This window comes from Aegilops tauschii, chromosome 7 (genome assembly GCF_002575655.3).
Source record: "Aegilops tauschii subsp. strangulata cultivar AL8/78 chromosome 7, Aet v6.0, whole genome shotgun sequence".
Classification (NCBI taxonomy): domain Eukaryota; kingdom Viridiplantae; phylum Streptophyta; class Magnoliopsida; order Poales; family Poaceae; genus Aegilops; species Aegilops tauschii.
The window spans coordinates 185632775-185704863 of record NC_053041.3 but is presented as its reverse complement, the minus strand read 5'-3'; positions in this window follow the sequence as shown (position 1 = coordinate 185704863).

The following is a 72089-nucleotide window of genomic DNA, read 5'->3' as shown; positions in this document are numbered from 1 at the left end:
CTGCCCCCAGCATGCTGGCGATGGCCGCGCCGCGCTTCTTGACGAGGCCGGCTCGGCTCAGCCCGCCATGAGGCGGCGTATCAAAGGCGGCGCGGTCGACTTCGCGCTGGTGAGCCTCAGTGAGGTGTCTCATGGAGGCTATCCTCTGGCCCTCCGCGATGAGGGCGAGGCGGCGTGCCTCCAGAGTCTCGGCGTCGGCGTCGGCCGGGATCGGGACGGACAAGTCGTGCAGCGCCGCTTATAGGGCGTCGCGGGCATTCTCGCCCGAGTCGGCACCGTGGCTGATGACCAGCACCTCAGTGACAGCGCTGCTACCACTGTCAGCTCGAGGGAGAGGGTCGTCGAAGATCACCACGTCGGTGGGGAAGGCGTCAAGCGATGCCGTGTCGGAGTCGACAAGCATCGGGTCGGTGGAGCCGACCGACTCCAAATCCACAGCAAGCTCGCTGGAGACGTGAAGCTGGTCGAGGAGGCTGACGAGGTGGCTCTCGGGGTAGTCTGTACCCGCGTCGGACGCGGGCTCGTCGGAGATGCGAGTCTCGCCAAGAAGGTCGGCGAGGCAGCTCGCCGCGTAGGCGTCGTCGACGCCTTGCAGCGCGTCAGGGCAAGCGCCATCAGGCGTAGCGGGCTGGCTACGCTCGCGGGGGAGGAAAAGGGTTCCCGTCCAGAACAGGTCTCTGGACGACGGTGCACCTGGCCCCACGGTGGGCGCCAAATGTCGGGTGGTAGGTGCGACATATGCGAACGGGTGGCTTATCATTGTGGTAGCCAGTAAGACATCGCCGGTGCCTGGAAACGGGATAAGGCGAAGACATGCACGCCGGCGGATCTTACCCAGGTTCGGGGCTCTCCGTGGAGATAACATCCCTAGTCCTGCTCTGCGGGGTCACCGCATGATCACTAGATCAATACAAGTAGCTACAAGTGCTCCTTGAGCTGTTTGGCTAGGGGAAGAAGAATGGCAAGGCTAGCTCTCCTTTTCTCTCTATGTGGTGTGTGAAACTATGTGAGATCAACCCTTTGCATGGGTGTCCCGGGGGGTTTATATAGGCCTACCCCCAGCGGTACAATGGTAATCCGGCTGGGCGCGGGTCCCAGCCGTCAGTGTCTGTGCTCGCCGGCTTCTCCGCCGGCCATTGGGGCCCGCCGACTGGTGGGTCCCGCCGTCTGCCGGCCTCTTGGCCGACAGGCCGGCCCCACCGCTTGGGGGCCTTGTCGGCGGCTGGTTACTATTGCCTCGCCTCTGATGACGAGGGCTTTGTCGAGGTAAGCGTGGCTACAGTGCCGCCGCCTTGCGGGCTCTCACTGTAGCCTCACCTCGTCTTGTCTCCTTAATGATGCACATGTTTCGAGGGAGGGAGGTAGCCGGCTATTGGGAGCCGGCTACGCCCCAGGCCGACTAGGGGAGGCCGGCCGCCTTCGAGCGTCTCTCTGGCTAAAGGGGCCCGCCGCCTGCGGGCCGTACTGGCGCCTGTCGTGGGTGACATCGAGGTCAACATGGCTACAGTGCCGCGCCGGACGGGGGATGGCTGACCCGTACGGCGCCCTGTGGCCACGCCTGTTCCGGGATTCGGGGGTAGTGGGCTGTACTGCGGCCATGCCCCGTCTTATCACCGTTATGTGGGTGCAGCCCTGGTGGGTGCAGTCTTGGCCGGCTTCTGGGAGTCGGCTCCCTTCATGGCCGGCTTCTGGGAGTCGGTCCTCTTGGGGCCGGCTTCCTGGAGTCGGCCATCTCGTAGCTTTCTTCGGGAAGGTTTTTGTGGCCGGGTCGCCTTCTGGTAGTCGGCCCTGGGGATAGCCGGCCGGAGGAAGGCGGCCCCATGCTCTGGATGCTTGAAGGCTCGACTGGCCTGATAATTTTTTGAAGAGCCAGGGGGAGTCGGTTAGGCTACCCGTGGCCATTTACTCCGACAACCCTAGTGTTAGGGCCCCCACCCAGGGTCGATGCAGGGGGCGGGGCTGCCTTGCCAGGTGACGGGGCAGGTGGGCGCTGGCCACGAGAGGCCCAGAAGGCTGCCGACTGGGCGGTGATGGTGGCGGAGGAGCGACGAGCCTCGACGCGTTGCTCGGTGAAGAGGAGGCATGAGTAGAGCTCATGAGGAGGCATCGCTGGCTTGGCGTTGTGGACGGCCTCGGCGAGATTGTCGTAGTCGGCATCGAGGCCTTTGATGACGAAGCCGGCGAACTCCTCGTCGCTAAGCGGCCGACCAATAGAGGTGAGCATGTTCGCCAGCACCTTCATCTTGTTGAAGTAGGTTGTAGCGGAGGAGTCCAGCTTCTTGAGGTCGGCGAGTTCGCTGCGAAGGGCCATCGAGCGGGAGGTAGAGACCTGGGCAAATGCGTGCTCCAGGGTCGTCCAGGCGTCCATGGAGGTGGCGGCGAAGAGACAAAGGCCAGCGACCCCGTCGCCGAGGGAACCCTGGATGGCAGAGAGGATCGCCTGGTCCTGCTGCACCCACATACGGTGTTCCGGGTTGATGGCCGGGCCGTGGACGGTAGGGATGACCTGCGGAGGACACGGTAGCGAACCATCAACAAACCCGAGGAGAGACCGGCTGCGTAGCAGCGGTAGGACCTTGGCGCGCCGGAACAAGTAGTTGTCCGGCGTGAGTCGGATGGCGATCAAGTTGTCGAAGTGGAACGGCCCGGTGGGCGTGATTGCGCCAGCAGCAGGGACGATTGGCGGCGGAGCCGCGACAGGATCCACGACTGCGACCGATGCCGCGGGTGGCGGCGCGGGGACGGTCGGGATCACAGCCGCGGGTGGTGCCGTGAGCGAGGCCGCGGGTGGCTCCGCGGGCAGCGTCTCCCCCGAGGTCGCCGGGATGACGGCGAGTGTCGAGGAAGATCCAGAGGAGGCCATCGTGGGCGACGGCGGCACGGCTGGTGCTGAGGCCGTCGCAGGCGGTGACGGTGGGATCGGCGCTGAAATCAGGGAGCCGACGGCGATGGTGCCGAAGAATTGAGGCACTGACGGAGCCAGGGGCGAGGTGGGAGGTTGAGGAGGGCGGCAAGCATCGCGGGGATATACCCGGAGCTGGCGGCGCCCGAAGCGGAAGCGGTCATGGCGCCGGCAGCGGCAGCCCTAGGGTTTAGGGTTTTGGTGCGACGACGGCGGCGGGTGGGTTGGAGGTGGAGGACCTAGGTTAGACTCGATACCATGTAAAACGTAGGTTTTGGGCGAACTAGCTCAACCCTCAAAGGGATGGCCTATCACATATATATAATGATGACATACAAGTCAAATACCAATAAGATATGGTTTACACAGTAGGGCTATAATACGAAGTCTAACAAACACGCAGAATGTTTCGGAAGGGCTTCGGCTCTCTGTGTATTTATCTTGTTTTTTAGTGTAATCTGTGTATGTATTTATCTTTTTTTAGGGACTGTGTATGTATTTATCTATTCTTGCCACACCAGGACCCATTGAGATGTGTTTCTAGTTTGATTATACTGGGCCAGCCCAACCCAATGCCGTGCACAAACTTTCTTTGCGAGAAACCCAAAGGATTCAAAAAAGAAAGTAGGAGAGATTCTATAAAAAAACTAGACCGGGAGAAGTCCCTACAGGTTTATAATCTTTACTCCTAATGAAGCAGTTGGTAGTCTCGCTTTCAGGTTTTTTTTCGTCTCACCTCCCATGGTCTTTTTGGTACCTCCTCCCACCTTCGCTGGTTTTTTTCATAGATTTTTTTGTCCCCTCCCCCCACTTCATCGGTTTATGTTCGCGTCACCCTCTCACACAATGAAAGAAATCTGGACAGATCAGAACTTTTCATACTGGCGTAAGTTATTTAGTAATGTAGGATCAATCACGAACAATCTCTAAAGATCAAATCTAAATTAATTAACCTTATCTTAAATCACTCAATCACATTAATTAGAAAACAAATAATTGATTTTCAGAAAAATCGCTCAATCACATTAACCTTACCTTAACTTACGGATGGTAATCAATCTCCAAACAAAGGAAATAATACATCGAGGGAGCAGTAAATAAACTCCCTTTCTTATGACATGTATATGATCTTCCCTTCCCTCTCCGTTGTCGAGCGTTCTTGATTCTCGAGGCCGATGCTTGGGCTGCGTCACTGGGTCGCGACGGTGCCGGAGGACGAGGACGACGAGGCCGGGTGCCGCGGCACTGCGTTGGCCGCGGCCGGTGAAGGGGGCGAAGAAGGGCGGCTTCCCTGGCCCTGGTAGTTGGTGCGGTGGAAGCGACACTTGAAGGACTCGGCGTGGGTGGCCGGCGCGCAGACGCACTTGGAGGCGGGCCCGTGGCCCGTGCCGGATGGCGCCGACGCCGACCTGGGCCACCTCCTCCATGTATTCTTGGAGTTGTGGCTGGCCGATTTACATGAAATTAATTCCCTCAGTTGTGATGGCAAATATAATACACATAATCCATATTGTTATGCACTAGCGTGTGTGTGTGAAATAAATGAATTATGGTCCTGTACTCAATAAGATGAATATGTGTGTGTGTTAGAGAGAGAGGGAGAGGGGGAGAGAGTGAGGAAGAGGGAGGGAGTGTGTGTGAGGATTTGATGATAAAAAAGATCACCAATTCATTTAATATGTATGAAAATATTAATATTAAACTCTTAAAGTTAATGTGGCCCCGTTGCAACGCACGTGCGTTCTTCTAATTAAGAGCAGAATGTGAGATAACACATTCAAACTGAGGTTCGAACCAGCGTCGTCCAGGAGACGCTGCTCTCTGGCCACTTGGCTGGCAGCCCATCCACAGGAGAGGTCTTATGTTATTCTCAAAAAAGAAAGGAGAGTCTTATGTAACACGTTAAGCATCAAAGTGCGAGTGCTTCGCACAGAAGTCCCTTGACTGGGCTGGCCTACATATCAAACGCTCTTAGCGAGCGCTCCAGTTGGCTTTATCGGTTTTTACGATTGTGAACATGAAACACACAAAGTGAGCACTCCATCTGGCTTTGTTGATTTTTACTATTGCGAACATGAGACGGGCAAAGCGAGCACTCCATCTGGCTTTGCCGATTTTCACGATTGCGAACACGAGACGGGCAAAGCGAGCACTCCATCCGGCTTTGCTGATTTTTACGATTGCGAACATGAGATGGGCAAAGCGGGCGCTCCAGCTGGCTTTGCCAATTTTTACGATTGCGAATTAATTGAGCCTGTTCTAAACTTTATTATGCATGATTTTTATATTTGTGTATTTCTTTCCGATCTATTCGTTTGGTTTGGCTAACTAGATTGATTTATCTTTAGTGGGAGAGGTGTTTTGTAATGGGTTCAAGCTTGCGGTATCCTCATCCAGTGACGAAAAGGGTAACGAGACACGTATTTGTATTGTTGTCGTTAAGGATAAACGACGAGGGTTATTCATATTGCTTGGGTTTACTTTGTCTACATCATATCATCATACCTCATGCATTACTATGTTTGTTATGAACTTAATACCTAGAGAGGCAAGCATAGAAGCGCTCTCGAAGTGGAGTAATAGTAGTAGATGCAGGCAGGAGTCGGTCTACTTGTCATGGATGTGATGCCTATATACATGATCATTGTCATGAATAATATCATAACTATGCGCTTTTCTATCAATTGCCCAGCAGTAATTTATCTACCCACCGTATGCTATTGTTTCGAGAGAGAAGCCTCTAGTGAAAGCTATGGCCTCCGGGTCTACTTAATCATATTACTGTTAGGGAACGCAGTAGTTTTAAAAAATTTCCTACGCACACACAAGATCCATCTAGGTGATGCATAGCAACGAGAGGGGAGAGTGTTGTCCACGTACCCTCGTAGACCGAAAGCGGAAGCGTTATGACAACGCGGTTGATGTAGTCGTACGTCTTCACGATCCGACTGATCCTAGTACCGAAAGTACGGCACCTCCGCGATCTGCACACGTTCAGCTCGGTGACGTCCCACGAACTCTAGATCCAGCTGAGGTCGAGGGAGAGTTTCGTCAGCACGACGGCATGATGACGGTGATGATGAAGTTACCGACGCAAGGCTTCGCCTAAGCACTACAACGATATGACCGATGTGGAAATCTATGGAGGGGGGCACCACAGACGGCTAAACAATCAACTTGTGTGTCTATGGGGTGCCCCCTCCCGCGTATATAAACGAGTGAAGGAGGGGGAGGGCTGGCCCTCTCATGGCGCACCCAAGGGAGGAGTCCTACTCCCAGAGGGAGTAGGATTCCCCCTTCCCTAGTTGGAGTAGGAGAGGAAGGAAGGAGGAGAGAGGGAGAAGGAAAGGGGGGCCGGCCCCCACCCCAATTCGGATTGGGCTTGGGGGGGGGGGCGCCCCCACCTTGGCCGCCTCCTCCTCTCCTCTCCCACTAAGGCCCAATAAGGCCCATAGACTCCCCCCGGGGGGGTCCGGTAACCCCCCGGTACTCCGATAAACGCCCGAACTCATCCGGAACCATTCCGATGTCCAAACATAACATTCCAATATATGGATCTTTATGTCTCGACAATTTCGAGACTCCTCGTCATGTCCGTGATCACATCCGGGACTCCAAACAACCTTCGGTACATCAAAACACATAAACTCATAATACCGATCGTCATCGAACGTTAAGCGTGCGGATCCTACGGGTTCGAGAACTATGTAGACATGACCGAGACTCATCTCCAGTCAATAACCAATAGCGGAACCTGGATCTTCATATTGGTTCCTATATATTCTACGAAGATCTTTATCTGTCAATCCGCATAACAACATACTTGTTCCCTTTGTCATCGGTATGTTACTTGCCCAAGATTCGATCGCCGGTAACACCATACCTAGTTCAATCTCGTCACCGGAAAGTCTCTTTACTCGTTCCGCAATGCATCATCCCGTAACTAACTCATTAGTCACATTGCTTGCAAGGCTTATAGTGATGTGCATTACCGAGAGGGCCCACAGATACCTCTTCGATATACAGAGTGACAAATCCTAATCTCTATCTATGCAGCCTCAACAAACACCATCGGAAACACCTTTAGAGTATATTTATAATCACCCAGTTACGTTGTAACGTTTGATAGCACACAAAGTGTTTCTCCGGTATTCGGGAGTTGCATAATCTCATAGTCATAGGAACATGTATAAGTCATGAAGAAAGCAATAGCAACAAACTAAACGATCATCGTGCTAAGCTAACGGATGGGTCAAGTCAATCACATCATTCTCTAATGATGTGATCCCGTTAATCAAATGACAACTCATGTCTATGGCTAGGAAACTTAACCATCTTTGATTTAACGAGCTAGTCAAGTAGAGGCATACTAGTGACACTCTGTTTGTCTATGTATTCACACATGTACTAAGTTCTGGTTAATAAAATTCTAGCATGAATAATAAACATTTATCATGATATAAGGAAATATAAATAACAACTTTATTATTGCCTCTGGGGCATATTTCCTTTAGTCTCCCACTTGCACTAGAGTCAATAATCCATGGAGTCTTGGTGCTGATCATGTTTTGCTCGTGAGAGAGGCTTAGTCATCGGATCTGCAATATTCAGATCCGTATGTATTTTGCAAATCTCTATGTCTCCCTCCTTGACTTGATCGCGGATGGAATTGAAGCGTCTCTTGATGTGCTTGGTTCTCTTGTGAAATCTGGATTCCTTTGCCAAGGCAATTGCACCAGTATTGTCACAAAAGATTTTCATTGGACCCGATGCACTAGGTATGACACCTAGATCGGATATGAACTCTTTCATCCAGACTCCTTCATTTGCTGCTTCCGAAGCAGCTATGTACTCCGCTTCACACGTAGATCCCGCCACGACGCTTTGCTTAGAACTGCACCAACTGACAGCTCCACCATTCAATATAAATATGTATCCGGTTTGTGACTTAGAGTCATCCGGATCAGTGTCAAAGCTTGCATCGACGTAACCATTTACGACGAGTTCTTTGTCACCTCCATAAACGAGAAACATATCCTTAGTCCTTTTCAGGTATTTCAGGATGTTTTTGACCGCTGTCTAGTGATCCACTCCTGGATTACTTTGGTACCTCCCTGCTAAACTAATAGCAAGGCACACACCAGGTCTGGTACACAGCATTGCATACATGATAGAACGTATGGCTGAAGCATAGGGAATGACTTTCATTTTCTCTCTATCTTCTGCAGTGGTCGGGCATTGAGTCTGACTCAACTTCACACCTTGTAACACAGGCAAGAACCCTTTTTTTGCTTGATCCATTTTGAACTTCTTCAAAACTTTATCAAGGTATGTGCTTTGTGAAAGTCCAATTAAGCGTCTTGATCTATCTCTATAGATCTTGATGCCCAATATATAAGCAGCTTCACCGAGGTCTTCCATTGAAAACCCTTATTCAATATCCTTTTATGCTATCCAGAAATTCTATATGGTTTCCAATCAACAATATGTCATCCACATATTGTTGGGGAACGTAGTAATTTCAAAAAAATCCCTACGCACACGCAAGATCATGGTGATGCATAGCAACGAGAGGGCAGAGTGTTGTCTACGTACCCTCGTAGACCGTAAGCGGAAGCGTCAAGTGACGCGGTTGATGTAGTCAAACGTCTTCGCGATTCAACCGATCCTAGTACCGAAAGCACGGCACCTCCGCGATCAGCACACGTTCAGCTCGGTGACGTCCCACGAGCTCTTGATCCAGCTGAGTGTCGAGGGAGAGCTTCGTCAGCACGACGGCGTAATGACGGTGTTGATGAAGTTACCGACACAGGGCTTCACCTAAGCACTACACCGATATGACCGAGGTGGATTATGGTGGAGGGGGGCACCGCACATGGCTAAGAGATCAATGATCAACTGCGTGTCTATGGGGGGCCCCTCCCCCGTATATAAAGGAGTGGAGGAGGGGAGAGGGCCGGCCTCCTAGGCGCGCCCAAGGGGGGAGTCCTACTTCCGGTGGGAGTAGGATTCCCCCTTCCCTAGTTGGAGTAGGAGAGGGAAGGAAGGGGGATAAGAAGAGAAGGAAAGGGGGGCCGGCCCCCCTCCTAATTAGGATTGGGCTTGGGGGGGGGGCGAGGGGGGGGAGGGGGGCGCCCCCACCTTGGCCGCCTCCTCCTCCTTTCCACTATGGCCCATTAAGGCCCATTGACTGAAGGAAATATGCCCTAGAGGCAATAATAAAGTTATTATTTATTTTTCCTTATTTCATGATAAATGTTTATTATTCATGCTAGAATTGTATTAACCGGAAACTTAGTACATGTGTGAATACATAGACAAACAGAGTGTCACTAGTACGCCTCTACTTGACTAGCTCGTTGAATCAAAGATGGTTAAGTTTCCTAGCCATAGACATGAGTTGTCATTTGATTAACGGGATCACATCATTAGAGAATGATGTGATTGACTTGACCCATTCCGTTAGCTTAGCACTTGATCGTTTAGTATGTTGCTATTGCTTTCTTCATGACTTATACATGTTCCTGTGACTATGAGATTATGCAACTCCCGAATACCGGAGGAACACTTTGTGTGCTACCAAACATCACAACGTAACTGGGTGATTATAAAGGTGCTCTACAAGTGTCTCCGATGGTACTTGTTGAGTTGGCATAGATCGAGATTAGGATTTGTCACTCCGATTGTCGGAGAGGTATCTCTGGGCCCTCTCGGTAATGCACATCACTATAAGCCTTGCAAGCAATATGACTAATGAGTTAGTTGCGGGATGATGCATTACGGAATGAGTAAAGAGACTTGCCGGTTGATACGTCCATTTTGCATCATGCTTTTATATCGACATTTATTGCATTATGGGCTGTTATTACACATTATGTCACAATACTTATGTCTATTCTCTCTTATTTTACAAGGTTTACATAAGGAGGGAGAATGCCGGCAGCCGGAATTCTGGGCTGGAAAAGGAGCAAATATTAGAGACCTATTCCGCACAACTCCAAAAGTCCTGAAACTCCACGAAAGTTATTTTTGGAAATAATAAAAAATACTGGAAGAAGAATCCACGTCAGCAGGGCCTCCACCTGTCCACGAGGGTGGGGGGCGCGCCCTACCCCCTGGGCGCGCCCCCTGCCTCGTGGGCCCCCTGTTGGCCCTCCAGTGCCCATCTTCTGCTATATGAAGTCTTTCGTCTGAAGAAAAATCATAAGCAAGCTTTCAGGACGAGACTCCGCCGCCACGAGGCGGAACCTTGGCGGAACCAATCTAGGGCTCCGGTAGAGCTGTTCTGCCGGGGACACTTCCCTCCGGGAGGGGGAAATCATCGCCATCGTCATCACCAACGCTCCTCTCATCGGGAGAGGGCAATCTCCATCAACATCTTCATCAGCACCATCTCCTCTCAAACCCTAGTTCATCTCTTGTATCCAATTCTTGTCTCTAAGTCTGGGATTGGTACCTGTAGGTTGCTAGTAGTGTTGATTACTCCTTGTAGTTGATGCTAGTTGGTTTATTTGGTGGAAGATCATATGTTCAGTGTTCGAAATATGCCCTAGAGGCAATAATAAAATGGTTATTATTATATTTCCTTGTTCATGATAATTGTCTATTGTTCATGCTATAATTGTGTTATCCGGAAATCGTAATACATGTGTGAATACATAGACCACAACATGTCCCTAGTGAGCCTCTAGTTGACTAGCTCGTTGATCAACAGATAGTCATGGTTTCCTGACTATGGACATTGGATGTCATTGATAACGGGATCACATCATTAGGAGAATGATGTGATGGACAAGACCCAATCCTAAGCATAGCACAAGATCGTGTAGTTCGTTTGCTAGAGCTTTTCCAAATGTCAAGTATCATTTCCTTAGACCATGAGATTGTGCAACTCCCGGAGACCATAGGAGTGCTTTGGGTGTGCCAAACGTCACAACGTAACTGGGTGGCTATAAAGGTGCACTACGGGTATCTCCGAAAGTGTCTGTTGGGTTGGCACGAATCAAGACCGGGATTTGTCTCTCCGTATGACGGAGAGGTATCTCTGGGCCCACTCGGTAATGCATCATCATAATGAGCTCAATGTGACCAAGTGTTTGGTCACGGGATCATGCATTACGGTACGAGTAAAGTGACTTGCTGGTAACGAGATTGAACAAGGTATTGGGATACCGACGATCGAATCTCGGGCAAGTAACGTACCGATTGACAAAGGGAATTGTATACGGGATTGATTGAATCCTCGACATCGTGGTTCATCCGATGAGATCATCGTGGAACATGTGGGAGCCAACATGGGTATCCAGATCCCGCTGTTGGTTATTGACCGGAGAGTCGTCTCGGTCATGTCTGCATGTCTCCCGAACCCGTAGGGTCTACACACTTAAGGTTCGGTGACGCTAGGGTTGTAGAGATACTAGTATGCGGTAACCCAAAAGTTGTTCGGAGTCCCGGATGAGATCCCGGACGTCACGAGGTGTTCCGGAATGGTCCGGAGGTGAAGAATTATATATAGGAAGTCCAGTTTCGGCCACCGGGAAGGTTTCGGGGGTCACCGGTATTGTACCGGGACCACCGGAAGGGTCCCGAGGGTCCACCGGGTGGGGCCACCTATCCCGGAGGGCCCCACGGGCTGAATTGGGGAAGGGAACCAGCCCCTGGTGGGCTGGTGCGTCCCCCTTGGGCCTCCCCTGCGCCTAGGGATGGAAACCCTAGGGGTGGGGGGCGCCCCACTTGACTTGGGGGGCAAGTCCCCCCCTTGGCCGCTGCACCCCCTTGTAGATGGGATCTCCTAGGGCCGGCGCACCCCAGGGGCCCTATATATATAGAGGGGGGGGGGGACGGAGGGCAGCAGCACCCAAGCCCTGGCGCCTCCCTCTCCCTCCCGTGACACATCTCCCTCCTCCCGCAGCGCTTGGCGAAGCCCTGTTGGAATCCCCGCTACTTCCACCACCACGCCGTCGTGCTGCTGGGTCTCCATCAACCTCTCCTCCCCCCTTGCTGGATCAAGAAGGAGGATACGTCTTCCCAACCGTACGTGTGTTGAACGCGGAGGTGCCATCCGTTCGGCGCTCGGTCATCGGTGATTTGGATCACGATGAGTACGACTCCATCAACCCCGTTCACTTGAACGCTTCCGCTCGCGATCTACAAGGGTATGTAGATGCACTCCTCTCTCTCGTTGCTAGATGACTCCATAGATTGATCTTGGTGATGCGTAGAAAATTTTAATTTCTGCAACGATCCCCAACAGTGGCATCATGAGCTAGGTCTATGCGTAGTTTCTATGCACGAGTAGAACACAAACTTGTTGTGGGCGTAGATGTTGTCAATTTTCTTGCCACTACTAGTCTTATCTTGTTTCGGCGACATCGTGGGATGGAGTGGCCCGGACCGACCTTACACGTACGCTTACGTGAGACAGGTTCCACCGACTGACATGCACTAGTTGCATAAGGTGGCTAGCGGGTGTCTGTCTCTCCCACTTTAGTCGGAACGGATTCGATGAAAAGGGTCCTTATGAAGGGTAAATAGAAATTGGGATATCACGTTGTGGTTTGGCGTAGGTAAGAAACCTATAGCAGCCACGTAAAAACTTGCAACAACAATTAGAGGACGTCTAACTTGTTTTTGCAGCATATGCCGTGTGATGTGATATGGCCAAAAGGATGTGATGAATGATATATGTGATGTATGAGATTGATCATGTTCTTTTAATAGGAATCACGACTTGCATGTCGATGAGTATGACAACCGGCAGGAGCCATAGGAGTTGTCTTTATTTTTGTATGACCTGCGTGTCATTGAACAGCGCCATGTAAATTACTTTACTTTATTGCTAAACACGTTAGCCATAGAAGTAGAAGTAATCGTTGGCGTGACAACTTCATGAAGACACGATGATGGAGATCATGATGATGGAGATCATGGTGTCATGCCGGTGACGAAGATGATCATGGCGCCCCGAAGATGGAGATCAAAAGGAGCAAAATGATATTGGCCATATCATGTCACTATTTGATTGCATGCGATGTTTATCATGTTTTACATCTTATTTGCTTAGAACGACGGTAGCTTAAATAAGATGATCCCTCGCAATAATTTCAAGAAAGTGTTCCCCCTAACTGTGCATCGTTGCGAAGGTTAGTTGTTTCGAAGCACCACGTGATGATCGGGTGTGATAGATTCTAACGTTCGAATACAACGGGTGTAAGCCAGATTTACACACGCAATACACTTAGGTTGACTTGACGAGCCTAGCATGTACAGACATGGCCTCGGAACACGGAAGACCAAAAGGTCGAGCATGAGTCGTATAGAAGATACGATCAACATGAAGATGTTCACCGATGTTGACTAGTCCGTCTCACGTGATGATCGGACACGGCCTAGTTGACTCGGATCATGTTTCACTTAGATGACTAGAGGGATGTCTATCTGAGTGGGAGTTCATTGAATAATTTGATTAGATAAACTTAATTATCATGAACTTAGTCTAAAATCTTTACAATATGTCTTGTAGATCAAATGGCCCACACTAATGTTGCCCTCAACTTCAACGCGTTCCTAGAGAAAACCAAGCTGAAAGATGATGGCAGCAACTATACGGACTGGGTCCGGAACCTGAGGATCATCCTCATAGCTGCCAAGAAAGATTATGTCCTAGAAGCACCGCTAGGTGAAGCACCCATCCCAGAGAACCAAGACGTTATGAACGCTTGGCAGCAGCGTGCTGATGATTACTCCCTCGTTCAGTGCGGCATGCTTTACAGCTTAGAACCGGGGCTCCAAAAGCGTTTTGAGCAACACGGAGCATATGAGATGTTCGAAGAGCTGAAAATGGTTTTCCAAGCTCACGCCCGGGTCGAGAGATATGAAGTCTCTGACAAGTTCTTCAGTTGTAAGATGGAGGAAAATAGTTCTGTCAGTGAGCACATACTCAAAATGTCTGGGTTACACAACCGGTTGTCTCAGCTGGGAGTTAATCTCCCGGATGACGCGGTCATTGACAGAATCCTTCAGTCGCTTCCACCGAGCTACAAGAGCTTTGTGATGAACTTCAATATGCAGGGGATGGAAAAGACCATTCCTGAGGTATATTCAATGCTGAAATCAGCGGAGGTGGAGATCAAAAAGGAACATCAAGTGTTGATGGTGAATAAAACCACTAAGTTCAAGAAAGGCAAGGGTAAGAAGAACTTCAAGAAGGACGGCAAGGGAGTTGCCGTGCCCGGTAAGCCAGTTGCCGGGAAGAAGCCAAAGAATGGACCCAAGCCTGAGACTGAGTGCTTTTATTGCAAGGGAAGTGGTCACTGGAAGCGGAATTGCCCCAAGTACTTAGCGGACAAGAAGAAGGCAACACCAAAGGTATATGTGATATACATGTTATTGATGTTTACCTTACCAGCACTCGTAGTAGCTCCTGGGTATTTGATACCGGTGCGGTTGCTCATATTTGTAACTCAAAGCAGGAGCTGCGGAATAAATGGAGACTGGCAAAGGACGAGGTGACGATGCGCGTCGGGAATAGTTCCAAGGTCGATGTGATCGCCGTCGGCACGCTACCTCTACATTTACCTACGGGATTAGTTTTAAACCTCAATAATTGTTATTTAGTGCCATCTTTGAGCATGGACATTATATCTGGATCTCGTTTAATGCGAGATGGCTGCTCATTTAAATCCGAGAATAATGGTTGTTCTATTTATATGAGAGATATGTTTTATGGTCATGCCCCGCTGGTCAATGGTTTATTCTTAATGAATCTCGAACGTGATGTTACACATATTCATAGTGTGAATACCAAAAGATGTAAAGTTGATAACGATAGTCCCACATACTTGTGGCACTGCCGCCTTGGTCACATTGGTGTCAAGCGCATGAAGAAGCTCCATGCTGATGGACTTTTAGAGTCTCTCGATTATGAATCATTTGACACATGCGAACCATGCCTCATGGGCAAAATGACCAAGACTCCGTTCTCCGGAACAATGGAGCGAGCAACCAACTTATTAGAAATCATACATACTGATGTATGCGGTCCAATGAGTGTTGAGGCTCGCGGAGGCTATCGTTATGTTCTCACTCTCACTGATGACTTGAGTAGATATGGGTATGTCTACCTAATGAAACACAAGTCTGAGACCTTTGAAAAGTTCAAGGAATTTCAGAGTGAGGTTGAGAATCAATGTGACAGGAAAATAAAATTCTTACGATCAGATCGTGGAGGGGAATATTTGAGTCACGAATTTGGCACACACTTAAGGAAATGTGGAATAGTTTCACAACTCACGCCGCCTGGAACACCTCAGCGAAATGGTGTGTCCGAACATCGTAATCGCACTCTATTGGATATGGTGCGATCTATGATGTCTCTTACCGATCTACCGCTCTCATTTTGGGGCTATGCTTTAGAGACTGCAGCGTTCACTTTAAATAGGGCTCCGTCGAAATCCGTTGAGACGACACCGTATGAATTATGGTTTGGGAAGAAACCTAAGCCGTCGTTTCTAAAATTTTGGGGATGCGATGCTTATGTCAAGAAACTTCAACCTGAAAAGCTCGAACCCAAGTCGGAAAAATGCGTCTTCATAGGATACCCTAAGGAAACCATTGGGTATACCTTCTACCTCAGATCCGAAGGCAAGATCTTTGTTGCCAAGAACGGGTCCTTTCTGGAGAAAGAGTTTCTCTCGAAAGAAGTGAGTGGGAGGAAAGTGGAACTTGATGAGGTGATAGTCACCCCTTCCAAACCGAAAAGTAGCGCAGCGCAGGAAGATGTTCCTGTGGTGCCTGCACCGACTGGGGAGGAAGTTAATGATGATGATCATGAAGCTTCAGATCAAGTTACTGCTGAACTTCGTAGGTCCACAAGGACACGTTCCGCACCAGAGTGGTACGGCAACCCTGTCATGGAAATCATGTTGTTAGACAACGGTGAACCTTCGAACTATGAAGAAGCGATGGCGGGCCCGGATTCCAACAAATGGCTTGAAGCCATGCAATCCGAGATAGGATCCATGTATGAAAACGAAGTATGGACTTTAACTGACTTGCCCGATGATCGGCGAGCCATAGAAAATAAATGGATCTTTAAGAAGAAGACAGACGCGGATGGTAATGTGACCATCTATAAGGCTCGACTTGTCGCTAAGGGTTATCGACAAGTTCAAGGGGTTGACTACGATGAGACTTTCTCACCCGTAGCGAAGCTGAAGTCCGTCCGAATCATGTTAACAATTGCCGCATTCTATGATTATGAGATATGGCAAATGGACGTCAAAACGGCATTCCTTAACGTCTTTCTTAAGGAAGAATTGTATATGATCCAGCCGGAAGGTTTTGTCGATCCTAAGAATGCTAACAAGGTATGCAAGCTCCAGCGCTCCATCTATGGGCTGGTGCAAGCATCTCGGAGTTGGAACATTCGATTTGATGAGATGATCAAAGCGTTTGGGTTTACACAAACTTATGGAGAAGCCTGTGTTTACAAGAAAGTGAGTGGGAGCTCTGTAGCATTTCTCATATTATATGTGGATGACATACTGTTGATGGGAAATGATATAGAATTCTTGGGAAGCATAAAGGCCTACTTGAACAATTATTTTTCAATGAAGGACCTTGGAGAAGCTGCTTATATATTAGGCATCAAGATCTATAGAGATAGATCAAGACGCCTCATTGATCTTTCACAAAGTACGTACCTTGACAAGATATTGAAGAAGTTCAATATGGATCAGTCCAAGAAGGGGTTCTTGCCTGTATTGCAAGGTGTGCAATTGAGCACGGCTCAATGCCCGACCACGGCAGAAGATAGAGAAAAGATGAGTGTCATCCCCTATGCCTCGGCCATAGGGTCTATTATGTATGCCATCCTGTGTACCAGACCTGATGTAAACCTTGCCGTAAGTTTGGTAGGAAGGTACCAAAGTAATCCCGGCATGGAACACTGGACAGCGGTCAAGAATATCCTGAAGTACCTGAAGAGGACTAAGGATATGTTTCTCGTTTATGGAGGTGACGAAGAGCTCGTCGTAAAGGGTTACGTCGATGCTAGCTTCGACACAGATCTGAATGACTCTAAGTCACAAACCGGATACGTGTATATTTTGAATGGTGGGGCAGTAAGCTGGTGCAGTTGCAAGCAAAGCGTTGTGGCGGGATCTACATGTGAAGCGGAATACATGGCGGCCTCAGAGGCAGCACAAGAATCAATCTGGGTGAAGGAGTTCATTACCGACCTAGGAGTTATTCCCAATGCGTCGGGCCCGATGACTCTCTTCTGTGACAACACTGGAGCTATTGCCCTTGCCAAGTATCCCAGGTTTCACAGGAAGACCAGGCATATCAAGAGACGCTTCAACTCCATTCGTGAAAGTGTTCAAAATGGAGACATAGATATTTGTAAAGTACATACGGACCTGAATGTAGCAGATCCGTTGACTAAACCTCTCCCTAGAGCAAAACATGATCAATACAAGAACTCTATGGGTGTTCGATTCATCACAATGTAACTGTATTATTGACTCTAGTGCAAGTGGGAGACTGTTGGAAATATGCCCTAGAGGCAATAATAAAATGGTTATTATTATATTTCCTTGTTCATGATAATTGTTTATTGTTCATGCTATAATTGTGTTATCCGGAAATCGTAATACATGTGTGAATACATAGACCACAACATGTCCCTAGTGAGCCTCTAGTTGACTAGCTCGTTGATCAACAGATAGTCATGGTTTCCTGACTATGGACATTGGATGTCATTGATAACGGGATCACATCATTAGGAGAATGATGTGATGGACAAGACCCAATCCTAAGCATAGCACAAGATCATGTAGTTCGTTTGCAAGAGCTTTTCCAAATGTCAAGTATCATTTCCTTAGACCATGAGATTGTGCAACTCCCGGATACCATAGGAGTTCTTTGGGTGTGCCAAACGTCACAACGTAACTGGGTGGCTATAAAGGTGCACTACGGGTATCTCCGAAAGTGTCTGTTGGGTTGGCACAAATCGAGACTGGGACTTGTCACTCCGTATGACGGAGAGGTATCTCTGGGCCCACTCGGTAATGCATCATCATAATGAGCTCAATGTGATCAAGTGTTTGGTCACGGGATCATGCATTACGGTACGAGTAAAGTGACTTGCCGGTAACGAGATTGAACAAGGTATTGGGATACCGACGATCGAATCTCGGGCAAGTAACGTACCGATTGACAAAGGGAATTGTATACGGGATTGATTGAATCCTCGACATCATGGTTCATCTGATGAGTTCATCGTGGAACATGTGGGAGCCAACATGGGTATCCAGATCCCGCTGTTGGTTATTGACGCATGTCTGCATGTGTCCCGAACCCGTAGGGTCTACACACTTAAGGTTCGGTGACGCTAGGGTTGTAGAGATTCTAGTATGCGATAACCCGAAAGTTGTTCGGAGTCCCGGATGAGATCTCGGACGTCACGAGGTGTTCCGGAATGGTCCGGAGGTGAAGAATTATATATAGGAAGTCCAGTTTCGGCCACCGGGAAGGTTTCGGGGGTCACCGGTATTGTACCGGGACCACCGGAAGGGTCCCGGGGGTCCACCGGGTGGGGCCACCTATCCCGGAGGGCCCCACGGGCTGAATTGGGGAAGGGAACCAGCCACTGGTGGGCTGGTGCGCCCCCCTTGGGCCTCCCCTGCGCCTAGGGATGGAAACCCTAGGGGTGGGGGGGGGCGCCCCACTTGACTTGGGGGGCAAGTCCCCCCTTGGCCGCCGCCCCCCCTCTGAGATGGGATCTCCTAGGGCCGGCGCACCCCAGGGGCCCTATATATAGAGGGGGGGGGACGGAGGGCAGCAGCACCCAAGCCCTGGCGCCTCCCTCTCCCTCCCGTGACACATCTCCCTCCTCCCGCAGCGCTTGGCGAAGCCCTGTTGGAATCCCCGCTACTTCCACCACCACGCCGTCGTGCTGCTGGGTCTCCATCAACCTCTCCTTCCCCCTTGCTGGATCAAGAAGGAGGAGACGTCTTCCCAACCGTACGTGTGTTGAACGCGGAGGTGCCGTCCGTTCGGCGCTCGGTCATCGGTGATTTGGATCACGACGAGTACGACTCCATCAACCCCGTTCACTTGAACGCTTCCGCTCGCGATCTACAAGGGTATGTAGATGCACTCCTCTCTCTCGTTGCTAGATGACTCCATAGATTGATCTTGGTGATGCGTAGAAAATTTTAATTTCTGCAACGATCCCCAACATTCAGATCCTTTATGCATATTAATACCCCTCTGATTATGAACATGAATATGCTTTGTGAGTAGTTACGTTTGTTCCTGAGGACATGGGAGAAGTCTTGCTATTAGTAATCATGTGAATTTGGTATTCGTTCGATATTTTGATGAGATGTATGTTGTCTATCCTCTAGTGGTGTTATGTGAACGTCAACTACATAACACTTCACCATTATTTGGGCCTAGAGGAAGGCATTGGGAAGTAATAAGTAGATGATGGGTTGCTAGAGTGACAGAAGCTTAAACCCTAGTTTATGCGTTGCTTCGTAAGGGGCTGATTTGGATCCATATGTTTCATGCTATGGTTAGGTTTACCTTAATACTTTTGTTGTAGTTGTGGATGCTTGCAATAGAGGTTAATCATAAGTGGGATGCTTGTTCAAGTAAGAACAGCACCCAAGCACTGGTCCACCAACATATAAAATTATCAAAGTACTGAACGCGAATCATATGAACATGATGAAAACTAGCTTGACGATAATTCCCATGTGTCCTCGGGAGCGCTTTTCTCTATATAAGAGTTTGTCTAGGCTTGTCCTTTGCTACAAAAAGGATTGGGCCACCTTGCTGCACTTTATTTACTTTTGTTACTTGTTGCTCGTTACCCATTATTCTATCACAAAACTATCTGTTACCTATAATTTCAGTGCTTGCAGAGAATACCTTGCTAAAAACCGCTTATCATTTCCTTCTGCTCCTCGTTGGGTTCGACACTCTTACTTATCGAAAGGACAAAGATAGATCCCCTATACTTGTGGGTCATCAAGACTCTTTTCTGGCGCCATTGCCGGGGAGTGAAGCGCCTTTGGTAGGTGGAATTTGGTAAGGAAAAATTTATATAGTGTGCTGAAATTTACTGTCACTTGTTACTATGGAAAGTAATCCTCTGAGGGGCTTGTTCGGGGTATCTTCACCCCGGCCAGTAGAGCAAAGAGTTGCTCCTCAACCTACTGAACCTACTGAAAATTAAAATGTCTACTTTGAAATTCCTTCGGGTATGTTAGAAAAACTGCTAGCTAATCCTTATGCAGGAGATGGAACAATGCATCCAGATGAGCACCTAATATATGTGGATGAAGTTTGTGGATTATTTAAGCTTGCAGGTATACCCGAAGATGTTATTAATAAGAAGGTCTTCCCTTTATCTTTGAAGGGAGATGTATTGACGTGGTATAGGCTATGTGATGATATGGGATCCTGGAACTACAAACGATTGAAATTGGAATTTCATCAGAAGTTTTATCCTATGCATCTTGTTCATCGTGATCGCAATTATATATATAATTTCTGTCCTCGCGAAGGAGAAAGCATCGCTCAAGCTTGGGGGAGGCTTAAATCAATGTTATATTCATGCCCCAATCATGAGCTCCCGAGAGAAATAATTATTCAAAAATTTTATGCTCAGCTTTCTGATAACAATCGCACCATGCTCGATGCTTCTTGTGCTGGCTCTTTTATGATGAAGACTTATTGAATTCAAATGGGATTTATTGGAAAGAATTAAACGCAACTCTGAAGATTGGGATCTCGACGAAGGTAAGGAGTCAGGTATGACACCTAAGTTTGATTGTGTTAAATCTTTTATGGATACCGATGTTTTCCGTAAATTTAGCACTAAATATGGACTTGATTCTGAGATAGTAGCTTCTTTTTGTGAATCTTTTGCTACTCATGTTGATCTCCCTAAGGAGAAGTGGTTTAAATATCATCCACCCATAGAAGTAAAAGTAGCTGCACCTATTAAAGTTGAAGAAAAGACTATCACTTATAATGATCCTATTGTTCCTACTACTTATGTTGAGAAACCACCTTTCCTTGTTAGAATAAAGGATCATGCTAAAGCTTCAACTGTGGTTCATAAAAGCAATATTAGAACCTATACACCTCCTGAGCAAGTTAAAGTTGAACCTAATATTGCTATTGTTAAAGATCTCATGGCTGATAATATTGATGGGCATGTTATTCATTTCCATGATGAAACTGCTAGAATTGCCAAACCTTGTGCTAAAGATAAACATAGACCTGTGGTAGGCATGCCTGTTATTTCTGTTGAAATAGGAGATCATTGTTCTCATGGCTTATGTGACATGGGTGCTAGTGCTAGTGCAATACCTATTGACTTATACAAAGAAATTATGCATGATATTGCACCTACTGAGTTAGAAGATATTGATGTCACAATTAAACTTGCCAATGAGATACTATTTCACCCATGGGAATTGTTAGAGATGTTGAAGTCTTGTGTGGGAAAACTAAATATCCTGCTGATTTTCTTGTTCTTTGTTCCCCACAAGATAGCTTTTGTCCCATTATTTTTGGTAGACCCTTCTTGAACACTGTTAATGCTAAGATAGACTGCGAAAAGGATGTTGTTACTATTGGTTTGGGTGATATGTCTCATGAGTTTAATTTCTCTAAATTTCATAGACAACACCGTGAAGAGGAATTGCCTAGTAAGGATGAAATTATTGGTCTTGCTTCTATTGCTGTACCTCCTAGTGATCCCTTAGAACAATATTTGCTAGACCATGAAAATGATATGTCTATGAATGAAAGAAGGGAAATAGATGAAGTATTCTTTAAACAGGAACCTATCCTGAAACACAATTTGCTTGTTGAAATCCTAGGGGATCCTCCTCCACCTAAGGGTGATCCCGTGTTTGAGCTTAAACCGTTACCTGATACTCTTAAATATGCTTATCTTGATGAAAAGAAGATATATCCTGTTATTATTAGTGCTAACCTTTCAGAGCATGAAGAAGAGATTATTGAAAACTCTGAAGAAGCACCGTGCTGCTGTTGGATATACTCTTGATGATCTTAAGGGCATTAGTCCCACTCTATGCCAACACAAAATAAATTTGGAGAAAGATGCAAAACCAGTTCATGATCACCAACGACGGCTGAATCCTAAGATGAAAGAAGTGGTAAGAAAGGAAATACTAAAGCTCCTTGAGGCAGGTATAATTTATCCCGTTGCTGATAGTCAGTGGGTAAGTCCTGTCCATTGTGTCCCTAAGAAGGGAGGCATTACCGTCGTTCCTAATGATAAAGATGAATTGATCCCGCAAAGAATTATTACAGGTTATAGGATGGTAATTGATTTCCGCAAATTAAATAAAGCTACTAAAAATGATCATTACCCCTTACCTTTTATCGATCAAATGCTAGAAAGATTATCCAAACATACACACTTTTTCTTTCTAGATGGTTATTCTGGTTTCTCTCAAATACCTGTGTCAGCCGATGATCAATCAAAGACCACTTTTACTTGCCCTTTCGGTACTTTTGCTTATAGACGTACGCCTTTTGGTTTATGTAATGCACTTGCTACCTTTCAAAGATGCATGATGGCTATATTCTCTGACTTTTGTGAAAAGATTTGTGAGGTTTTCATGGACGATTTCTCCATTTATGGATCCTCTTTTGACGATTGCTTGAGCAACCTTGATCGAGTTTTGCAGAGATGTGAAGAAACTAACCTTGTCTTGAATTCGGAGAAGTGCCACTTTATGGTTAATGAAGGTATTGTCTTGGGGCATAAAGTTTCTGAAAGAGGCATTGATGTTGATAAAGCCAAGGTTGATGCTATTGAGAAGATGCCGTCCCAAGGACATCAAAGGTATAAGAAGTTTCCTTGGTCACGCCGGCTTTTACAGGAGGTTCATTAAGGACTCCTCAAAAATTTCTCGGCCTCTGACTAATTTATTAGAAAAATATATACCATTTGTCTTTGATGATGATTGTGTAGAAGCATTTGAAATACTTAAGATAGCATTGATCTCTGCACCTATTGTTCCGCCACCTGATTGGAATTTACCCTTTGAAATTATGTGTGATGCTAGTGATTATGCTGTAGGTGCTGTTCTAGGGCAAAGAGTTGATAAGAAATTAAATGTTATCCAATATGCTAGCAAAACTCTAGACAATGCTCAAAGAAATTATGCTACTACTGAAAAAGAATTCTTAGCAGTTGTATTTGCTTGTGATAAGTTCAGACCATATATTGTTGATTCTAAAGTAACTATTCACACTGATCATGCTGCTATTAAATATCTTATGGAAAAGAAAGATGCTAAACCCAGACTTATTAGATGGTTCTCTTGTTACAAGAATTTGATTTGCATATTATTTATAGAAAGGGAGCTGAGAACCCCGTTGCAGACAACTTGTCTAGGTTAGAAAATGTTTTTGATGACCCACTACCTATTGATGATAGGTTTCCTGATGAACAATTAATGTCATAAATGCTTCTTATACTGCTCCATGGTATGCTGATTATGCTAATTACATCGTTGCTAAATTCATACCACCTAGTTTCACATACCAGCAAAAGAAAAAGTTTTTCTATGATTTAAGAAATTACTTCTGGGATGACCCACATCTTTATAAAGAAGGAGTAGATGGTGTCATTAGACGTTGTGTACCTGAGCATGAACAGGAACAGATCCTACGCAAGTGTCACTCCGAGGCTTTTGGAGGACACCACGCTGGAGACAGAACTGCACATAAGGTATTGCAATCCGGTTTTTATGGGCCTACTCTCTTCAAGGATGCCTGTAAGTTTGTTTTATCTTGTGATGAATGCCAAAGAATTGGTAATATTAGTAGATGTCAAGAAATGCCTATGAATTATTCACTTGTTATTGAACCATTTGATGTTTGGGGCTTTGATTATATGGGACGTTTTCCTACCTCTAATGGATACACACATATTTTAGTTGCTTTTGATTACGTTACTAAGTGGGTAGAAGCTATTCCAACTAGTAGTGCTGATCATAACACTTCTATTAAGATGCTTAAAGAAGTTATTTTTCTGAGGTTTGGAGTCCCTAGATATTTAATGACTGATGGTGGTTCACATTTTATTCATGGTGCTTTCCGAAAAATGCTTGCTAAATATGATGTCAATCATAGAATTGCATCTCCTTATCACCCACAGTCTAGTGATCAAGGAGAATTGAGTAATAGAGAGCTCAAATTAATTTTGCAAAAGACTGTTAATATATCTAGAAAGAATTGGTCCAAGAAACTTGATGATGCATTATGGGTCTATAGAACTGCATATAAAAATCCTATGGGTATGTCTCCGTATAAAATGGTTTATGGAAAAGCATGTCACTTACCTCTCGAACTAGAACATAAGGCTTATTGGGCTATTAAAGAGCTCAATTATGATTTCAAACTTGCCGGTGAGAAGAGGTTATTTGACATTAGCTCACTTGATGAATGGAGAACCCAAGCCTATGAGAATGCCAAATTGTTTAAAGAAAAGGTTAAAAGATGGCATGACAAAAGGATACAAAAGCGTGAGTTTAATGTAGGTGATTATGTATTGCTATACAACTCTCGTTTAAGATTTTTTGTAGGAAAACTTCTCTCTAAATGGGAAGGCCCTTACGTTATCGAGGAGGTCTATCGTTCCAGTGCCATAAAAATCAACAACTTCGAAGGCACAAATCCGAAGGTGGTAAACGGTCAAAGAATTAAACATTATATCTCAAGTAATCCTATAAATGTTGAAACTAATGTTATTGAAACCATAACCCCGGAGGAATACATAAGGGACACTTTCCGGAACGTTTCAGACTCCGAAAAGGAATAGGTATGTGGTACGGTAAGTAAACCGACTCCAAAACAGTTCTAATGGCAATTTTTCTCCGTTTTGAAATATTTAGAAAAATAGAAAAATAAGAAGCAGTCCAGGAAGGACACGAGGGCTCCACGAGGGTGGAGGGCGCGCCCTACCCCCTGGGCGCGCCCCCTACCTCATGGGCACCTCGTGCGCTCTCCGGACTCCGTTTTCTTGCACGATACGTATTTTGGTTGGTAAAAATTCATTATATAATCTCCCGGAGGTTTTGACCACAGTATCACGCAAATATCTCCTGTTTGTGTTTCCAGCTGTTGCTGCTGCAGATTAGAGCAAGATGTCTTCTCAAGAGTCAGTCGGGGAGAGCCGGGTGTCTCATCTGGCATCGAGATCAAGGACAAACAGCGATGCTGACCACTTTGGGCCAGCAACGGAGGAAGAGATGGAGGATGATTTGATGAGGATAGATGCCATGGAGGAGGATCAAGAAGTCACTTCTCGCTTCCGAGCTGGATTCACGATGGGGGAACTACAGAGCTCAGCTATTCCAAACTCGGTTATCCCTTCCAATGTTAGATTTATTTCTTATGAAAATATGAAGAAGAGTGTCACTTGTTCTCCCGCAGCTATGCAACACCCTTGGGTGCAAGGAGCTTTAGCCGTTACAGGAAAGCTTCGTAAGGAAATAATGGACCTCAAGCAGCAAGTCAATAAGCTCGAGGAGGAGAATCGTATCCTGAGGGGCATCATCACCAAGAATATTACACCATCACCGGAAAAGGAGACATAATCACATGGGTATGGGCACTCCCCTTGGCAACTGCCAAGCTTGGGGAGATGCCCCGGTATCGTATCACCACCACATCTCCTATCTTTGCCATTTTTCTTAGTTCGATCCTTTTAGTAGTATCTTGATCTAGTAGAATAAAGTTTTGGTATGATCTAGTTTTGAGTTTTGCTTTATGATCCTTCTATGTAATCGAGTCTGTGAGCTATATTTAATAAAGATTAGTGTTGAGTCAAGGGCTTGATTATCTTGCTACGATCTTGAGTGAATAAAAGAAAGAGAAAAAATTATAAAAAGAAACAAAGAGATCATATTGATCTTATGGAGAGTAATGACTTCACATAGAAAGAGTATGATGATTAAAAGTTGTTGAGAGTTGACAAACATAGCTTTGGTCATCGTTGCAATTAATAGGAAGTAATAAAGAAAGAGAGGTTTCACATATAAATATACTATCTTGGACATCTTTTATGATTGGGAGCACTCATTAAAATATGACATGCTAAAGAGTTGATGTTGGACAAGGAAGACAACGTAATGGGTTATGTTTTCTTATATCTGAGATAAAGTATATTGTCATGGATCATCCAACATGTTGAGCTTGCCTTTCCCCCTCATGCTAGCCAAACTCTTTGCACCAAGTAGAGATACTACTTGTGCTTCCAAAAACCCTTAAACCAGTGTTGCCATGAGAGTCCACCATACCTACCTATGGATTGAGTAAGATCCTTCAAGTAAGTTTTCATCGGTGCAAGCAATAAAAATTGCTCTCTAAATATGTATGATTGATTGGTGTGGAGGAAATAAGCTTTATATGATCTTGTGATGTGGAAGAAATAAAAGCGACAGACTGCATAATAAAGGTTCATATCACAAGTGGCAATATAAAGTGATGTTCTTTCGCATTAAGACTTTGTGCATCCAAACCTGAAAGCGCATGGCAACCTCTGCTTCCCTCTGCGAAGGGCCTATCTTTTATTATTACCTTCTACCTTATGCAAGAGTCATGGTGATCTTCACCTTTCCTTTTTACATTTTATCCTTTGGCAAGCACAGGATGTTGGAAAGATCCTGATAGATATATCTAATTGGATGTGGGTTAGCATGAACTATTATTGTTGAGATTACCCTTGAGGTAAAACATTGGGAGGCAAAACTACAAGCCCATATCTTTCTCTGTGTCCGATTAAAACTCCGTAAGCACAAGTATTGCATGAGTGTTAGCAATTGTGAAAGACTAAATGATAGTTGAGTATGTCGACTTGCTAGAAAGCTCTGACATAGACTCTTTCTGATGTTATGATAAATTGCAATTGCTTCAATGACTGAGATTATAGTTTGTTGGTTCCCAATAAAGTTTCTGATTCATACTTTGCATTGTGAATAGATTATTACTTGAGCATAATAAATCATATGACAATATCCATATATGTTGCTGTTATGAGAATAATCATGATGCCCTCATGTCCGTATTTTATTTTATCGACACCTCTACCTCTAAACATGTGGACATATTTATCATTATCGGCTTTCGCTTGAGGACAAGCGAGGTCTAAGCTTGGGGGAGTTGATACGTCCATTTTGCATCATACTTTTATATCGATATTTATTGCATTATTGGATGTTATTACACATTATGTCACAATACTTATGTCTATTCTCTCTTATTTTACAAGGTTTACATAAGGAGGGAGAATGCCGGCAGCCGGAATTCTGGGCTGGAAAAGGAGCAAATATTAGAGACCTATTCTGCACAATTCCAAAAGTCCTGAAACTCCACGAAAGTTATTTTTGGAAATAATAAAAAATACTAGAAGAATAATCCACGTCAGGGGGCCTCCACCTGTCCACGAGGGTGGGGGGCGCGCCCCCTGCATCGTGGGCCCCCTGTTGGCCCTCCGGTGCCCATCTTCTGCTATATGAAGTCTTTCGTCCGAAGAAAAATCATAAGCAAGCTTTCGGGACGAGACTCCCCCGCCACGAGGCGGAACCTTGGCGGAACCAATTTAGGGCTCGGGCAGAGCTATTCTGCCAGGGACACTTCCCTCTGGGAGGGGGAAATCATCGCCATCGTCATCACCAACGCTCCTCTCATCGGGAGAGGGAAATCTCCATCAACATCTTCACCATCACCATCTCCTCTCAAACCCTAGTTCATCTCTTGTATCCAATTCTTGTCTCTAAGTCTGGGATTGGTACCTGTAGGTTGCTAGTAGTGTTGATTACTCCTTGTAGTTGATGCTAGTTGGTTTATTTGGTGGAAGATCATATATTCAGATCCTTTATGCATATTAATACCTCTCTGATTATGAACATGAATATGCATTCTGAGTAGTTACGTTTGTTCCTGAGGACATGGGAGAAGTCTTGCTATTAGTAGTCATGTGAATTTGGTATTCGTTCGATATTTTGATGAGATGTATGTTGTCTATCCTCTAGTGGTGTTATGTGAACGTCGACTACATAACACTTCACCATTATTTGGGCCTAGAGGAAGGCATTGGGAAGTAATAAGTAGATGATGGGTTGCTAGAGTGACAGAAGCTTAAACCCTAGTTTTTTATGCGTTGCTTCGTAAGGGGCTGATTTGGATCCATATGTTTCATGCTATGGTTAGGTTTACCTTAATACTTTTGTTGTAGTTGCGGATGCTTGCAATAGAGGTTAATCATAAGTGGGATGCTTGTTCAAGTAAGAACAGCACCCAAGCACCGGTCCACCAACATATAAAATTATCAAAGTACCGAACGCGAATCATATGAACGTGATGAAAACTAGCTTGACGATAATTCCCATGTGTCCTCGGGAGCGCTTTTCTCTATATAAGAGTTTGTCCAGGCTTGTCCTTTGCTACAAAAAGGATTGGGCCACCTTGCTGCACTTTATTTACTTTTGTTACTTGTTGCTCGTTACCCATTATTCTATCACAAAACTATCTGTTACCTATAATTTCAGTGCTTGCAGAGAATACCTTGCTGAAAACCGCTTATCATTTCCTTCTGCTCCTCGTTGGGTACGACACTCTTACTTATCGAAAGGACTACGATAGATCCCCTATACTTGTGGGTCATTGCCGGTAACGAGATTGAACTAGGTATTGAGATACCGATGATCGAATCTCGGGCAAGTAACATACCGATGACAAAGGGAACAACGAGATGTTGTTATGCGGTTTGACCGATAAAGATCTTCGTAGAATATGTAGGAGCCAATATGAGCATCCAGGTTCCGCTATTGGTTATTGACCGGAGACGTGTCTCGGTCATGTCTACGTAGTTCTCGAACCCGTAGGGTCCGCACGCTTAACGTTTGGTGACGATCGGTATTATGAGTTTATGTGATTTGATGTACCGAAGGTTGTTCGGAGTCCCGGATGAGATCACGGACATGACGAGGATTCTCGAAATGGTCGAGATGTAAAGGTCGATATATTGGAAGGCTATATTCGGACATCGGAAAGGTTCTGAGTGGTTCAGGCATTTTTCCGGAGTACCGGGAGGTTACCGGAACCCCCCGGGAGAAGTTATGGGCCTTATGGGCCGTAAGAAGGAAGCACACCAGCCCACAAGGGGTTGGTGCGCCCCCCTTGGGCAGGAGGCCGAATTGGAATAGGTTTGGGGGGCGGCGGCCCCCCTTTCCTTCTCTCCTACTCCTCCTTCCCTTCCTCTCCTAGTCCAACTAGGGAAGGGGGGAATCCTACTCCCGGTGGGAGTAGGACTCCCCTAGGGCGCGCCATAGAGAGGGCCGGCCCCTCCCCTCCTCCACTCGTTTATATACGGGGGAGGGGGGCACCCCATAGACACACAAGTTGATCGTTGGTCTTTTAGCTGTGTGCGGTGCCCCCTCCACCATAATCCACCTCGGTCATATCGTAGCGGTGCTTAGGCGAAGCCCTGCGTCAGTAGCATCATTATCACTGTCATCACGTCGTCGTGCTGATGGAACTCTCCCTCGAAGCTCTGCTGGATCGTGAGTTCATGGGATGTCACCGACCTGAACGCGTGCTGAACTCGGAGGTGTCGTTTGTTCGGTGCTTGGATCGGTCGGATCGTGAAGACGTATGACTACATCAACCGTGTTGTCATAACGCTTCCGCTTACGGTCTACGAGGGTACGTGGATGACACTCTCCCCTCTCGTTGCTATGAATCGCCATGATCTTGCGTGTGCGTAGGAATTTTTTTGAAATTACTACGTTCCCCAATATTGACTCCCCGGGGGGTTCCCGTAACCTCCCGGTACTCCAGTAAATGCCCAAACTCACCCGGAACCATTCCGATGTCCAAACATAGCCATCCAATATATCGATCTTTATATCTCGACCATTTCGAGACTCCTCGTCATGTCCATGATCATATCCGGGACTCCGAACTACCTTCGGTACATCAAAACACATAAACTCATAATACCGATCGTCACCGAACGTTAAGCGTGCGGACCCTACGTGTCGTGGAATTGTCACGGCAGATGTCCTAGCGAAAGGACTTAGTCGTGGAGCCATCGCAACCAGGAAGCAAGAAGGGGTTAATCGGGACAAGGGACACGAGGTTTATACTGGTTCGGCCCCTTACGGTGAAGATAAAAGCCTACGATCCAGTTTTGAGTGGGATTGCTTATGTCTCGATAACCAGGGAGCGAATCTGCTTGACCTAGCTCTCGATTTGATGTTACTTGCCCTAAGCCACCGCTGGATCGTCCCCTTATATACACGGGTTGACACCCTGCGGCTTACAGAGTCCCGGACGGCTTATAAACAGTGTCCGGCTCGGTGACTAGTTATTCTTGCCTTATAACACAAGTTACACACATATGGCGGTTTATCTCTACGGGCCTTAAATCACTCTTTGGGCCTTGGGCCCTTAGGTAACCCGTCATCTCCGGGAGTCATCGTGGGCTTCATGAGTCGTCATAAGTATAACCCGGCCCCTCCTGGGCGGGTCATACTAATAACTATATCCCCAACATTAGGCCCCAGATTGATTTGAACTGGTTCATGTCAATCTTCAACACCTTAGAAAAATTCTTCTGCTCTCTATCGAACGGAAATTTGTAACCCACCATGATGTCATCTTCTGGATTTGCAATGACCCGCCATGACATCATCTGTCATTAATTCATATTTTATCCAATATATCTCAACGGATCCTTATCTTTAATAACCATCTTCTGAATCAAGGCGTCCTGACGAGCTGGATACCCATAATTTTCGGTCTCCTCATTTTTGCGCCCACTTATCAGTCTTTTCCTTATAAATAGGCACGACTGGTCTTTCTTCATTCTCCCCCTTTCCATTGTCTTCTTCCTCTCGCGACCCTACTACTGCTCGAGCTCCGCCGTCGGCGCAGCGCGCTTTGTCTTCCTCGACCCCAGCCGCTGCATCAACCTGAGCTTGTTCAGAGCACGGCGGCGACCCTCCACAGTAGATCTGCGTCCGCAACTCTCTGCTTTTCCGCACCTTAGATCCACATTAGGGTTTGCGAGTTCTTCTGTGTTCTTCGCTGTTCATTATGGATTCTTTGTAGTTTCTCCGCCGCACCCTCTTTTGATCTAAAAGAAGTATAAAATTCATGTGGTAGCTGCCTCCCATCCATTTCAGATGCTAGTAGATCCCCTTTTCTTGTACAGGGCTTCTTTAAAACTGATGGATTCCTCTGTACTGGTTTTTTAGGTCTAGAATATTTTTCCTTCTCTGAGCATCCGTTGATCCAAAATAATGACGGCAATATGTGAAACCTATTTTTATAACACTTAGTCAATGTCTGTACCTTGATAGATCCACCTAGCCATGGCGGCTCACACCACCGGCTTTAAATTGCCATGCTCAATAGATAACCTCAACCACACATGGTGGATCAAATGATTTAACTGCTCATGGCGGCTTAAATAATCTAACATAATTAGCCATATGCCATTAGGCCCCTTTATAAACCGCCATTTGAATATGCATTGAAATATTTCTCTCCGGCTTTAAATTTGAACCAGGAATTTTACTTTGTCTTAGGCTTCTATCTTCACAATGCCGCCCAAGGCACCCAAAGCACCCGTTACATGCAACTGGGTCAAATCCATCATCACAGATAGCACACTTGATGATTTTGTGAAGACTGGCTATCTGCCAAAGAAGGAAGTCATGTCCTACCGTGCTCCTGATCCAACAGAGGAAACGCCTCAACCCAAAGAAGGGGAATTCATCGTCTTTACTAATCACATGAACTGGGGCTTTTCTCCACCCGGCTCAAAGTTTTTCAGAGACTTCCTGCACTTTTTTGACCTCCGACCTCAAGATATCGGGCCCAACTCTGTATCTAATATTTGCAATTTCCAAGTGTTCTGTGAGGTGTACCTTGGAGAAGAACCCAACTTGCTGCTCTTCAGAGAATTATTTTATTTGAACCACCAGAATGAACGTGCCAACGGGCCTAGCTTGGAACTTGGTGGGATCTCAATCCAGCGACGGAGAGACTGAATTTTTCCGTATGCCAATCCACCGAGTCACCACAAAGACTGGAACCAGACATGGTTCTATTGTCAAGATACTTCTCCGGCTGGTGAGAACCCTCTGCCCGGCTTTTGCGCCCTGTGCCTCGAGTCCACTCACCCTCTACCAGATAAGCTGTCTCCTGCTGAATGCCAGAAACTTGCCCCCACCATGAGTAAAGTCAAGGCTCTTTTGGGGAATGGCTTAAATGACATCGATTTGGTCCGGGTTTGGCTTGCCTGGCGGGTTATTCCATTGAGCCGCCGCCCTGGTTTGATGTGCGACTACACAGGCGAGAAGAATGATCCTCTGCGGCACAACCCTGATGATTTACCTGACGACGTCATTGATGATATGACAAAGTCACTCCTGAATGAGAGCCTGGCAGACTGTGGAAAACTAGGTTTGAGTCCTTTCTGCAAAGCTAACCCAGCTCCAGTGGTAAGCTAGTAATTTAAGCATTTTTACTCTCACCTTTGAGGTTTTACCTTTACTCAAAACTCTTGTTGAAATTCACAGGCCACTGACGAATTTTGGAAGGCCAAATATGATCATGAAGCTGCAAAGAAGGCCAGAAAAGCTAAGAAAGCCGCCAGGAAAGCCGCCGCCAAGAAGAAAGGAAATAAACCCAGCGCCTCAGACATGCTTCGACTAGAAGACACCTCTGAGTCAGAGGTAGCTCTTGATTTTCTAGGCTCCTTTTTTAACTAACTTATTGACACTGATTATCATCAGGAGGATACAGGAGCGAGTCATGCAGTGGTTGAAGATGTAACTATTATTTCCTCCGACTCCGAGCCTTTGCCAAGACAGAAAGTCCGAAGAGTAACCCGAAAAGTAAGATTTTCACATCCTTTAGCTTACCAAGATCCTCAATTTCTTTTGAAGCGACAGATGCATGAGAGCCGGAGGCAGACCCGGACCAGCAAAGATGCGGAACTCTCCTCCGGCTTACCCAATGCACCAAAAAAGCGTCGGAACGAGGTCACCTTTGATTTATATCCCTCTTATCCTTTGGCGGGTCTCACTCATCAACCACTCAATTCTTCTTACTCAAATTATCAGGAAACTTCACCTTCCTCCAGCGAGTCAATGCAGTCCAATTTGCCGGCCTTTAAAACCGCTCCAGGGTAATGATAACCTGCTGAACCTGTGTTCATTTCAATTTGTTGTTTTTGTACTGACCTTTTAATCTTACGCAGCGGACAAGCAAAGCCCAGCAAAAGGGCGAAGAAGAACAAGCCGGCCGAAGAGCCGATCTTAAATGAGCCGGAACTTGGAACGGCCACACCTGAAGCCTCCACTCATGAGCCGCCGCCTGAGCCAGCCCATGATATACCAACGCCCACTGCTGACCCGCCTGTCGAACAGGACGTCGATGGTTCTGAAAACCCGGAATTCCCTAGCCCGGCCAAGACGGATGATCCTCAACATCTTGATGTCAAAATCACCAAGACCGGCTTTGTTGAGCCGGGGAGGCCAACCGTGCTAGCCAAGTGTTCTGCCAAGGAGGAACCTCTGGAACGCCGCAGAACTAGACTTGATGTTGCTAATTATACTCACATGAGTATCGGAGAAATCTTTTCTGGCTATATGAGCCAAGTGCACAGCAGCCGTGACATAGAAATTGACATGGTGAAATAGATGCACCAGAAGTTTGAGGTACAATCCTTTCTCTGTACTTAATTATCCTTACTATACCAGCCCCCAAGTCTATTGCTTATGATAAAATATGCTGGAGACTTAAAAACCAGCTTAGTAATATATGTAAGAAATCCGGCTTATCCTGTAGCCCCCAAGGGCCGGCTTAAGGAGCATGTTTGAACCGGTCCTTATCATGTTTGAATCGAAAAATTACTTGTAACAACAATGTGCATTAGCCCCCAAGTGCCAAGTATCTTTGCTTGCAAAGTGCTTGGGACTTACTGTCATGAACTGCCACTGTAAGCAAAATTCTTCAGTATACATTAGCCCCCAAGTGTCAAGTATCTTTGCTGGCAAAATGCTTGGGAATTAATAATGCATCATGATAATCCTAATTTTGACCCGATATTTGTATAGGCCACCAATAGTAAATTTGAATCGGAAATATCTGACTTGAAGAATCGCCTGGAAACTCTACACCGGATCTCAGCGTGCCTTGGCTGCAGTTGCCCTATCAAACAAAGTCCCCACACTCCCGGCGGATGTACTGAAACGGCTTGCTGTCCCGCCCCAGCGATTCAATGAGTTAAGGCGATCTTCTGTGAGAGCCAGAGCCGTAGCTGCATTAAGCCGGGCCAAGGCGTGGCTACCGGAGCTAGACCCGGCCGACATCGCCATTGGATATCCAAGTCTGAAGGAGGACGGCTCATCATTTGAACAGAAGGACTACACCGCTTGTGTGAAGGAAATACGCCCCGTGGCCACTCTGATTGGTAATGACACGGATCTTACTAAGTACCAACCGGGTTATGACGCAGAAAATCAGAGAATTCCAACGCCACATTATGAAGTGACCAGCCTGATCCCTCCAATTCGTAAGCATGCCTTCGCCCCTAAAGTTGATCCGACTGGATTAATTGATGATGAAGCTGAATTTGAAGCTTTGAGTGGCATTGACTGGTCATCATCAACCTTCCAGGACAGGGAACAAGATGGAGGAGCGGAAAGGGATGATCCGGAAGCTTCAGGCCAACAACACAATTGATCCGTCGGGCGGCTCATATTTATGTTTTGCTGAAAAACAATGTTAATCATTTGGACTCGGGGAGTCATGTAATAGGGTAGAAAGAAACTTGGTTTTGTCGTGCTATCGTGCACGTGTTTGGTGCTCAACACTGTTTAAGCCGCCATGTTATATTCACCCGTATTATACTTATCATATGTTTTCCTTATGCTTAAGAAAATTTTTGAACTGTCCTGCATATAGAAATAAATCACGAGACCCTTGGCGGTTTGTCGCAAGGCGGGTCATATATCTTACATAAAATCCGGAATATGAAAAAATAGTCGTAGATAAGCCTGTGATGAATTATAGCTTTTAAAATACAACTATAATATCATACCTGTGATCCTTTGACTTATGCTGCCGGTTTATGTGACCCGAACAGGTTGGGTGGTAACCCAATATTTAGAAGCTGCTCACTTCTAAATACATGATGCTTGTTGTCTGCTGGCGACTTATCATCCCAAAACCCAAGCTGAGTTAGATTCACACCACACTTATACTTAGGTCTGAATCAAGAAAAAGTCTCAAGACAAAATCAAAGAGTGTGTTCAAAAAAATCTTAAGGCAAACAAGAGAATTTCCAGGCTTCTGATTCAAATATGACCAGTAAACCGTTCCAAAGGGGTTAGGCTAGGATTCAAATACGATCATGTAGCCCCCAGTGGCTTTGGCGTTGCGCCGATCAAAAGGGTACCGACAGCTATGTTCTCTTTGGTTCGAATACGACCTATGTTTGAAGAGGAAGCCCCCTAATGACCTTGAGAGTTTTTTTAACGATGCTGATTCGAATACGACCAACGTCGGACCCAAAGGGGTTGAGCTGTGATTCGGATACGATCAAGAAGCCCCCTAGTGAGTTTCGTAGTGTGCCGATCAAAAGGGTACCGACAGCTATGTTCTCTTTGGTTCAAATACGACCTATGTTTGAACAGGAAGCCCCCTAGTGACCATGAATTTTAACGGCTAGATTCGAATACGATCATGAGCCGGACCAAGAGGGTTAAGCTAAATTTGAATACGATCAGCCCCCAATTGGTCGTTTTAGAATGATAAAGACATATGATTATTGAGGATGAAAAGGACAGAGGTCCTGCTTTATTACTTATCATAATATATACATCGTCAGAATATGTACATCATGAGAGCCGGTGGCTCAAGTGTAGTAAGGCCGAAGATGAGCAATGTTCCACGGCCGGCGGGTCTCTTCCTCCGATTTACGTGAGTCTTTGTGCTCTCGAACATCGATAAGATAGTATGACCCGTTGTTCAGGTTCTTGCTGACCACAAAGGGTCCTTCCCAAGGTGGGGATAGCTTGTGCGCATCAGACTGATCCTGGATGAGCCGGAGCACCAAGTCACCTTCCTGAAAGGTTCTGGACTTAACCCGGCGGCTGTGATAACGGTGCAGATCTTGTTGGTAAATCGCCGAGCGGGCTGCTGCTAAGTCGCACTTCTCATCTAACAGGTCAAGTGCATCCTGACGGGCTTGTTCATTATTAGCTTCAACGTAAGCCGCCACGCGGGGCAAGTCATGACGGATGTCACTGGGTAGAACCGCCTCTGCACCATAAACCATGAAGAAAGGCGTGTAACCCGTAGACCTATTGGGGGTAGTATAAATGCTCTATATCATAGAAGGTAACTCTTCTACCCAACAACCCGGCGTCCGCTGTAAAGGAACCATAAGCTGGGGCCTAATCCCTTTCAAGATTTCCTGATTGGCTCTTTCAGCCTGCCCATTGGATTGGGGGTGAGCTACTGATGAAACATCAAGCCGGATATGCTCACGTTGACAGAACTGCTCCATGGCACCCTTGGACAGATTAGTACCATTGTCAGTTATAATACTGTGTGGAAAACCAAAGCGAAAGATCACCTTTTTCATGAATTGAACCGCCGTGGCTGCAACACACGTACTGACTGGCTCTGCCTCAACACACTTTCTGAATTTGTCAACCGCCACCAAGAGGTGGGTCTTTTATCTTTGGACCTTTTGAAAGGCCCAACCATGTCGAGTCCCCAGACTGCAAACGGCCCAGTAATTGGAATCATCCTCAACTCTTGAGCCGGTACATGAGCTCGTCATGAGAATTTCTAACAACCGTCACATTTACTGACCAGATCTTCAGCGTCAGCATGAGCCGTCAGCCAATAAAATCCATGACGAAAAGCCTTGGCCACAAGGGATTTTGAACCGGCATGATGGCCACAATATCCTTCATGAATATCACGAAGAATTTCTTCACCCTCCTCAGGAGAGACACAACGTTGAAACGCCCCAGTGACACTGCGATGATGTAACTCCCCATTGGCAATCTGTGACGCCCCGAGACCGACGCTCCGGATGTCTTCCTTGTTTTGTGTGCCAGCTGTGTTATTTATTTGTTTGTTGCATCTCATCATCGCATCATGTGCATTGCATCCACATTTGTTTTTTAAAACTTGCATCCGCTCGTAGTTGCCGCTTCTTCCGTTTCTCGGTTGACCTTCTCTCTAATCAACTGGACCGCTCTCTTCTCTCACTTTTCTGAGCTCATCAAACCCCTTGCCTTTGTTGACCGTTCCGAGACCAACCGTGTTTTCGGTTCCCTCTTGTCAAACCAACTAACCTCTCTCGTCAGCCCGCGATTCCCTCCCGCGCGTCCGAAAGTTGTCCCGTACCCGACCCGGTTTGTTGTTACCGTTGGATTCGGATCATCCCCAAACATCTACAAAACATCATCGTTTCTTATATAGACTCTTCTAGCCTATTTTCCCGGGCCGTCCGATTATGATCGGAGGGACCAGATACCCCTAAGCTAACCCCTTCCTATAAATAGACCCTAACCCTAAATTTTAGGAGCAATGTCCCATCCATCCTCCTCGCGCCGCCACCCACTGGCTTCTCCACCTCGTCCCCTCCTTCATCGGGATCCTCCCAGATCCCCTTCGCTCCAACCAGCGCAGCCAAAGCCTCCACCTCCTCCTCCAAATTCCCACGCCGCCGTCACCCTCTCCATTTCCCTCGGGATCACCAGCAAGCCAACCAATAGCGCTCACCTCCAGATCCACAAATCCATCCATCCCGCAGCTTCCCCTCGATCCCGCCGCCTCCTTGCTCGGGAGAGCAAAGGCTCGACCCCGAGCCTCCCGTGCGCCTCCACCTCCCTGCCGGAGCAGCACCAGCAGCTCCCCGTTGCCCCGCTCCTTTCCCCTCCTCCGGCGGCCGCTGCCGACGGACCAGGCCGGACCTCGCGCCCCTGCCCTTTCTCTTCCTTTCTTCTTCTTCCCGTGCCTCACATCTCTCTGTTACCCCTCGTTCTCTCTCTCGCAGGAACCGGACGCAGCCGTCGAACGCCATGGCCGCCCCTCACCTCCTCACTTTGTTCCTGGACCCCTGCGCCGCCATGGATTCGCGCCAAGAGCTCCTATGGGCCCCGAGGACCTCGCCGCCGGGGTCCACTTCCTCCGGCCACCTCCAGCGCCACCACAGCCTCTGCACGGCCGCCGCGCGCGCCTGCCTTCATTCCCCTCACCCGATGCCTAGCAAGACAGCCGCCGCTGACCCTTCCTTCCTCTGCTTCGAGCGACAGGACGATGCCGCGCCTGCGTTGACTCTGCATCGAGCACGACCCCACCTCCTCTGCTTCACGCGCAGCCCAGCTGCCCAGCGCCTCCTCAGGCCCATGGGTGAGCAGCCCCCTCCAGCCACTCTCCTGTACACCGCTGGCCCAGCCAGTTTCGGCCCGTGTAGTTTTTTCCCAGATCTGCGATTTTGTCCATTATCCGGAGTATTACAGTTTACAGAAAACCCCCTCATGTTCATGCATATAATATCTCATAAACCGTGCATCAGATTAAAATACTTCTTATATGAAAAATGTCTAGAATTTCATCTAGTTTCATAATATGCCACTCTCATCCATGTTTAAAATGTTTAAAATGCTGTTTGTTTAAATTTGCTCGAATGCCATGTTAAAATGATTTATTTCATAACTAATTAACTGTAACTCGGAATTTAATAAACTTTATATGTAAATGGGGTAGAAAAATGCATAGATTAACTTGGTGTACTTTATTTTGATGTTTAACAACATTAAAATTGTGTTTAGGGCAGAACAGTACCAATTCCAAAATATGCATATGAAGATTTTCCGAAATTGTTGTTTGTTGTTCCGGCCTCATTTAAGCTTGCCTAGATAGATAGTCTTACTATGCTTCACCTCTTGCCATGTTTAATAACATTTAATATTGTTGGGTACATAAACGAGGGAGAACTAAATAATTGATGTGGTGTTTCTTCAATATGCAACTCGTTGCATATTGAGCTCCATTTAATTTGTAGTGTTGTTTGGTGCACTTTGCCATGCCATGCATATTTAAACCGGACATGCATCATACTTGTTTTTGCATCATGCCATGCTTATGTGATGGTTGTTTACTATGTTGTTTGTTTCTTTCCGGGGTTCTTCTCTCGTTAGCTTCGGTTTCGTTCCAGAGTTGTGAGGATTCGTTCGACTTCATCCGTTTGTCTTCTTCATGGACTCGTTCTTCTTCCTAGCGGGATTTCATGCAAGATGAGCATAACCTCGAAATCACTTCTATCTTTGCTTGCTAGTTGTTCGCTCTATTGCTATGTCGCGCTACCTACCACTTTCTATATCATGCCTCCCATATTGCCATGTCAAGCCTCTAACCCACCTTTCCTAGCAAACCGTTGTTTGGCTATGTTACCGCTTTGCTCAGCCCCTCTTATAGCGTTGCTAGTTGCAGGTGAAGATGAAGTTTGTTCCATGTTGGAACATGGATATGTTGGGATATCACAATATCTCTTATTTAATTAATGCATCTATATACTTGGTAAAGGGTGGAAGGCTCGGCCTTATGCCTGGTGTTTTGTTCCACTCTTGCCGCCCTAGTTTCCGTCATACCGGTGTTATGTTCCTTGATTTTGCGTTCCTTACGCGGTTGGGTGATTTATGGGACCCCCTTGACAGTTCGCTTTGAATAAAACTCCTCCAGCAAGGCCCAACCTTGGTTTTAACTTTTGCCACCTAAGCCTTTTTCCCTTGGGTTCTGCAGACTCAAGGGTCATCTTATTTTACCCCCCCGGGCCAGTGCTCCTCGGAGTGTTGGTCCAAACTAGAGCCACTTGCAGCGCCACCTCAGGGAAACTTGAGGGCTGGTTTTAGTTGTACGTAGTGTTCATCCGGTGTGTCCTGAGAACGAGGTACGTGCGACTCCTATCGGGATTGACGACACATCAGGCGGCTTTGCTGATCTTGTTTTACCATTGTCGAAATGTCTTGTAAACCGGGATTCCGAGACTGATCGGGTCTTCCCGGGAGAAGGAATATCCTTCGTTGACCGTGAGAGCTTATAATGGGCTAAGTTGGGACACCCCTGCAGGGTATAAACTTTCGAGAGCCATGCCCGCGGTTATGTGGCACATGGGAATTTGTTAATATCCGATTGTAGAGAACTTGACACTTGAATTAATTAAAATACATCAACCGCGTGTGTAGCCGTGATGGTCTCTTTTCGGCGTAGTCCGGCAAGTGAACACGGTTTTTTGGGTTATGTTTGACGTAAGTAGGAGTTCAGGATCACTTCTTGATCATTACTAGTTGACGACCGTTCCGTTGCTCCTCTTCTCGCTCTTATTTGCGTATGTTAGCCACCATATATGCTAGTGCTTGCTGCAGCTCCACCTCATTACCCCATCCTTTCCTATAAGCTTAAATAGTCTTGATCTCGCGGGTGTGAGATTGCTGAGTCCTCGTGACTCACAGATACTTCCAAACAGTTGCAGGTGCCGATGATACCAGTGCAGGTGATGCTACCGAACTCAAGTGGGAGTTCGACGAGGACCTTGGTCGTTACTATGTTTCGTTTTCTGATGATCATTAGTGGAGCCCAGTTGGGACGATCGGGGATCTAGCATCTGGGGTTGTCTTCTTTTATTTTGGTTCCGTAGTCGGACCTATGTGTGTACTCTGATTGATGTATGATTTATTTATGTATTGTGTGAAGTGGCGATTGTAAGCCAACTCCTTATACCATTCTTGTTCATTACATGGGATTGTGTGAAGATGACCCTTCTTGCGACAAAACCACAATGCGGTTATGCCTCTAAGTCGTGCCTCGACACGTGGGAGATATAGCCGCATCATGGGCGTTACACAATCGTCATTGACTTAGACCGCCTGGTTATCTGCCTAACCAAGGTTTCGTCCTCAGGCAACTTGCCCCGGGTCATGTAAGCCAAATATGGCACTGTCCAATCTGGGATGATGTGAAGAGCCGCCACCAATTGTGCCTCTGGGTCAGGAACAACCAAGTCTTCCTCTGTAGGCAATTTGACAGAAGGGGTATGCAGAACATCCAAAAAAGTGTTAGGTGGCACCGGCTTACGCTGAGACCCCAACCGGCTTAAAGCGTCGGCCGCCTCATTCTTTCTGCGATCAATGTGCTCCACCTGGTAACCTTTGAAGTGTCCAGCAATGGCGTCAACTTCACGGCGATAAGCCGCCATAAGAGGATCCTTAGAATCCCACTTGCCTGATACTTGTTGAGCCACCAAATCTGAATCGCCAAAGCACCTTACCCGGCTTAAGTTCATCTCCTTAGCCATCCGAAGACCATGGAGCAAGGCCTCATACTCAGCTGCATTGTTAGTATAGGGAAACATCAACCGGAGTACATAACAAAATTTGTCACCTCGAGGGGAAGCTAAGGCAACTCCAGCCCCCGAGCCTTCCAATTGCCTGGACCCATCAAAATGAATAGTCCAATATGTCTTGTCCGGCTTTTCTTCAGGCATCTGCAGCTCCGTCCAATCATTGATGAAGTCCACCAGTGCTTGAGACTTAATAGCAGTGCGTGGCACATACTTTAAACCATGAGGCCCAAGTTCAATGGCCCACTTGGCGACTCGTCCTGTGGTTTCTCTATTTTGAATGATATCTCCCAAAGGAGCAGAACTGACCACAGTAATGGGGTGACCTTGGAAGTATTGCTTTAGCTTCCGGCTTGCCATCAACACCCCATAAACAAGTTTCTGCCAATGTCGATATCTTTGCTTGGACTCAATAAGCACCTCACTGATGTAGTAAACCGGCCGTTGAACCGGATGTTCCTTGCCAGCCTCCTTGCGCTCCACCACAATGGCCACACTGACGGCCCGTGTGTTAGCAGCCACATACAGCAATAAAGGCTCCTTATCAATAGGAGTAGCAAGGACCGGCAGCTCAGATAACGCACTTGGCCGGGTTAAGCATCATCTTGTAGACCCGGAGATTATCAAAGGTTTCCTTCAGATCATCTATCAAGGTCTCCTTCTCTTTGGACTTCACGACAATGTCATCCACATAAGCATGAACATTGCGCCCAATCTGACTGTGGAGACAATTCTGCACACATCACTGATAAGTCCCCTGGGCACTTTTAAGCCCAAAAGGCATAGACACATAACAGAAGGCTCCAAACAGAGTGATGAAATCCGTCTTCTCCTGGTCCTTAACTGCCATTTTGATCTGATGATATCCAGAATAAGCATCCAGAAAGCTCAAACGCTCGCAACCCGCCGTAGCATCAATGATTTGATCAATGCGAGGAAGAGCAAAAGGATCAGCCGGACAAGCCTTGTTTAAGTCCGTGTAATCCACACACATACGCTAGGTGCCGTTCTTCTTGAGTACAAGCACCGGGTTAGCCAACCACTCTGGGTGAAAAACTTCAACAATAAACCCGGCCGCCAAGAGCCGGGCTACCTGCTCACCAATAGCTTTACGCCTCTCCTCATTAAACCGCCGAAGAAACTGCCTGACCGGCTTAAATTTTGGATCAATATTAAGAGTGTGCTCAGCGAGTTCTCTCGATACACCAGGCATGTCAGATGGTTTCTATGCAAAGATGTCCCGGTTCTCACGGATGAACTCGATGAGCACACTTTCCTATTTGGGATCCAAATTGGCACTGATACTGAACTGCTTAGATAAGTCGCCTGGAACAAAATCAACAAGCTTGGTGTCATCGGCCGACTTAAATTTCATTACCGACTCGTGTTCCGTGGTTGGCTTCTTCAAAGACGGCATGTCCGCCGGGTCAACATTGTCCTTATAAAATTTCAACTCCTCTGCTGCACAAACAGATTCAGCGTAAGCAGCGTCACCTTCCTCGCATTCCAAATCTATCTTCCGACTCCCATGCACTTTGATGGTGCCCTTGTGGCCCGGCATCTTGAGCTGCAGGTAAAGATAGCACGGCCGTGCCATGAACTTTGCATAAGCCGGCCGCCCAAACAGTGCGTGATATGGGCTCTGGATTTTGACCACCTCAAAGGTTAATTTCTCAGCCCTGGAATCATGCTAATCCCCAAAGGCTACTTCCAGTTCGGTCTTACCCCCTGGGTACGCCGACTTACCAGGCACTACTCCATGAAAAACAGTGTTGGACGTATTGAGATTTTTATCAGTCAATCCCATGCGACGAAAGGTCTCATAATAGAGGATGTTGATGCTGCTGCCTACATCCATCAGCACTTTTGTGAATTTGTATCCGCCAACTTGAGGTGCCACCACTAAGGCCAAGTAACCCGGATTGTCAACCCGGGGAGGGTGATCCTCCCTACTCCATATAATGGGCTGCTCAGACCATCTCAGATAACGAGGGACCGCCGGCTCAATAGCGTTCACGGCCCTCTTATGAAGTTTCTGGTCCCTTTTGCACAAACTGGTGGTGAACACATGATATTGTCCGCTATTCAGCTGCTTTGGGTTACTCTGATACCCGGATTGCTGCTGCTGCTGACCTCCTTGGCCAGATTGCTGATGATAACCACCTTGGTTACCCCGAGGGCCCTGAAAGTTGGAATTTGAACCGCCCCCGGGCCATGAAAACCGCCGCCACCTGAACCGCCTCCAGGCCCGTGATGGCCGTCAAACATGTTAGAATTCTTGAAAGCCTTCATGATCGTACAGTCTTTCCACAGGTGAGTGGCTGGCTTCTCCCGGGTGCCGTGTCTTGGACAGGGCTCATTTAGCAACTGCTCAAGGGTGGGACCTGACCCGCCAGACCGAGGAGGTGGCCTCCCCTTACGTCGTTGATTATTACCCTGTGCATTAGCCACAAACTCCGAGCTACCGTCAGCCTTACGTTTATTATTACCTCCTTGATTCGCCGGGTTATGCTAAAGACCCTTAGCGTTGCCGTTCTTCTTTCCCTTCCCTGTCTTCTCTTCGTCGGACGCGGGATCCTTGGTACTATTAGAGTCGGCGTATTTGACTAGAGCCGCCATTAGCTGGCCCATGTCATTGCAATCGTGTTTGAGCCGCCCCAGCTTCTGCTTCAGAGGTTCAAAACGGCAATTTTTCTCCAACATTAAGACTGCAGAGCCGGCATCCATCTTATCACATGAATGTATTATTTCCTTCACCCGGCGCAGCCAATGGGTCGTGGACTCACCTTCCTCTTGCTTGCAATTAGTCAAGTCCACAATCGACATGGGCTGCTTGCATGTGTCCTTGAAGTTCTGAATAAACCGGGCCTTTAACTCAGCCCAGGAACCAATGGAATTAGGTGGCAGTCCCTTTAACCAAGTGCGGGCCATTCCATCCAGCATCATAGTGAAGTACTTGGCCAATGCCACGTCGCTGACCTCCAGCAACTCCATGGCCATCTCATAACTTTCAATCCATGCCCCGGGCTGTAAATCAGCCGTGTAGTTAGGAACCTTTCGAGGCCCCTTAAAATCCTTGGGCAAACACTCATTACGCAATGCTGGCACTAAGCAAGGGACACCTCCGGTTCTCGTGGTTGCACCTGCTTCAATAGAAGTCGTCGGATGGACCGGAAAATATTGATAAGCCGCCCGCTCAGCCGCCTGCTGAACTGCCCACTCTGCCTCTTGGTGTATCCTGTCCTGATCAACCAAGTTAGGGGCTCCATCACGTGCCGGGTCACGCCCGCACGGTTGGTCACGGCGCCGGGCGTTGCTTGAAACTGTAGCCGAGTCCATATGCCTACTATAGCTCGGGCTCCGGCTTGGGCGAGGGGTCGAATGAATCCTGTCTCGACTATAAGAATATGCTTCCTGCTGCGCCAGAGCCGTCTGAAGAAGTTCTTCGACCCTTCGCCTTTCGACCGCTGTCGGAGAGTCACCTTCCACCGGGAGAGCCGCCAATCGTGCCGCCGCAGCAATCATGTTCTCCAATGGGTTAGAATAATGACCCGGAGGTGTCGGTACATACTGAGGCGGAGCTGTGTTCACTCGAGGAGTTTCCATCACCCATGGTTGAACCGGCGTCCCAGCTCCAGGCGTCGCAGCCGGGTTTACATCCGGCGGATTACTGGGGCCTGCATCGGGTGTGCGGAAGAGGTTTCTTGGATCATAAATTGAAGGCAGGCGGGATTGGGACTTCTGGTGCCTTCTCATGACCTCGTTTGATGCATTTAAGTCCATCGTAAGCTGGAACGCTTCTGATTGAAGCTGCTGACCTCGAGCATCCAAAGCCGCCCGTTCTGTGGCCAGTCTGGTGTCCTCAGCTGCTAGGTTTTCCTTGGCTTGTGCTATCTCCTCACACAACCGTGCCACCTCTGTATCATGCTCAGCTTGATCCGCCGGATTAACCATAGCGGTTAACAGGGTTGTCAGCCTATCCGTGAGATCTATCAGTACCTGAGCCGGCGGGCGCACAGGGCCTCCTGCCCCGGCTGTCGCTGAACCGAAGGTTATTGCTGCCGCAGCTGTAGAGTTTTGACCGGGTTGAGTGCCAGCCATGAAGATCCCTACTCTTCTTGGCGGCTCAAAGGGGTCCGGAATACTGCTGCCATCGGAACAGCCCCAAGCCCGCCGTCTTGTAGTTGATACAACGAATCCGTCTCACCCATGGACGACTCACCATCAAAATAGATGGCCGTCTCACCGCCAGACATGGATCCTTCAGAAAGTTCTCCTCCATGGATGCATCCCACGAAGGCACGCTTCACGACGGGCGGAGCCTGGGCGGGTCTCGCACGCTGAGCCGTCTCGATGATGTCGGTGCAGATGTCCGGCTCAGGGCCCGGCTCGCCGATCCGGCCGATGAAGACGTGAATTCCGCCGAAGGGGACCCGGTACCCGTACTCAATTGAGCCGGCTTCGGGGCCCCAGCCTGCATCGTCAATGTAGAGCTTGCCGCGACGACTCTTGGTCATCCTGCCCACAGCATATCCCTTGAGCCCTTCGAAGCTACCCTTCAAGAACTCAAATCCACCGTGCGCTGGCCCCACGGTGGGCGCCAACTGTCGTGGAATTGTCACAAGGACTTAGTCATGGAGCCATCGCAACTAGGAAGCAAGAAGGGGTTAATCGGGACAAAGGACACGAGGTTTATACTGGTTCGGACCCTTACGGTGAAGGTAAAAGCCTACGATCCAGTTTTGAGTGGGATTGCTTATGTCTCGATAACCAGGGAGCGAATCTGCTTGACCTAGCTCTCGATTTGATGTTACTTGCCCTAAGCCACCGCTGGATCGTCCCCTTATATACACGGGTTGACGCCCTGCGGCTTACAGAGTCCTGGCCGGCTTATAAACAGTGTCCGGCTCGGTGACTAGTTATTCTTGCCTTATAACACAAGTTACACACATATGGCGGTTTATCTCTACGGGCCTTAAATCACCCTTTGGGCCTTGGGCCCTTAGCTAACCCGCCATCTCCGGGAGTCGTCGTGGGCTTCATGAGTCGTAATAAGTATAACCCGGCCCCTCCTGGGCGGGTCATACTAATAACTATATCCCCAACACTACGGGTTCGAGAACAATGTAGACATGACCGAGACACGTCTCCGGTCAATAACCAATAGCGGAACCTGGATGCTCATATTGGCTCCCACATATTCTACGCAGATCTTTATCGGTCAAACCGCATAACAACATACGTTGTTCCCATTGTCATTGGTATGTTTCTTGCCCGAGATTCGATCGTCGGTATCTCAATACGTAGTTCAATCTCGTTACCGGCAAGTCTCTTTACTCGTTCCGTAACGCATCATCCCGCAACTAACTCATTAGTCACATTGCTTGCAAGGCTTATATTGATGTGCATTACCGAGAGGGCCCAGAGATACCTCTCCAACAATCGGAGTGACAAATCCTAATCTCGATCTATGCCAACTCAACAAGTACCATCGGAGACACCTGTAGAGCACCTTTTATAATCACCCAGTTACGTTGTGACGTTTGGTAGCACACAAAGTGTTCCTCCGGTATTCGGGAGTTGCATAATCTCATAATCATAGGAACATGTATAAGTCATGAAGAAAGCAATAACAACATACTAAACGATCAAGTGCTAAGCTAACGGAATGGGTCAAGTCAATGACATCATTCTATAATGATGTGATCTCGTTAATCAAATGACAACTCATGTCTATGGCTAGGAAACTTAACCATCTTTGATTCAACGAGCTAGTCAAGTAGAGGCATACTAGTGACACTCTGTTTGTCTATGTATTCACACATGTACTAAGTTTCCGGTTAATACAATTCTAGCATGAATAATAAACATTTATCATGATATAAGGAAATAGAAATAACAACTTTATTATTGCCTCTAGGGCATATTTCCTTCACATATAATATTAGAAATGCTACAGAGCTCCCACTCACTTTCTTGTAAATACAAGCTTCTCCAAAAGTCTGTATAAAACCATATGCTTTGATCACACTATCAAAACGTTTATTCCAACTCCGAGATGCTTGCACCAGTCCATAAATGGATCGCTGGAGCTTGCACACTTTGTTAGCATCCTTTGGATTGATAAAACCTTCGGGTTGCATCATATACAACTCTTCTTCCAGAAATCCATTCAGGAATGCAGTCTTTACATCCATTTGCCAAATTTCATAATCATAAAATGCAGCAATCGCTAACATGATTCGGACGGACTTAAGCATCGCTACGGGTGAGAAGGTCTCATCGTAGTAAACTCCTTGAACTTGTCGAAAACCTTTCGCAACAAGTCAAGCTTTGTATACAGTAACATTACCGTCGGCGTCAGTCTTCTTCTTGAAGATCCATTTATTCTTGATGGCTTGCCAATTATCGGGCAAGTCAACCAAAGTCCACACTTTGTTCTCATACATGGATCCTATCTCAGATTTCATGGCCTCAAGCCATTTCATGGAATCTGGTCTCATCATTGCTTCCTCATAGTTTTTAGGTTCGTCATGGTCAAGTAACATGACCTCCAGAACTGGATTACCGTACCACTCTGGTGCGGATCTTACTCTGGTTGACCTACGAGGTTCAGTAGTAACTTGATCTGAAGTTACATGATCATCATCATTAGCTTCCTCACTAATTGGTGTAGTAGTCACAGGAACTGATTTCTGTGATGAACTATTTTCCAATAAGGGAGCAGGTACAATTACCTCATCAAGTTCAACTTTCCTCCCACTCACTTCTTTCGAGAGAAACTCCTTCTCTAGAAAGGATCCATTCCTAGCAACGAATTTCTTGCCTTCGGATCTGTGATAAAAGGTGTACCCAACAGTCTCCTTTGGGTATCCTATGAAGACACATTTCTCCGATTTGGGTTCGAGCTTATTAGGTTGAAGCTTTTTCACATAAGCATCGCAACCCCAAACTTTAAGAAACGACAACTTGGGTTTCTTGCCAAACCATAGTTCATAAGGTGTCGTCTCAATGGATTTAGATGGTGCCCTATTTAACGTGAATGCAGCTGTCTCTAAAGCATAACCCCAAAATGATAGCGGTAAATCAGTAAGAGACATCATAGACCGCACCATATCTAATAAAGTACGATTACGACATTCGGACACACCATTGCGCTGTGGTGTTCCGGGTGGCATGAGTTGCGAAACTATTCCGCATTGTTTCAAATGAAAACCAAACTCGTAACTCCGCAGCTTGAAACTGGTGGTCTTGTTGACCATCAACACTAGATGCTCCTTCTTGATTTCTACCTCCGCAACTTTTAGCATTGCGAAGAGCTCGAGAATTGTCTTATCCATCCCTTGCATCTTATAGTTCATCACGAAGCTCTTGTAGCTTGGTGGTAGTGATTGAAGAACTCTGTCAATGACACTATCATTAGGAAGATTAACTCCCAGCTGAGTCAAGTGGTTGTGGTACCCAGACATTCTGAGTATATGTTCACTGACAGAACTATTCTCCTCCATTTTGCAGCTGTAGAACTTCTTGGAGACTTCATATCTCTCAATCCGGGCATTTGCTTGAAATATTAACTTCAACTCCTGGAACATCGCATATGCTTCATGACATTCAAAACGACGTTGAAGTCCCGGTTCTAAGCCGTAAAGCATAGCACACTGAACTATCGAGTACTCATCAGCTTTGCTTTGCCAGACGTTCTTAACGTCATCAGCAGCATCTGTAGTAGGCCTGGCACCTAGCGGTGCTTCCAGGACGTAATTCTTCTGCGCAGCAATGAGGATAATCCTCAAGTTACGGACCCAGTCCGTGTAGTTGCTACCATCATCTTTCAACTTAGCTTTCTCTAGGAACGCATTAAAATTCAACAGAACAACAACACGGGTCATCTATCTACAACAACATAGACATGCAAAATACTATTAGGTACTAAGTTCATGATAAATTAAAGTTCAATTAATCAAATTACTTAAGAAATCCCACTTAGATAGACATCCCTCTAATCATCTAAGTGATCACGTGATCCATATCAACTAAACCATGTCCGATCATCACGTGAGATGGAGTAGTTTTCAATGGTGAACATCACTATGTTGATCATATCTACTATATGATTCACGCTCGACCTTTCGGTCTCAGTGTTCCGAGGCCATATCTGCATATGCTAGGCTCGTCAAGTTTAACCCGAGTATTCGGCGTGTGCAAAATTGGCTTGCACCCGTTGTATGTTAACGTAGAGCTTATCACACCCGATCATCACGCGGTGTCTCGGCATGACGAACTTTCGCAACGGTGCATACTGAGGGAGAACACTTGTACCTTGAAATTTAGTGAGAGATCATCTTATAATGCTACCGCCGAACTAAGCAAAATAAGATGCATAAAGGATAAACATCACATGCAATCAATATAAGTGATATGATATGGCCATCATCATCTTGTGCCTTTGATCTCCATCTCCAAAGCACCGTCATGATCACCATCGTCACCGGCTCGACACCTTGATCTCCATCGTAGCATCATTGTCGTCTCGCCAACTATTGCTTCTACGACTATCGCTACCGCTTAGTGATAAAGTAAAAACAATTACAGGGCGATTGCATTGCATACAATAAAGCGACAACCATATGGCTCCTGCCAGTTGCCGATAACTCTGTTACAAAACATGATCATCTCATACAATAAAATTTAGCATCATGTCTTGACCATATCACATCACAACATGCCCTGCAAAAACAAGTTAGACGTCCTATACTTTGTTGTTGCAAGTTTTACGTGGCTGCTACGGGCTGAGCAAGAACCCTTCTTTCCTACGCATCAAAACCCCAACAACTTTTTGTCAAGTGTGCTGTTTGAACCTTCAACAAGGACCGGGCGTAGTCACACTCGATTCAACTAAATTTGGAGAAACTGACACCCGCCAGCCACCTGTGTGCAAAGCACGTCAAGTAGAACCAGCCTCGTGTAAGCGTACGCGTAATGTCGGTCCGGGCCGCTTCATCGAACAATACCGCCGAATCAAAGTATGACATGCTGGTAAGCAGTATGACTATTATCGCCCACAACTCTTTGTGATCTACTCGTGCATATAACATCTACGCATAGACCTGGCTCGGATTCCACTGTTGGGGAACGTAGTAATTTCAAAAAAATTCCTACGCACACACAAGATCCATCTAGGTGATGCATAGCAACGAGAGGGGAGAGTGTTGTCCACGTACCCTCATAGACCAAAAGAGGAAGCGTTATGACAACGTGGTTGATGTAGTCGTACGTCTTCACGATCCGACCGATCCTAGCACCGAAAGTACGGCACCTCAGCGATCTGCACACGTTCAGCTCGGTGACGTCCCACGAACTCTAGATCCAGCTGAGGTCGAGGGAGAGTTTCGTCAGCACGACGGCGTGATGACGGTGATGATGAAGTTACCAACACAGGGCTTCGCCTAAGCACTACAACAATATGACCGAGGTGGAAATCTGTGGAGGGGGGCACCGCACACGGCTAAGCAATCAACTTGTGTGTCTATGGGGTGCCCCCTCCTCCATATATAAAGGAGTGAAGGAGGGGGAGGGCCGGACCTCTCATGGCGCGCCCTAGGAGGGAGTCCTACTCCCGGTGGGAGTAGGATTCCCCCTTCCCTAGTTGGAGTAGGAGAGGAAGGAAGGAGGAGAGAGGGAGAAGGAAAGGGGGGCCGCCCCCACCCCAATTCGGATTGGGCTTGGGGTGGGGGGGGGCGCCCCACCTTGGCCGCATCCTCCTCTCTCCCACTAAGGCCCAATAAGGCCAATAGACTCCCCGGGGGGTTCCGGTAACCCCCCGGTACTCCGGTAAATGCCTGAACTCACCCGAAACCATTCCGATGTCCAAACATAGCATTCCAATGTATCGATCTTTATGTCTCGACCATTTCGAGACTCCTCGTCATGTCCGTGATCACATTCGGGACTCCGAACAACCTTCGGTACATCAAAACACATAAACTCATAATACCGATCATCATCGAACGTTAAGCGTGGGACCCTACGGGTTCGAGAACTATGTAGACATGACCGAGACTCATCTCCGGTCAATAACCAATAGTGGAACCTGGATGCTCATATTGGTTCCTACATATTCTACGAAGATCTTTATCGGTCAAACTGCATAACAACATACGTTGTTCCCTTTGTCATCGGATGTTACTTGCCCGAGATTCGATCGTCGATATCATCATACCTAGTTCAATCTCGTTACCGGCAAGTCTCTTTACTCGTTCCGTAATGCATCATCCCGCAACTAACTCATTAGTCACATTGCTTGCAAGGCTTATATTGATGTGCATTACCGAGAGGGCCCAGAGATACCTCTCCAACAATCGGAGTGACAAATCCTAATCTTGATCTATGCCAACTCAACAAGTACCATCGGAGACACCTGTAGAGCACCTTTTATAATCACCCAGTTACGTTGTGACGTTTGGTAGCACACAAAGTGTTCCTCCGGTATTCGGGAGTTGCATAATCTCATAGTCATAGGAACATGTATAAGTCATGAAGAAAGCAATAGCAACCAACTAAACGATCATCGTGCTAAGCTAACAGATGGTCAAGTCAATCACACCATTCTCTAATGATGTGATCCCGTTAATCAAATGACAACTCATGCGTATGGCTAGGAAACTTGACCATCTTTGATTTAACGAGCTAGTCAAGTAGAGGCATACTAGTGACACTCTGTTTGTCTATGTATTCACACATGTACTAAGTTTTCGGTTAATACAATTCTAGCATGAATAATAAACATTTATCATGATATAAGGAAATATAAATAACAACTTTATTATTGCCTCTAGGGCATATTTCCTTCAGTTACTAAAACCAAAAAAACCTTGCTGCAATTTTACTCTATTTTCTTTGCAATTTATCTATCTACCTATATAAGATTTGATCCTTGCAAGTAACGAGTTCAAAGGGATTAAAAACCCTTTTGCCCGCGTTGGGTGCAAGTATTTGCTTTTGTGTGTGCAGATGCTATTCACTAGGATTTTCGTGGTTCTCCTTTTGGTTCGATAAACCTTGGTTCTCACTAAGGGAAATACTTATCAGCTACTATATTGCTTCACCCTCCCTCTTCGGGGGAAATCCCAACGCAACTCACAAGTAGCAAGGAGCTATCCAGAGACTTTCTGGATACCCCGTGCACATGAGCCCCCGGACCCCGTGCGCACGAGCCCCGGCTGGAGCTGCTGTCCTCCCGTGCGCACGGGCGTGTACCGTGCCCACGGGGGTACTTTAGCCCGTGCGCACGGGCCTTCCCGTGAGCTGGACGGGGAATGCCCCTTTTTCCCTCCACTTCGTCCCTCTCCTGCAGCCACCTATATATTTCGTACCTAGGTCATTTGTTAGGGTTAGCAAAGTATATTTGAGATCTAGGGAGCTTTGCTCCTATCAACCCCTCTCCCATGGAGATCAAGACCTCCTAGGGAAGATCCCTAGTGGATATCAGGACCCCTTCTAGGGAAGATCCATCTTGGATTCAAGACCTCATCTTCTTCATAGGATTTGGAGTGAATTTTACCATGTATCCTTGTTTCCTTTGTTGTTCATGTACCTTTGTGGATCTTGTGTGGACGTGAGTCTAGTGGATGTGTGATTGGACTTGTTCTTGAGTGTTCCTCTTGTGATTTCTCCCCGTTCTTCCCAATGTTCTTCGTTTTCTTTATGGATTCCTCTCCAATTCCTGAAAGATCAACAAATAGGGTTTCACCCTACCACAAAACATCACAACATTTCAAACAAACCCATGCAACACAAAATATATGTGCAACAAATCCTCGCTTGGTTGCAACAAAATAGCCGAGAAGGCTCATCGTAGGTATTCATCATGTAACCCAAGACTTGTAGCCCCGTGGAAAACACGCATGAGCTTGAAAGATGTTGAAGAAACATATGGACCATCAAAAGGCCAATCATCAACATTTTCTCCTAGTAATAGTTCTCGCCACCCATGGCCTTGCCAGAATGTGGTTGGCAGATCTATCAAATTCGGACCCATTTCCCATGGTCTACCATCTCCCACAGGCTCGACACAGGTGGAGAACCTCGGATTCGAGCTCCACTGTGGTGTCCATGGCAGTGCAGTGAGCTTCGGTGAGCATCGACCACTACAATCAAGGAGAAAGGGCGGAGGAGCATGTTGCAGGGGGGCATCGGAGTAGCGGTGTGGTAGCAGCATCATGTGTGTACTAGCAGTAACAGAACGGCGAAAAAACATATGTTGAGCAGAAGCAATGCAAAGCGCGTGGGGTAGGTGTGAAGTGTTTTTTTATTTTGAATGTTTGATTTTCTCCACATGATCAGTCGAGGTTTCTTTATGACGAACAACTGGATGTCGCTCGGAATTTCCTACCGGAATGGTTGCGAGGTTTCTACTGGGGTATGGAGGCTTGCAGAAGTGCTCTGATGGCTCCGAATGGAGTTCACCTAGAGGCTCCAAATGAACTAGAGTTTTTCAAGGGCTACTGATAGAGGCGAGGGTGTCCCGATCTTTCGATGAGATGATAACTATCGATTTGGTGGAGCCGACTTTGACGATCCGACTACAAACGTGCACGACGTTGCACCTTAGCAATCGCTAAACCAATCTCCCGAGGTTACTGACGATGCTGGAAGCACAATCAGCCTGACCACAAAGGTCTATTCCTGCACGCAATCGAAGAACAAGCAAGAATATGATAATGCAATCTGAATATTGCGAATATAGATGAAGTATTGATAAAGGTGGGGATCCGAAAGTGGTCTTGGTCTGGTCGTTGGACACAAACCAAGTACACGAAGTTGCAATGGCTAACTTTTAACTAAACAAATCCCAAGGAAAAAGCTACTAGATGGATCTGCTTATATAGGAGCAAGGGGTGGCGGCCAAGGAGGTGGGAGGACGTCCCAAGGCAGCCTAAAACCAACCCTAGGTCGTAGAAGGCTCATGGGCCCAACACCTTTGGACTTGTTGTTTGACTCGGATTTGCTGCAGTGTCAGATTGTTTCGTCCATATCTCAATGCTCCGGACGAATTTAAAGGTGAATCCAATTGGGTTGGAAAGAGGACGAAATCTAATTTCCAACAAAAAAAAGAATCACCCAATTCGGAGTCCGTATGAAAAAGTTGTTGGCGTTTTGAGTCAGGTATGTCTGTGTAGTCCTAATCTGAATCCAGAATGTGAGAGAGTTGTACTCTATCTTCTCTTGGCCTAAAAGTGACGTGAGAGGACTTTTTGAACAGAACCTAAACTTCTCCTTTTGCCTTATCTTCATATGTGGAATTTACAAATGTCTCATACACATGCAATTAGACAAAACACAAAAGTGTGTGAAGTATTTTTGTTCTGGATAACATAAATAAATTATTGAATAGTTTGCACTAGAAATCACCTGACAAATATGCATGTATGCAATATTTTTTGTCGTATCCAAGGTAGTCATGTCCTCATCATCCTCCCCTTCTTGAAGACAAAGCCGTCCTCGGCGTTGCTTAATCTGAAATCTGGCTAACAAAAGAGACAAGGTGTACACGTTGTATATGTATATGTCATCCGTTTTTACTGATGTCATTTGGTGCACATGTGACACAGTTATACAAGAGCACCCTTCAAAAGTCGTGAAATGTAAAGCCAATATATTATCACAAGAAGTCAAAGGCATGAAAATCTTGCAACTCAGTTTGCACATATAAGTGAAGCTCTTATTCATATCAAAAGATTGACAACGCTTATCATTAAACCATCCCAACATTGATGAACCATCACCAAGATTAGAGGTCATATCAAAATGATTAAACATTGGCACAATTATTTTCAAACATATTTGAACCAAATCTGATTTATTCCCTGATTCACTTGATTCTTTTGCATCGATAGTTAATTCTGGGTTCACTCAAAATTGTTTGATCACATGGCAAAGTCAAATCATCAACGTAGTCCTCTAAAGTAGCTGGTGTGATCAAAGTAGTGGGTAGCTCACCGCATGGTGCACTTAAATTGACAAGACATTCATCATACTCATGTGGAGGTGGAAGATTAGTACCTTTGTCATTACCTCTTATGATCAACTCAGATGATGTAGGCACTCTCGATGATGATGTGTCACATGGTGGAGGTGATGTAGTCCTCACAACAACGGATGTGGTTGTCATAGTATGCCTAGTAGTTGAAGGGACAACCGTATCAACTCTTGGAATGTGCATCTCGCGCTTGTTCTCCTTGTGAGCAACACGTCGTTTTATTTCCTGTTCAGCTTTGCAAGCAAGATGAAACAAATGGTCCATAGGATAACACTCTTCATGAATTAGTACCTCCTGAATGTCACGATTTAATCCTCCCCAACGAAACCTGTTGCCAAGATATCGAAATTCCGCTCTTCTGCTTATATTATTACCAGTATTCGATACTGGGTTATTCATAGCATTACTATACCTTCCAGGTCAAAATCTTGAAATCATGCCAAAAAAACGGGGGGGTTACGCTATCCATAAAATCTTCTTCGCTTTCTTCTAAAGAGGAATGCAGCAAGGTAGTTTGTAAAGTATCATAATATTTCGTTACGGTGTCACTACCTTGTTTTAAATGTTGCAACTTTGTAATCATGTCACGAGCATAATAAGCGGGAACGAATGTATGTCGCATGGCAAGTTTCAAATCATCCCAAGTAGTAGGTATATCATTAGGGTGTAACCGACAATATTGACTCCACCAAACTACAGCATAACCAGTGAAAGAACCAACCGCAACCTTAACTTTTTTACGTACATCAAAATTATTGGAAGCAAATATATTATTTATGTCAAACTCCCATTCAATATATAAACCAGGTCTAAAACGGTCATTAAATGGTGGTATAGAAACATTAACCTGATCATGTGCATTTGGATGTTTGTGCACCTCTCGTGACGGTTGTGGTATTTGCATAGGTGATGGCACGTCTCCCACGATCGACAAACCCCATGAATTGACTCTAGATCCTGTCATGATTAGTAGAAACAAGAAACAAAATTCAAGAATAATGTTCCTATGAACTACTAGGATGTGGTGGTAAAGCGCTCACAGTAAAGCAAATATCAATATCTTACAAGTTCTTACCAAGCAACAGGTGATGGCAGGCAACCAGCGGTGTCAAATAACTCTGAAGATTGTGTAAAGCGATTGCCAGGGGAACGTACGTATACACGGTGCAGAAATATGTGGAGCTGGGTTGGCTATATATGGTAGCAAAATATTAGCAATAATCAATTCAGAGATGCAATGTTGAATAAACGCTCAACGACGGAACTGTGCTGGTCCTAGGCTAGATCGGACTAGAGACGCGAGCCTAGAACACTAATGGGGTCACGGCGTAGCACAACTAGCATCAATGAAGGATACTAAGTAGCTCTGGACAGCAAGATATAAGTGAAGATCACAACGGCAGTAAAGATAATGATGAAAAACAACTGCCAAGCAGGATATACAACAACTTCCTCTCCAACTTTCCTCTGGAAAATTTGTGCCAATTTTTTTGATAATTTTCCTCAACAAAGGTACTGGCTCAAGCTTTCAAACGCAACATGAATCACTCAATTCCGAGTTGATATGAGGAGTCAAAAAATTCTAAAACTGGCCTGAAAAACTGGAATAAGCTATGTCATGATTCTATACCAAAACGAACTTCGTATGAGGAAGTTATGCCTGTTTTACTGAACAGTGCGCAAAACAGATTCCAATCCGAATTCAACTACGAGGTTGAGTCTAGATAGATCCGAATTTTGTTTTTTCTCTCTTTTTTTCCTTTTTCTTTCTCTCTTTTTTTCTCTGACTTTTTTTTACTTTTTTTCTCTCTCTTTTTTTCTCCTTTTTTTTCTCTCCCTATTTCCAAAACAAACTAGATAAGATGCAGATTGGATCAAGTGAAGATGTGGACGATCTCAACTATGATAATGACAATGAACGGTGGGTAGCACGTGATGGAAATTGATGGATGGGTGGTGGACAGTGGAAGGGATAATGATGCAGCGGCGGCTTGACTACTATGAACAGAACTCGAAACTCTAAACGAACTAGACACTAAGACCAGCAACTCGACACGACGATGCAACCGATAATTCAACTATGCAAGCAATGAAAGGAAAATTGCAAAGGCTCAGACTGGCTTGGATATGATGAACTAACCCTAATTTTTTTTTGGATTTTTCGTGGACTGTAGGTATGAAGAACATACTCGATCTAAACTACGAAAAACTATAAAATCTCACCGAGCAACCTGAAAATCTGATACCACTTGATAGAGGCGAGGGTGTCCCGATCTTTCGATGAGATTATAACTATCGATTTGGTGGAGCCGACTTTGACGACCCGACTACAAACGTGCACGACGTTGCGCCTTAGCAATCGCTAAACCAATCTCCCGAGGTTACTGACGATGCTGAAAGCACAATCAGCCTGACCACAAAGGTCTATTCCTGCACGCAATCGAAGAACAAGCAAGAATATGATAATGCAATCTGAATATTGCGAATATAGATGAAGTATTGATAAAGGTGGGGATCCGAAAGTGGTCTTGGTCTGGTCGTTGGACACAAACCAAGTACACGAAGTTGCAATGGCTAACTTTTAACTAAACAAATCCCAAGGAAAAAGCTACTAGATGAATCTACTTATATAGGAGCAAGGGGTGGCGGCCAAGGAGGTGGGAGGACGTCCCAAGGCAGCCTAAAACCAACCCTAGGTCGTAGAAGGCTCATGGGCCCAACTAGAGGTGATGCAACACCTTTGGACTTGTTGTTTGACTCGGATTCTGCTGCAGCGTCAGATTGTTTCGTCCATATCTCAACGCTCCGGACGAATTTAAAGGTGAATCCAATTGGGTTGGAAAGAGGACGAAATCTACTTTCCAACAAAAAAAGAATCACCCAATTCGGGATCCGTATGAAAAAGTTGTTGGCGTTTTGAGTCAGGTATGTCTGTGTAGTCCGAATCTGAATCCAGAACGTGAGAGACTTGGACTCTATCTTCTCTTGGCCCAAAAGTGACGTGAGAGGACTTTTTGAACAGAACCTAAACGTCTCCTTTTGCCTTATCTTCATATGTGGATTGTACAAATGTCTCATACACCTGCAATTAGACAAAACACAAAAGTGTGTGAAGTATTTTTGTTCTGGATAACATAAATAAATTATTGAATAGTTTGCACTAGAAATCACCTGACAAATATGCATGTACGCAATATTTTTGGTCGTATCCAAGGTAGTCATGTCCTCATCAGCTACCTCTTGGGTGGTTTGGAGGTTCCAAGTGGATGTAGCTTGGTGGCTCCCAACATAGTGGAAATAGTGAGAACTAGTGGTACATCATCAATATTTTTGGGTGATGTTTTGGAGTTTGATCCCTAAGTGCGCTTTATTGACTCCCTTTTGATAACATGGGCATACATGTGAACTCCATGTGACCTTGGATCACTAATGGATACAATCTATATCCGTAGCCTTGTCAATATTTCTCCTTGTAGAAGTAGATCTCACCAACCATATTCCTAGTTGCGACCATTTTGGATATGACCTAGAGGCAATAATAAAGATTTATTATTCTATTTCATGTTTGTCACGACCGGTTTTTCAATAAAATAATTATTGAGAAACCAATCCCTGTTACGTTCCAGCGAGGAAGAATTCCTTCTCACTGATAGACAATATATTGGTCACAGAAGAAAAATACCAGGAGTACTAAATATAATACAAGGTTGAGCAGAGACTGCCCAACAATTTATTACATGCACGCCGATAAAACAATACGGCGGATAGGGTGGCAAACTACTAACTCATGATAAAAACGGTGGTGGAAATATCATCGCGAAGCGAGTGACATGATTCCGGAATACTACAACTCTTTGAGCGTCGGAGTGAGGCTCGAGAAGACTTATTGCGGGTGGCGGAAGCGTAAACGATACAAGTGACCAATATCCGGGATCGCGCAGGACTGACTGGGACTCCTCTAGGCGTCGGACGCGCTATCAAACTCTTCATCCAAGAGATCGCCTTCGTCAACATCTGGCCAAATCAACAAGCCAGGTGAGTACTATGAAAGTACTCGCAAGACAGTTCGGACATAAAGTATAACAAATGCAAACATGAAGCACATGAATAAGTTAACCAGAGCGATCAGACATAGAGATAATAAATACTGGGTGCCAAGCGAGGGTCTGAATGACGCCTCGAGCGGAAACTGCAGAATAGTAATGCGGGTGCCAAACGAGTGTCTGAAAGACTCCTCGAGCGGAAAATGCGGAATAATAATACAGGTGCCAAACGAGTGTCTGAAAGACTCCTCGAGCGGAAAATGCGGAATAATAATACAGGTGCCAAACGAGTGTCTAAAAGACTCCTCGAGCGGAAAATGCAGAATAATAATGCCACAGTCGGGCGTCGGGGCGACACCACATAAAGGGCTTATAACAGAAAGTAAAGACAGTGCATGCCGCAGTCGGACGTCTGAGCGACATCACATAAAGGGCTTATATCGAAAGTGAGAAACGAGTACACGCCACAGTCGGACGTCTGCGCGACGTCACATAAAGGGCTTATGTCACAACTCATTAATACAATAGCTCGGAGACATAAATTATCACAAGCATGAGACACAAAATAAAGTTAGTCCATCAACTGGAATAACAATAAATCTGAGATTTTACCGCTTGAGCTTGTTCACCGGGGGCAAGATTTTCACACGGATAGATTTGGATGTAAAGTCTACATTACTGATCATGGATACGATGATTTGGAAAGAATTGACTCTGCAGAGTTTGTACTTAACCACAGCCAACGGATTTCAGTAGTCACGGGGACTAGTTCCGTCTACGGTGTTCTGGAAGGAACACGTCTAACCAGTACACACCCAATTTAACCATCCGAAGCCAGGGATCACCCTCGGCAACATTCAGGAAAAACCCTGAGTTGGGGAGGCTACAACCTCGCGTAGCATGGGATCAAATTTCTATACGCGCGCTATAAGGGGGTGCCCCCCCCTCTCGGTCCCAACCGGAAACACCCATGCCCCCTGACCGAATGACTGGCTTTAATCCTGGGCCAAGGTACCATCATCCCGGCCTCTCTGTTTGGTGTGTACACGGAAAGAGGTTACCAACTTACTAAACCGTATCCTGGCAATGAGACATGTGGTAGCACGGAAAGGGGAAGGGACGATAACACGGCTCCAACCATGTTAACGTCGGAAAAGTTGGATGACACAAGGCTGGCATGCTACAACAGTACCACCTTGCTGCCCTTCATGTCACCACATGATTAGGCCACCTCTCATCAGAGGTCATCGCAATTTTGGAACATGCGGGAAAAGATCGATAACGTGGCTCCAACCACGTTAACGTCGAAGAGAGTCGGATGACGCGAGGCTGGCATGCTACAACAGTACCACCTTGCTGCCCTTCATGTCACTACATGATTAGGCCACCTCTCATCAGAGGTCATCGCAACTTCGGAACAACCGGGTCGTTGCCTTACAAGCAACGAGGTATTTATCGACACTCACATGCCACGCACAAACTTTCACATGAACATGCAAAACATCTGCCATATCAAATGTTCAAACATGCTTGCCTGGTTCGGAGAAGTCGGAGTCTAGCTCGGCGAAGTTCGCGGCTCCGTCCCCTCTCCCGGAACCTACGGCAATCACGAAACGGGGTACTAACGTGAAAACCAACACATGCACAGAAACTTTGCCAAATATTTTTCAAATAAATCCCATAAAAAACTAGACAAAATTTGGAGATTGACAGAAAAAGAATCACTCAAAAATACCTTTTCATTAAAAAGTTATAAAGGTTTCTGTCCAGGGACCTTTCTGTAATGAAACAGAAAAGTTCCAGGGTTTTAACTGAGAAAACAGAAAACGCTTCGGCTGGGAATGCGCAAGCGCAAGGAGAAAACGTATTTTGCCCGAAGGCACCAACGGAAAACGGTTCGGGGAAATAGAACAGAGGCTGACACGCGGGGCCCGCATGTCAGGTTTGAAAGCTCGCCGGCGCCCGAAGACGGCGATGGACGCCGGCGTCGAACCACGGCGAGTTAGGAGAAACGGAGGGTACCAAGAGCTTCAGTGTCTTCTTCCGCGTCGGTGGGTGGTGGACTCGTCCAAAGGGGAGCACCACGTCGACGGCGACACTATCTCCGGCGGACGGCGGTTCGGGTGAGGTTGGGGAACTCCGGTGGAGGGCTGCAAAGTACGAATTGAGGCGCGGGTCAGAACGGGTGATGCAAGGAGAAGCTACTGGCAAGAGAATGGGGGTTGTGGAGCACACACAGGGGCGAATCGGGCTGGATCCCGTGGCGGATCGCGGCGGCCGGAGTCGAGGAAGGAGACCCCCTCGCGGCTCTTCCAGTGGCTGGGCGTGCTCTAGGGGAAGTGTAGGGCTGGTGGGTGCTCGAGTTGAAGCTCGGGGCCCCTATTTATAGGCAGATCGACGGGGTGGCCGTGAACGGAGAATCTCCGGCGAGCGATTACGGCGGAGCAGTGGGTTGGCAGGGGGTTTGAGCGGTCGAGCAGCATCAGTGGATGTTACTGGACTCGATTTGCAGCTGAACGGGGTTGGTCTTGGCGTAATGGCGTCTGCCCACGGTGAGGTGAGCGCACGGGCTCAACGGCGGCAGAGAGCGCGCTCCGCGCCCTGGGGTTCACGACGAGAGCGGCAGCGCATTCGGGGGAGTGGACGGCCACGCGGCGGGCTCCGGTGGTTTGGGCGGCGCTGGGTGGAGTCGGCGGCGCCGTGTCTCCCGCTGGCGTCCGCAAAGCCGCCGCCGGCGTCGGTCACGGGGCGGCGCACCTTCTGCTGCTCGTCGCCGACGCCCGCAAGATGCCAGGCACTCGTGCGGTGCAGGAACGAGAGGGCGAGGACGAGGAGCAAGGCGACGCGAGGGTACTGGCGAGATCGACGCCCGTTTCTGAAGAAAACGACAGCAGCCACTTGACTGAACTCTGAACTTACTGAATCTTGACAGTGACCAAGCATTGCAGGTGTTCGACAGTAGGTTTTGGTAAAGAGATAAATTTTTCTGGAGCTGTAACTTGGTGAGACGATCACTCAAAGCACCCAGGGGCTGCCTGAATTTAATTGGAATTTTTGGAGAAGGTTTTGAATGAATTTCACCAAATTTGGCAAATCTGGTCCAAACTTGCAACTGATGTAGTTTGAAAATTTTGAACTGGAGACCAGTGGATCTTCATGGTTCTAGGTTGAGGGTTCAAAGGACTAGGAGGGGAAAGAAGTTTGGTGGTAAAAGTCCAAACAGAAAATGGAGTTCCTTTGTAAATCTCCAAGAGGTAGAATAGAAGGCAGAAAATATTTGAATAGAATTTGAATGGAAAATAAATACATGGGGAGGTTCAACTTGCTGGATTTGATGTAAATCATGATCCAGAGGTGAGGGAGTGTTTAGGAGAGAGGATTTGCACTTATGCCATGGCAAGAAGGAATAGTTGAAAGTGGCAAAGTACTTTCCAAAAGCCATAGTGCAAATTCAAGAAAAGGTTTTCAAAAGTTATTCTCTCAAATGAAAAGCATTTTGTCTTGAGCCCAAATGAAGAGCAAGAACTCCCCAGGTCAAAGGCAGATCTTGGGTGAATTCAAATAAAATTTTTGCCATAAAGAAAAATATTTGAGAGTGAGAGTTCTCTTGAAGAAAATTTTTAAATCACTCCCTTCAAGTCAAATAAAAAATCTTTTTGAAAAATTCAATAGAAACTTGGGTGTCACAACACCTACCCCCTTAGGAAAAATCTCGTCCTCGAGATTTTTGCTGATCCTCAAATAGATATGGATACTCTGCTCGGAGGAAATCTTCCCTTTCCCATGTGGCTTCATCCTCAGTGTGGTTGCTCCACTGGACCCTGAAAATTTTTGTCGTTTTCTGACGGGTCCTCCGTTCAGACTCTTCTAAAATCTTTACTGGCCTTTCTCTGTAGGTGAGATCTGGTTGCATATCAATGTCCTCATGAGGTACATGTTTCTCCGGGTTACTCACACATTTCCTCAACTGCGAGACGTGGAATACGTCATGGACGTCTGACAGCTCCTTGGGTAGGTCTAGCTGGTAGGCTACCGTGCCTCTTCGTGCCTTCACACAAAATGGTCCAATAAATCTTGGGGCTAGCTTCCCCTTAATTTTGAACCGTTGCAGACCCCTCATAGGAGATACTCGGAGGTATACGGAATCACCAGGTTCAAAGCTGACCTCACGATGCTTCTGATCATAGTAGCTCTTTTGTCGGCTCTGTGCTGTCTTGAGTCTGTCCCTGATTTGTTTAACTTTTTCCTCGGCCTCCTTAAGCATATCTGGGCCGAAGATACGGCTGTCACCTGTTTCTGACCAATTCAATGGGGTACGACACCTCCGTCCGTACAATGCTTCAAAGGGTGCCATTTGCAAACTGGTTTGGTAACTGTTGTTGTACGCAAATTCGGCATACGGCAAACTCTCTTCCCAACTGGATCCATAGGTGAGCACACAGGCTCTTAGCATATCCTCTAGGGTTTGGTTTACACGTTCTGTTTGTCCATCTGTCTGAGGGTGGTATGCTGTACTGAAAGCTAGTTGCGTGCCCAGAGCTTGTTGTAGGTGATCCCAAAATTTGGAGACGAATTGGGTGCCTCGGTCTGATATTATAGTCTTTGGGACTCCGTGCAAGCAAACTATACGGGAGAGATAGAGTTTTGCCAGTCTTTGTGTGGAGTAGGTAGTCTTCACGGGAATGAAGTGAGCAACCTTGGTTAGTCGGTCTGTGATGACCCAGATGGCGTCATTTCCACGCTGTGATCGGGGTAATCCGACAATGGAGTCCATTCCGATTTCATCCCATTTCCACTCCGGTATCCTGTTAGGCTGGAGTAGCCCTGCTGGCTTTTGGTGCTCGGCCTTGATGCGCTGACATGAATTGCAACAAGCAACGAATGTGGCTATATCTCTTTTCATACCGTGCCACCAAAATCTTTCCTGAATGTCCTTGTACATTTTGGTTCCTCCAGGATGTATCGAGTATGGAGCGGTGTGGCTCTCCGTCAAGATCTGTTGCTTGAGTTCCTCAATGTTAGGTACGCAAAGTCTGTCCCGGTACCATAATGTTCCTTCACTGTCCGTGACGAATTCTGAAGTCTTACTACGGTTCATTTTCTTCTTTATGCCTTCGATACTGGGATGTCCCTGTTGAGCCTTCTTGATTTGTTCCACTAGGGTGGGTTGTATCTCCAGGTTCGATATGGTGCCCTCAGAGACTAACATCATGTTGAGCCGAGTGAACTCTCGCTGAAACTCAGGCCTCAAGTTTTGCTGACCGTCACTGTCCGGGCTGGGGTTTCGGCTAAGGGCATCGGCCACTACATTTGCTTTTCCTGGGTGGTAGTGGATGCCGACGTCATAGTCTTTGACCAGTTCCAACCAGCGTCGTTGGCGTAAATTCAGCTCTGGTTGTGTGAAGATATATTTGAGGCTCTTATGGTCCGTATATATTTCACAGCGATTTCCCAACAGAAAGTGCCTCCACTCCTTGAGTGCATGTATAACAGCTGCTAGTTCCAAGTCATGTGTTGGGTAATTTTCCTCATGTTTTCGCAGCTGTCTGGAGGCATATGCGACAACTTTGCCATCCTGCATTAGCACACATCCGAGACCTTTTCGGGACGCGTCACAATACACCTCAAAGCTCTTGTGTATGTCTGGTACGGTTAAGACTGGTGCGGTTGTTAGCTTCTCCTTGAGTTCTTGGAAGCTCTGCTCACATGCTTCCGTCCATACGAATTTCTTGTCCTTCTTGAGTAACTGTGTTATAGGTTTTGCCACAGTGGAGAATCCTTCAATAAACCTCCTGTAATACCCGGCCATCCCTAGGAAACTCCGCACATCTGTAACATTCGCGGGTGGCTTCCAGTCTAGTATGGCCTTGACTTTTTCTGGGTCTACGGCCACGCCTTCTTGGTTCAAAATATGGCCCAAGAAACCAACTTGTCTTAGCCAAAATTCGCATTTGCTAAATTTGGCGTACAACTGATGTTTCCTCAATTCTCCCAAAACAATCCTGAGGTGCTCAGTATGTTCTTCTGGTGTCCTTGAGTAAACCAGAATGTCGTCAATGAATACCACCACAAATTTGTCCATGAATTTCATGAATACTTTGTTCATGAGGTGGACGAAATATGCGGGGGCGTTTGTTAGTCCAAACGGCATCACCGTAAACTCGTATAACCCATATCTGGAAGTGAATGCTGTCTTGGGGATATCCTCTGTTCGTACCTTCAGTTGATGGTATCCTGATCTCAAATCAATCTTTGAAAATACTTTAGCTTGTGCGAGCTGGTCAAACAAATCATTTATCCGTGGCATCGGGTATTTGTTTTTGATGGTGACCATATTGAGGGCTCGATAGTCTATGCATAGTCTCAGTGTCCCATCCTTCTCCTTGGCGAACAATACGGGCGAACCCCATGGTGAGGAGCTGGCTCGTATAAACCCCTTATCCAGTAATTCCTTTATCTGCTTCTTCAACTCCACCAATTCTGAGGGTGCCATTCTATACGGCTTCTTATAAATGGGAGCGGTGCCAGGTGCTAATTCAATGCTGAATTCGATCTCTCGGTCTGGTGGCATACCTGGTAGTTCTTCCGGGAACACATCAGGGAACTCGCATACCACTGGCACTTTTCTTAATTCTGCGATGTCCATCTTGTTCAGTTTTGGTTTCTGTGATCGTGGCCTTTCTTGAGCGGAAACTCTTATTGTCTTGCCGTGATGGTGAGTGAGAATCACTGTCCGATTGAAACAGTCGATGAATCCTTTGTTGGTGGTTAACCAGTCCATTCCTAAAATGACATCCAGTCCTTTACTTTCCAACACGATGAGATTCGCGTGGAATGGTAGTCCTTCGAACTCAATGACCACTCCCTGGCAGTAACCCTGAGCAATTTGCTTATTTCCGGGGGACTTGATGATCATAGATTTTTCCAAGGGGGGTATCGGAAAACCATGTTGCGAAACAAAACTCTTCGAAACGAACGAATGGGAAGCTCCAGAATCAAACAAAACCGTGGCAGGTACTGTGTTGACAGGGAACGTACCGAGCACGATGTCTGGGGCATTCTGCGCTTCTTCCCTGGTCACATGGTTCAAGTGACCCTTCCTGTGGTTGTTGCTGGGATTGAAGTTGTTGCGCTTGGGGGCTGGATTGTTTCCACCATTGTTCGGCTTGGGTGCCGAGTCTCTTGGCTTCGGGCACTGTTTAGCATAATGCCCTTGTTGACCACAAGCATAGCAGGTGACCCCTGGACGGTATGTGAACTCCTTGTCTCTGGCATGAAATTGTCCGACGGGTCTTGGCTCAGTAGCCGTGGATCTCCTCGTGTCTGTCCTTGGGACCTCAGTCTTGCCTCGGTTGCTGCGGGCAAGAGTCGTCTTGTCCCTCTTCCGCTTGCGGATATCTTCCAGACTACGGCACTCATTCTCCAGGGTGATGGCCTTGTCCACCAGCGTCTTAAAATCCGGAAAGGTGTGTACAATTAGTTGGCATCTTAATGCTGGTGCCAGGCCGTCCAGGAATTTTTTCCATCTTCTTGTTTTCTGTCATGTGCTCGTCGTAGGCATAACGAGACAGTTGGGTAAACTGGCCGTTGTATTCTGTGACGGTCATGCCTCTTTGCTTCAGGTCATCAAACTCTCTCTTCTTGATCTTTAGGATGCTCCTGGGAATGTGTGCCCCACGGAAGCCTTCCTTGAATTCTTCCCAGGTGATGTTGTGTTCCCTGGGGTGCATGTGTAGGAAGTTTTCCCACCATGCTGCGGCTGCCCCAGTAAGGTAGTGTGGTGCATAAAGCACCTTCTCATGATCTGAGCATTGAGCGATAATCAGTTTCCTTTCAATCTCGCGAAGCCAATCATCGGCTTCCAGTGGCCTGTCGGTGTGAGCAACAGTTGAGGGGCGAGTCTTCTGTAACTCAGATAACTTGGAATGTGGTTGATAGGGTTCACGGTGGTTTCCCATATTGATGACATGGTTCATCATCTCCTGGTGCTGTTGCTGGCTTTGCTCGAAGAGACGGCATACTTGAGATAGTGCCGCTTCGCTGTCCTGTTGGCTGGACTGACCCTGAGTGAAATTGTTGCTGGTCTGTGTTCCGTAAACCTCTTCTGGCTGATTGGGCATAGAGCGAGTCCAAGGGCGAGACATTTTTCCAGTCTGGGGTATCATTTGCAAAACCCATGAGAAAAACCGTGTAGCGCAGGAAAACCCTTGCAAAGGCAATAATCAAAAAGGCTTCAAGGTTTTCAAGAAACACAAATGATTTTCACGGAGAAGAAGTGCTTAACACAAATCTTACATGCGAAAGCAAACACAAGATACAGCACCCAGGTTGTGCGTACACAATCCTGACATGTTATTAAAAACTAGCGTACTACTCCGGAAGGCAGCAAACACACCAATACAAACTAGCGTACAGATAAAAACAACACATCATACAAGCAGGCATAACACGCGGCTACTCGGTGCTCTCAGTCGGAGATGGTGAAGATCTCCTTCCCCTTGCCGATGGCAAGGCTCAGCGGTCCAGGAGAATCAACCTCCTCCTCTCTAGCTAGTTCCTGGCGTGCGACGCTGCGCTGCGGTGATGGTGCGGGGGCGACTGGCGGTAGACCGCGTGCGGCAGGCGGTGCGGCTCTGACTGGAGTAGGAGCGATGACTCGGTCGAACTCCTCAGTGGTAGGCAGACGGCGAGCAGTGGCCAAAACGGCCGGTGCATACGAGGCTGAAGACGAGACGAATGTCAGAGGCGGCGCCGTGTGGAGAAGCTCCTTCCTGCTGGCAGGACCGCCCCGGACTAAGTCCATGCGGGCAGCCACAAGATCATCTACGAGGTTGTCGAAAGACTCCTCCAGAGCCTTGAGATACTCCACAACCATCTCGATGGCTTCATCTCGCTCTCCCCGATGGCAGGCGAACGCATAGTGGCTGGTGTAAGGCACATGGCATGGGAGGTAGCGGTAGCGACGAGTCTTCATCGTAGGAAGGATGTCCCGAAGGCGAGCTATCGCCTCACGGGCAGCCATCTGCATGGCATGCCTCTCCGTAGGCATGGCCCTTCCCGTAAAACGGAAATGGCGAGCAGCAGATCGTCCTCCCCTGAATTGCACCACAGCCTGGTGCATAGACACGTCGTCACTGAGCTTGTGCTGATAGAGTGTGAACTCCGGGCGAGCTGCTGGCCCGATCGCGAGCTTGGTGATGGAGACGAGGAGCTTGACAAACCCCTCGGGCACGTTGGTGAACACTCGATTCTCACAGCTGCTGCCAGCCATCTACAAAAGTAGGCAAAAATTCTGAGTAGTCATGTCATAAATTTTATGATGACCAACAGAAAATAGCTACAATTGCAAAATGCTGAAGAAGCACTAAAGACGCTAATAACCGATTAGCGATCGCACCTAGTGGCTTCCTACAGTCAGCCTGGCTCTGATACCAAGCTTGTCACGACCGGTTTTCCAATAAAATAATTATTGAGAAACCAATCCCTGTTACGGACCAGCGAGGAAGAATTCCTTCTCACTGATAGAGAATATATTGGTCACAGAAGAAAAATACCAGGAGTACTAAATATAATACAAGGTTGAGCAGAGACTGCCCAACAATTTATTACATGCACGCCGATAAAACAATACGGCGGATAGGGTGGCAAACTACTAACTCACGATAAAAACGGTGGTGGAAATATCATCGCGAAGCGAGTGACATGATTCCGGAATACTACAACTCTTCGAGCGTCGGAGTGAGGCTCGAGAAGACTTATTGCGGGTGGCGGAAGCGTAAACGATACAAGTGACCAATATCCGGGATCGCGCAGGACTGACTGGGACTCCTCTAGGCGTCGGACGCGCTATCAAACTCTTCATCCAAGAGATCGCCTTCGTCAACATCTGGCCAAATCAACAAGCCAGGTGAGTACTATGAAAGTACTCGCAAGACAGTTCGGACATAAAGTATAACAAATGCAAACATGAAGCACATGAATAAGTTAACCAGAGCGATTAGACATAGAGATAATAAATACTGGGTGCCAAGCGAGGGTCTGAATGACGCCTCGAGCGGAAACTGCAGAATAGTAATGCGGGTGCCAAGAGTGTCTGAAAGACTCCTCGAGCGGAAAATGCGGAATAATAATACAGGTGCCAAACGAGTGTCTGAAAGACTCCTCGAGCGGAAAATGCGGAATAATAATACAGGTGCCAAACGAGTGTCTAAAAGACTCCTCGAGCGGAAAATGCAGAATAATAATGCCACAGTCGGGCGTCGGGGCGACACCACATAAAGGGCTTATAACAGAAAGTAAAGACAGTGCATGCCGCAGTCGGACGTCTGAGCGACATCACATAAAGGGCTTATATCGAAAGTGAGAAACGAGTATACGCCACAGTCGGACGTCTGCGCGACGTCACATAAAGGGCTTATGTCACAACTCATTAATACAATAGCTCAGAGACATAAATTATCACAAGCATGAGACACAAAATAAAGTTAGTCCATCAACTGGAATAACAATAAATCTGAGATTTTACCGCTTGAGCTTGTTCACCGGGGGCAAGATTTTCACACGGATAGATTTGGATGTAAAGTCTACATTACTGATCATGGATACGATGATTTGGAAAGAATTGACTCTGCAGAGTTTGTACTTAACCACAGCCAACGGATTTCAGTAGTCACGGGGACTAGTTCCGTCTACGGTGTTCTGGAAGGAACACGTCTAACCAGTACACACCCAATTTAACCATCCGAAGCCAGGGATCACCCTCGGCAACATTCAGGAAAAACCCTGAGTCGGGGAGGCTACAACCTCGCGTAGCATGGGATCAGATTTCTATACGCGCGCTATAAGGGGGTGCCCCCCCCCTCTCGGTCCCAACCGGAAACACCCATGCCCCCTGACCGAATGACTGGCTTTAATCCTGGGCCAAGGTACCATCATCCCGGCCTCTCTGTTTGGTGTGTACACGGAAAGAGGTTACCAACTTACTAAACCGTATCCTGGCAATGAGACATGTGGTAGCACGGAAAGGGGAAGGGACGATAACACGGCTCCAACCATGTTAACGTCGGAAAAGTTGGATGACACAAGGCTGGCATGCTACAATAGTACCACCTTGCTGCCCTTCATGTCACCACATGATTAGGCCACCTCTCATCAGAGGTCATCGCAATTTTGGAACATGCGGGAAAAGATCGATAACGTGGCTCCAACCACGTTAACGTCGAAGAGAGTCGGATGACGCAAGGCTGGCATGCTACAACAGTACCACCTTGCTGCCCTTCATGTCACTACATGATTAGGCCACCTCTCATCAGAGGTCATCGCAACTTCGGAACAACCGGGTCGTTGCCTTACAAGCAACGAGGTATTTATCGACACTCACATGCCACGCACAAACTTTCACATGAACATGCAAAACATCTGCCATATCAAATGTTCAAACATGCTTGCCTGGTTCGGAGAAGTCGGAGTCTAGCTCGGCGAAGTTCGCGGCTCCGTCCCCTCTCCCGGAACCTACGGCAATCACGAAACGGGGTACTAACGTGAAAACCAACACATGCACAGAAACTTTGCCAAATATTTTTCAAATAAATCCCATAAAAAACTAGACAAAATTTGGAGATTGACAGAAAAAGAATCACTCAAAAATACCTTTTCATTAAAAAGTTATAAAGGTTTCTGTCCAGGGACCTTTCTGTAATGAAACAGAAAAGTTCCAGGGTTTTAACTGAGAAAACAGAAAACGCTTCGGCTGGGAATGCGCAAGCGCAAGGAGAAAACGTATTTTGCCCGAAGGCGCCAACGGAAAACAGTTCGGGGAAATAGAACAGAGGCTGACACGCGGGGCCCGCATGTCAGGTTTGAAAGCTCGCCGGCGCCCGAAGACGGCGATGGACGCCGGCGTCGAACCACGGCGAGTTAGGAGAAACGGAGGGTACCAAGAGCTTCAGTGTCTTCTTCCGCGTCGGTGGGTGGTGGACTCCTCCAAAGGGGAGCACCACGTCGACGGCGACACTATCTCCGGCGGACGGCGGTTCGGGTGAGGTTGGGGAACTCCGGTGGAGGGCTGCAAAGTACGAATTGAGGCGCCGGTCAGAACGGGTGATGCAAGGAGAAGCTACTGGCAAGAGAATGGGGGCTGTGGAGCACACACGGGGGCGAATCGGGCTGGATCCCGTGGCGGATCGCGGCGGCCGGAGTCGAGGAATCAGACCCCCTCGCGGTTCTTCCAGTGGCTGGGCGTGCTCTAGGGGAAGTGTAGGGCTGGTGGGTGCTCGAGTTGAAGCTCGGGGCCCCTATTTATAGGCAGATCGACGGGGTGGCCGTGAACGGAGAATCTCCGGCGAGCGATTACGGCGGAGCAGTGGGTTGGCAGGGGGTTTGAGCGGTCGAGCAGCATCAGTGGATGTTACTGGACTCGATTTGCAGCTGAACGGGGTTGGTCTTGGCGTAATGGCGTCTGCCCACGGTGAGGTGACCGCACGGGCTCAACGGCGGCAGAGAGCGCGCTCCGCGCCCTGGGGTTCACGACGAGAGCGGCAGCGCATTCGGGGGAGTGGACGGCCACGCGGCGGGCTCCGGCGGTTTGGGCGGCGCTGGGTGGAG